At 36.8% G+C, this 70,655-nt stretch overlaps 1 protein-coding gene and 1 long non-coding RNA gene across 4 annotated transcripts; one reads left to right on the top strand and one right to left on the bottom strand.

Moving 5' to 3' along the window:
- Positions 1-23,836: 23,836 nt before the first annotated feature.
- Positions 23,837-25,427, top strand: LOC129432257 (uncharacterized). Its single transcript, XR_008640030.2, has 3 exons — positions 23,837-24,193; positions 24,341-24,452; positions 24,593-25,427. It is a non-coding gene; the product is annotated as an uncharacterized lncRNA (long non-coding RNA).
- A 2,294-nt stretch (positions 25,428-27,721) lies between these two features.
- Positions 27,722-38,201, bottom strand: aqp4 (aquaporin 4). Of its 3 annotated transcripts, none has more exons than XM_055186311.2 (5): positions 38,052-38,201; positions 34,701-35,124; positions 32,895-33,059; positions 32,196-32,276; positions 27,722-28,539 (listed from the first exon to the last, which is right to left on the bottom strand). In XM_055186311.2, exons 1-5 carry the CDS (start codon positions 38,081-38,083, stop codon positions 28,267-28,269), a joined length of 975 nt encoding a protein of 324 aa, XP_055042286.1. In that variant the 5' UTR covers positions 38,084-38,201; the 3' UTR covers positions 27,722-28,266. The 3 variants fall into 3 exon arrangements, with proteins under 3 accessions (XP_055042286.1, XP_055042287.1, XP_073712014.1); XM_055186312.2 differs by having other exon boundaries at positions 37,990-38,141; XM_073855913.1 differs by lacking the exon at positions 38,052-38,201 and adding an exon at positions 37,527-37,714.
- Between the last annotated feature and the right edge of the window lie 32,454 nt (positions 38,202-70,655).

Below are 70,655 nucleotides of genomic sequence, written 5' to 3'. Positions count from 1 at the left end.
AGTAGAAAAAAATTATGATCTGTTTTTGAAGGGGACGTCCCATACAGTATGCATACCTAATATTTAACCATTTCACTGTGCCATTTTGGACATATATACCATCACTCCACTTTAGAGGCCTTTAAACACTTCATTTCAAAAGATTAGAAAAAAATTATGATCTGTTTTTGAAGTTGACGTCCCATACAGTATGCATACCTCATATCTAACCATTTTGGAGATGTCACATTAGTCAACCTTACATGCCTTTATGTAGCACATTATTTTTCTAATAAATATAAGTCATACAATAAATCATATAAAAGCTTTTTAATCTTGAATTTTGGGGTTCTACAAAATGTGCACAATGATAAAATATGTAGTTCTGTCTACTTTACACATTCATTATTGCATTAACAAACTTTACTGTAAAAATGGAACACAAAGTACTTAGATGATTTTTTAAAATCTAAATTACAGTACAAAAGTAAAAAGAAAACTTGTCAATGAAAACAGAAGCAAACAGACCGAATTAAACAAAAATGGGCTAAAATAAAATAAGAAAAACACATGGAGGTAATCCAGTTGTCGTACAGGAAATATTAACATGACAAAACCATAAACAAATTAACTTTTTACATTGCATGTTTATCATAAAAGATTTTTTCAGTCCAAATATTTCTTGGTTGTTCAGTAGTTATTCTACTTTACAATTATGGCAGTGCCAGTCATCGTCACCAAAAATGGCAGTTGAGGGTATGTTTAAACAGGTGGGATGAAACCACCCATGGCACAATGAACACTGCACCATTATTTCTTTGTTGTGTGCCGTCCTGCACACACAATGGACACTGACAGTGTTTTGTTTCTGCAATTTTGCCTCCTGCAATTTTGCCTCCATTTTGAACTCGATCCTTCCTGTTCTGAAACTCTTAATGAGTTCTGCCCTCATTCGACCCTCACGGAACTGACAGTTCTCCGGTCGAATGTTGCGGCACAGTGCATATGCAAATCCAATAGCAAGCAAGCCACAGTTGCTGCTATTGGTTTGCTGCTGAACAGCAGGAAATTTTACCACAAATTGGTCTTCCTTTGGCCTTAACAGCCACGATAAGGCCTGTTCAGCGTTATTGTCCATCACTGTTGAGAGGCTGTCATAAAGGCAAACCTCGTTTTTGTCAGCAAAGAGGTTGCTTGCCGTCACCCAGTGATTTCCCCCTGCATGTAAAAACTGAACAAATTGCCTGGTTGGTGTACCCACAATCCCTCCTTTATCCAAAACACTAAATAAAAGGGTTGACTGAAATCCGTCAATGCCACTGTACTCTTTTGCAAGCAGGTAAGAAGCAAAATCCATTTCATCACTGCTGAGCCAATGTTGTGGGTGCAGAATTGAGGTTAGGGTGCTGCCTTTGGGGACTTGCTGTGTTCTATAAAGTCTCAATGAAGGAAGCATTTCGGAGGGGTTCTTCCCATGCCAGCATGGACCAAGGTTCCTAAGAACCTGAGGCAGATGAATGGTTTTGTAAATATCAATTTAGAAGGAATAAATCAATATAAGACACCTTGTTTTAAGTTCACAAATAGAATAGTAATCAAAGACATTTTCAAGATTCACAAGATTTTTGCTAATAGAATTACATAAGGCAGCGTAACACTGCACCATACTTGCTGTCATAGTTTATGTTTTACCTTCGATCAATTATTTAAAATTACCTAACATTAACACATTTTGTAATGTTTAAATTACATAATGAAGTATAATGTACTTATAACACGAATAAAGAAAACTTTGGGTTTTTTATTTGATATACCTAGAGACTAAACATTGTGACAGAAAATACAATAATTAAAAACATAATGACATCAAAAACACATGATTTAACAGATTTGAATTACTGCATTTGAAAAGTGTTAGTTTTCATTAATATAAAACAAATGAATACCTTTTTTCCTTTAGTGTCAGCACATTGGATCACATCTACTGTTGTTTCCATCTGTGATGTACATGCTTCCACTGCAGTCTAAACAAAGCATATGATACACACAAACATACAGATATTAAGGTCTTCACCTCGGAATACAGTTTTTAAAGTCTACTTTCATTTCATCTTTGTAAAATCTGATTACGATTACTATTACTATTACTATTACTATTACTCATCACTACCACACTACAACAGTGTTTCACAATTGCAGTCCTCTGCCCCCCTCCCAGAATGTTTTAGGCTATGTTTACACGTGGGCGGCTATTTTCATAAACGGACATTTCAACCTCTCCGGTTTTTAAAAAATAATATGGTGCACACATGTCAGTTTTCAGAAAAGTGTTTATTTGCACGTACCCGTGCATACATGCCGTCAAGAGAAGCTCAAGCCCACTTAAGCCAATCACCGGCAGCGCAGGTGGTGACGCGAACTGGTTCTTCATGTTGGAGGGAGGAGTTGTTGCAGTAGGTGATCCATGACGTCAAAGTACCACGAGAGCGAGTTGAGGAATCACACGTAGAGGTCTAATTTCGAATCGCTCTTGCGGTATTTTGACATCATCCGTCTTTGTACGTGTAAACAGGGCCTTAGATGTCTCCTTATATCACTTAGGCTCTGTTTACACGTACATGGTTATTTTTAAAAACTTAGAGATTTGCCTTCGTGTGTGCCCCCCGTTTACACGCAAACGAAGAACTTGCCTCTGAAACCGATTGTTTCTTAAAACTCCGGCCAGAGTGGAGATCTTGAAAATCTTCGGTTGCACAGTTGCATGTAAACTGAGACAAACGGATCTTTAAGCAGGCAACGTCACCGAGTATGCGCCAGAGCTGGCACCTACGTCAAAAGTGCGACCTATGTTTACATGTGACTGCTACTCTGAACGTTACCATGATCACATTTATGTTCGTTCAAACTCGTTTCGTGTGTTTGTATTTGCAAATACAGCTACTCCATTATGTCGAGGAGCAGAGACGAGTGCTCGGAGGTCAGAAATTTTACGTGTGTTTGACTTAATGCGGCGTTGCAAGAACCGACAGACGAATGATGTCAAAGTACCACGAGAGCGATTCGAAATTAGACCTCTACATGTGATTCCTTAACTCGCTCTCGCGGTACGTTGACGTCATCAATCACCTACTGCAACAACTCCTCCCTCCAACATGAAGAACCAGTTCGCGTCACCACCAGCGCTGCCGGTGATTGGCTTACGTGGGCTTGAGCTTCTCTTGGCGGCATGTATGCACGGGTACGTGTAAATAAACACTTTTCAGAAAACTGACATGTGTGCACGATATTATTTTTGAAACCGGAGAAGTTGAAATGTCCGTTTATGAAAATAGCCGCCCTTATATGAAACACCTGATTTAACTAATCAGTCTCCTTAATTAACACACTAACAAGCTGATGAACTGAATCAGGTGTTTTTTTATATGGAGACATCTAAAATGTTCTGGGAGGAGGAGGACTCGAATTGAGAACCACTGCACTATGATAAAAGGATACATTAGAGCAGTGGTTCTTAACTTTATTCCTGGAGGCCCACTGCTCTGCACATTTTGTATGTCTCCCTTATTAAACACACCTGATTCAAATCATCAGCTAATTAAAAGAGATCTCCATGAACTTAACTGAATCTGTCAGATAAAAGAGACATACAAAATGTGCAGACCTGTGGGCCTCCAGGAATAAAGTTTAGAACCATTGCATTAGAGTTCCTAAATCTTGTAATCTGAATTGTAATGCTTAAGGAAGTCTTGGTTTTACAAAGGAATACAACACTGACCAAATGTTCTCCTTTCAGACTTTTCTCTGGGGTTTTTGTCAGTAGTTCATCTTTCGGGGTCACCACCATGGCCTGTATTTAAATAATAGCACTAATGTGTTAAAATTTATTTGCGTTTGAATTTTATCTCACTCTACACATTTTGAACAATCTTGCTTATAGGCTGTGTAACGTAATTTAAGGTCGGAATAAGTAATTAATTGGTGTATGCAGTTATATATGCATGTCCAGTTCAATAATTTTAAGTAATGTAAAATAATGTAATTTATGAATTCATACCTTTTCACTTTTATTTTCATAAAAATAAAAACTGGGTGTCTGTATGTACATTTTCTTCCATCAAGGCTGTCACATCCTTCCACTGCAGTCTAAAGAAGTCATACAACATTTATTTTAATAATGTAATGATTTTATTTAAAGTGTGTCTGCCTTTGTCTCTTTGTGTATAGTTAATATAGAAAGTATACATGTACATGTTTCAATACAATAAATACATACAATAAGAACTTTTGTTTTTGAGTACAAATTAATGCAACTACTCATTCAGAACACATAAAAGGTGCTCATTTCTTTCCACTTAATGTAGTAAATTTGTACAACGAACAAATGGTAACTGGTAGTATTGGAATTAATCATTTGGATAAACAGATTTAAAGCATGAATCAAATTTCAAGGTAAAATGCTTGGATAGTGTACTGTACTTACAGCCTGTACGTTTTCCCTGCAAACATTGTCTTCTTGGTTTGCTGCATGTGGTTCATTTTTTTTGGTCGGCACCTTGGGCTACATTAACAATAACAAAAAGTACATTATTTATTTCATAGGAATTGTTGATGTGTGGTTTTGACTGTTTCTTACTAAGTTATATAATACATTATCATCATGCTACCTTTTTGTTTTTCTTGAAGGGGAAGACCTTTAGTAGTGGCGATACATAAATGCCTTTTTTGGACCGCCTTCGTTGTTTCCAGCGCTCAACATCTACTCTGTGTGTCTACATTTAAAAAAAATATATGTTTAGAAACATGGTTGAAAACAGGATTAGTTAATAGCCATAAATGAAATATTTTGAAAATAAATTATAAAACTAACTTTTTTCTTGCGAGTAGAGTCTGAAAACTCCTTCTGCAGGGCATTGTGGGATATTTGATAAATATGGACAAAATCATCCAGCCGTGTGAGGCGACGTCTGTGAAAGCGCACACGTTTCAGGTCCCACTGGCTCTTTTCCATAATGCCTTGTGTTTTGTTGTCATTGGTGTAATTCTGAAACAACAAAATGTACAAAACACAATTGCTGCTGTCAAAGAGGTATGAAAGAACAGATGCATTGTACAACAATAAAAACACACCTGTGTGTTCAGCTGACTACATCGCTCAAATTTCTTTGAGAGATTTTTGTAGGCAGGACCTCTTCCATGGCGGCCCAAATCCCCTGAAAAATATTACATTGATTTAAATACTAGCATTCAGCCCATAAAAGTATTCAATGAATTTTTTACACTTTATTCTTAGTTGTGTTTGTACTGCCATTATATTAGTGCGCAAACAAATCATATGAGACCTCTCAACGCAGTGATCACACGTTGTATTTATGTACAGATGCATTTCAGTACATTCATGTTGCTTTCACAAACATTCAGGATAATGTTTGGATTTGTCCTGTGTATGTTGCTGTGTACTTTAGTATAAAGAACGGATCTGTGCATTAAGACTTGCAGTGTAAATGTAGCCAAATAGTTTGATAGTTAGACATCATGCCCTACCCATTGGATCTGGAGTAAGCTACCTGTCATTCATATCTAAGTGTCACATATCTACGTATCGTGTGTGTTTCATGTTATTAAAATATTAATCATAGTACACTCACCCAGCATTAGTGCTGACCAGAGAGGGGCATGAGGCAAGAAGTACTTTACCAGACTGGGCATGAATGTGGCAGAATGATACTCATTTTGCTCTCCCTCATCATGTACAGGTGCCTCTGCAATGAGGAGTTCAAAGTGCCTCTGAAACGGTGTTGATCCCATGTCGAGCTGAAAATTGATAACAATAATCCCATTTTAAAAGTTGATATGCTCATTCAATCATAAATAAACTAAAATATAAAAAATTACCCACCTCTACATTCTCATCTGTAAAGTCTGTAATTTCTCCAGAAATGCCCATGTTTACCATCTTGTTCTGGAGGTTGCGGAAATGCTTTTCCACATTTTCACCACTCTGGGGGCTTGAAAAGACAACTGTCATGCTTGTTACGATGTCTTCCATCTCCACCATTGTAGCTGCAGATGTCAACAAGCCAAAAACATGCATGGACAGACGGTAGTTTTGGGGACAACTGCAAAAACAGAAATGTTAAGCAAATATAAGATGTTAAATATGTCCATAATTACAAAACGAAATCAAAACTTTGCAACCCTTGAGGAAAAATCCAGGATTATTAGTCAATAGAAAAGGGTGTGTTGCAATCTAGTCCTCAGCACCAATTCAACATTGCTTGGGAACTTACTGTTAAAACACTCTTAAATACAGTAATTGACCGAAATAGATTTTTTATGCTGGTTTATGCTGCATGTTCAGCAGGAATTGTATGACATAACATTAACAGTGATTGGCAAATGAATATTTATCATACTATTAAAAACAATACAAATAAAATAGATAGAAAATGAAAGAGCGGGTGGGGTTGATATGGACTGTATTCTTCATTGGATTGCGGAATTCAAGTTTTTTACTTGGTTACAGTTATTGAGTTTTGTTAATGTATAATGAGAAATTGTACATGAGGGAGAGGCAGAGTGATCTACTGCTTAAGAAAATAAATGAAATTAGCAGGTGTATTAATGCACACTTACTGCTTCTTACAGAAGGCTTTGGCATTCTTCATTACATGGCTCAAGCAACGATGCAGAATTGGAATCTTAAATTCCTCATCCCTCAATTTTCCAGTTACTAATTCATAGTAGATATGCAGCAACTGGCCGAGAGGTACTTTGCAGAAACTATAGGCAACAGCCTGAAGTAGAACGAGGGACCCATCGCACATGACCATTACTGGTCTCCTCTGTGATGTTTTTCCAAATAAACGAAAGTAATCACTTTGGAATGATTCCAAAAAGTAAGCCACAGAAGAGGTGGTATGGTCACAAGTTACATACGTTGCCACGGGAACTGGAGAAGCACCCTTAATTGGATGTCTTACTACAAGCTCATAGATGTAAAATGGAGCTGATTTTCTTTTGGCTTTTTGTATGATGCTTCCTGTGGCATCAATGTACACAACATCTGTTTTACATCGCTGGTGGAACAGTCGTATTGAGCTGTGTGACCACAGCATCACTCCTCGAGGATGCAGGAGCACCTTCTGGAGAATTTTTTCAGATTCGATTCTTTCCTCCACCATCTTCTGAAGACTCAGAATTTCATTAGGATGCCGCCGAGCTTTTTTCCTGCTGTTCCATGATATATTTTTGAGCACGGCAGGTGTAGGGGCTTTATCTCTGCACCCTGACTCGAACACCATGCTGTCAATTTTTTCAAGATTTTGCAAATGTAGAGCCCTTGGGAGTATGTACTCTAACTGCTTGGCAAAATTATGCCTTTCATCAGCCCGCACAGGTCTTCTTTTTAATTCTTCCAAGCTGTGGCACACTTCATCTCCCTGAAATGTGACGTTTGCTTTCAGGGTAATTTCATCTGTTACAGTGACCTCAACACAGACAGGACAGTCTGAAAATGTGCAGTACCCCAGACAGTGGAAAAGAGGTCCCCTTCGTTGTTTGGACCCCTTGATCTTGACGTGGTGTCTTTTGAAAGCAATGCTACAGTAGGGGTGCACTGACTGTATGCCTTTGGAAATAACATTTGTCCACTGAAGATCTCGGAATTGATACTGAGTTTGTCTTTTTCTAAGGTCACTCCAGGTTTGGCTATTAATAAAAAAAAAACATGGATGTCTTGGCAGTTTGTGTCTAAAAAAGAGGTCAGCATCTGCATTACTGTTCTCTGATGTAGTGTCACTGTGTTTGCCAGTGTCCTGTAAAAGGAAAAACACACACATATATATGCAAAGAAGTAAGCTGAATTCTATAGTGTAGCACAAATGCACTTCAAAATATCTACTTCATTAGTGAAATTAATTTGGTAGGCCTGGATCAAACTTTCCACAGGTCGTTTCTAGATAATACAATGTACAAATAACCAATAATGATGACAAGATAAATATTACATATGCAAATAATTAAATGTATTTGCATTACTAAAACCAAACCTTCTGTGATGGTGAAATGCAAACGAAATCTCTTTCTTCATTACTCAAATCACTGTCAGATATCTGGGCAAGAGTGTCTTGACATAACCTCTGTGTAATACAATATTCAAATAACAGACGATAAAGGAAAACAATAAAAGTATCACATATAAATCACAGTAATTGAAGCAACAAGTTAATTTATTTTCCAACAACATGGTAAAATAAAAAAAAAAAAACTATTGAAAGAATACCTTGGGAGATGGTGTATGAGTCACTGCGGTGTCTCTGTCAGCATCGCTGTCTTGTGGATGAGCAGGTGTAATCAGTGAAGGGTCCTGGAAAATTGTAATAGAGGGGCAAAAAATATGTAGATTGCCAAGTGTGGAAAGTGTTTATGGCAAAGAGCATTTAAAATGTATTTGCATTACTAAAACCAAACCTTCTGTGATGGTGAAATGCAAACGAAATCTCTTTCTTCATTACTCAAATCACTGTCAGATATCTGGGCAAGAGTGTCTTGACATAACCTCTGTGTAATACAATATTCAAATAACAGACGATAAAGGAAAACAATAAAAGTATCACATATAAATCACAGTAATTGAAGCAACAAGTTAATTTATTTTCCAACAACATGGTAAAATTAAAAAAAAAACTATTGAAAGAATACCTTGGGAGATGGTGTATGAGTCACTGCGGTGTCTCTGTCAGCATCGCTGTCTTGTGGATGAGCAGGTGTAATCAGTGAAGGGTCCTGGAAAATTGTAATAGAGGGGCAAAAAATATGTAGATTGCCAAGTGTGGAAAGTGTTTATGGCAAAGAGCATTTAAAATGTATTTGCATTACTAAAACCAAACCTTCTGTGATGGTGAAATGCAAACGAAATCTCTTTCTTCGTTACTCAATTCATTTTCCAATGCAGGTGCAGATATCTCTTCTGAAGTTTCCTTAAAAATTGAAAAAGTAAATGATCAAAAACAAGAAAATTAGTTGTAGACTATTATAATAAAATTGAAAATTATTAAATATTCTGTATTTTCTTAAACTTTTACTTTTAAAGTCTGCACAAATGTAATTATTTTTTATAATGCAATTTAAAGTTTTATCTTTTCTCAAGTAATAGTTATTTTGTGCTTTTGTGTTTCAATATGTGCTTAAAAATAAAATATAAAAAACTTTAAATGTAGTAGATTGAATGAATAATATTTTTTCAGTGTACATATAAGCTAGGGGTATTTAATCGTTCAAATTTAATGGACCTTAAGAAGTGATCATCTTTGTGTAAGGGACCCCATCTTAAACGTTTACAATAAAAGTCGACAGGAAATCAAAATTCACCTTATTTAATTCCTTATTACGTACTACTACTCATGTGGTTAACAATTAATCCATGTGAGTTAATACATGTAAAAAAATATCTTTGTCTGGGTAATCTTTAAACAAAATTTAAAAAATTATTGTGGTCTGGAAAGGTTTTATTAATATTAATTGTATACATAGAAACGTTAGTATTATAAATCTACAATTAATTTATATTAAGTTTCATTAGTAATTATCATTATTAATTTGAATTTTATTCTACAAACTACAGTAAGGTATTGTTAAACATATTACTTATTTATTGATTTTTAATGTGTAACGTCATTTCATTATTTATGTTAATCCAAAAAAAGCATATTACATTTTATTTTAATTTAAAATGTGCTTTATTTTTATTTAATTGTATTAATATTAATATTATTAATCTATAATTAATATATTATTTATTTTACATTGTCATTATCCAAACACTGGAACTGGTCATCCATATTAAAAGTGCATGTGATGTGCATGTGCATGGATTTTTTTTACCTGCAAGTGTGCAAGACTTTTTAAGTATGCATTTTTAAGTCGAATCCTGTTGGTCGGGGTATTTGGAATTTGCAAGTCTTTGCAAAGATTACCCCAAGTGCCACTGGAGGGATAAGCACTAACATCTGTTCCAGATCCATATGGTTGTAAAGCATTTTGTATATCTTTTAAAGTAAGCTCGATTTTACATCGCTGGATGTGGGGAGAAAAAGAAAACATGCTTTATTAATCCACAAAATTATGCAAATAATAAGGAATAAATCAATAGATTAACAGTCAGCAAACTATCAACATAGTTTTTTTTTAGATTCACTGTAGTAGAAATAATATATTGTATGCAGTGTCAACATATGAAGAGTTTCCTTGCAAAACGAGATAACGAGATAAATTAAAAATTTTCAATTTTTCAGAAATCTTGTTTTTTGGTTGTGCATTCCAATTAATATCAATTCGACTGCAGATGGTTTGTTTGATTTAAACCTTCATAACTTAAAAAATACAGCTAAGTAGCACCATAAAACAAAATAAAAACATGATAACATAATAATAAACATGTTTTGACAAAAACGTTAAAAACTGAGTTATCTCGTTTTGCAACGAAACTCGTCATATTTTTACTGTTAAGCCACTTATAAAGGAATAATAAGATTTGAATAAATAACTAATGTTTTGGTCCCACTTTAAGTGGCCTTAAGTACTATGTACATACATTTAAATTTATTATTTGATACAATGCACTGTGTACATACATGTTTTACATTGTACTTATATTTTAAAAACACATGCATGTAATTACATCTGTAATTAATTTCTGTAATTACATTAATTATTACACTGTTGACTCATTAATACTTATATTTTAAAAACACATGCATGTAATTACATCTGTAATTAATTTCTGTAATTACATTAATTATTACACTGTTGACTCTTAGACATTCCAATACTGCACAAGCAAACTTAAAGAGAAAAAAATGAACAAGTACATAGGATTTGCAATTATTAAACACTGCCCAGATTGTTCGAAATAAAGGATATTGTTGACAAAATACTATCATTCTTTATGGAACATTTTATTTTATAATATAGTAAACTGCACATGTGGCTGATTTTAAAATACAGTATTTATGAAGAAGCAAAAATGCAGTATTTATGTCAAAAATGAGTGAATAATGTCTCAGACAAATACACAAAATTGCAGCATTTGTTGGGAGAGTTCTTGGAAGAAGTTTGATATTAAGTACATTAATGCTGTGGAACTCATAATTTACATTTACAATGTGACTTAACAAAAAATGTTCAAAAAACTTAATACAGTTTGTGGACACTGGGTATGCTTACCTTTCCAAATGTCGAGAAGACAAATACTCTGTAAAGGTAGAAAACCAAGATTCAGAATAATCGTACTTAATTGCAAACTATTGTTGTTACCTCACAATACCAAGACTATGGTGGAAGTGTTAATTTGGTTAAATAGGCTTCTGTATGTTTATTGGCATTTTAAATGATTAATGTGTTGAGTATGAACATAATTAAGGCATGATAGATCTTTTTTTAAATAAGCCATCTGAAACAACAAAGTTGCACAGGTTACATGGCCTACCTATTGAAAGTAGCAGTTAAATTAATTAATGTATTTATACTTATGGAGTATTTTAATTAAATGACTTTTAAATAAATAATATGATACTTTTCAAGTAATGGACACGTATGATGTTTTTACAAATCTCAATCACTCGTTTAATTTCGTTGACTCCTTGCTGTTGCGAGGTATTGCGCAACCACTAACTTTGTTATTATTACATTATTGTACTCAATATTATATACAATTTATGATCTAAAATTGTAAACCAATGCAAATTTACATGTATTATTATTCTTATAGTTTAAGCTTTTTAGTCAAAGTATCCACCCAGGCCCTGTCCCTTCAACAGCTCGCATAAAAAATCCGGCGCTTCTGACTGAATAAGTAATTCACCTCAGAAGTTAAAAGAAGTAGAAATATCAACCTATTTAACGCATTTTTTAAATGTAATACGTTTCTTTGTACAATAACAGTATCCATTTCGGAATATTCAACTGAAATTAACCATATTAGCTTAATGGATTAAACCAGTTTATTGAGGAATAGAAAAAAATGCACTGTTCGGTCACATTATTTCTGACCTACAATCACTTTTATGGGCAACGAAGTAATGCACACATTAATCAGTCTTTGTTACTAAACGCATAAGTTTATACCCATGCCCAAATGTATTTATGCATCGATTAAAATTATTGTACATAATTACTACTTAGCCTACCCTTTTCTTGTAAAACTCATGGCGGTAATTAAAGAAAGAACGGACAATGAAATATAATATGACAAATGTAAATGAAATATATTTAGAATATATAAAATAATAATAAAAAACTGATTTCGTTTTAAATTCAAAACATAACTATATTTACCTGGGCTGGGTTTCCCGATAACAATTGAACCTAGCACTTAAAAGCGGTTTCTACAAGCTACTTAACGAACATTCGCTGTTCATTTATGTGCGTTTACCAAAGATGCATGTAGACGATCGCTCGCAGCTGGGTTTTAAGTGCTACTTACTAGTCGCTAAGTGCTGAAATGTCACCTATTGAATGACTCGTAATTGTAGCAGAAGCTTGTTTAGGCTAATGATCTTCAGCCGATGTGCACTAATATTTTTTTTTAAATATCATTAATTATTGTTCAATGACTTATTAAATGTATTAATAATTTGTGCATCATGAAATATTCTTTTTCGTATTTAGTTAGGACTCATCCCACTGCGCAAACCTTCTGCTTTTTTGTTTAGATTATTATTTTTATTTGGTTTTTTATTATCTTTGTTTATTTATGATTATGGATTTTTGCATTGTACCGTACATATTTATATTGAGCACAACCTTCTGAACAGTCAGAGAATAAATTAAGGTTTAGAGTTAAAAGTAGGCTAGAATTTCTCTAGAAAACAGATGTTTCTTCAAATTGCCTTCTGAATTGAATGGAATAGATGAAAGGCAGTGTGTGATATGTGAACATTATAAAAGCCTACAAAACTTAAATTTTATTGTTTTTTTCAGATGCCATTTCCCTTCAAAACTATTTTTTATTGTTGATAAAATATAGCAGCAATTGGTAGGAACCATTTATCAATTTAATACCAAATTTTACCAAAATTATACCAAATACATTTTCTTCCTTTATTAATGTATAGCATATGTTCAGCCATTTAAATTTTGTTTCTCATTTGAATTTGTATTACAGTAATTTAAACATATAAACCAAGAAGAACCCAATAAATAAATATACATTAAAAACATAACGTTATCGTCATTGCAGGAGTGCAATTTGTGGTTGTCCTGCAGGTGACCTTGTAACTTTGTTGTCTTACGACGCACTTATGAATTAACAATTACTCCAGAGCACTCGTAGATCTACGATGATTTTCAAGTGCTACTTAAGTTACAAAGCTTTTGGGAAACGGTCCATAAGTCTAAGATGATTCGTATGATCGTTTTTACGATCTACTTAGCCTTACGATGCTTTTGGGAAACCCGGCCTAGCACGTGCCTCGGCGCTGTCCCTTCAGCACCTCACAGAAATTCCCGCGCTTGTGACTGACTAAGTTAATCACCTCAAAAGTTTACAATATGTTGTTTCAACTTTTTGCAAATACAATGCGTTTATACATACAATAATAGTATACATTTTTGAATATGAAACTCGAAAACAGAATATAAGCTAAATGGATGAGTAATTTAAAGTTAGTATGTTCCCCTTCAACTGTTCTGTCACATTATTTCTTATCTACATTCACTTTTATGGGTAATACAGTAATGCACACATTAAGCAGTCTTTGTTAATCATAAATTAGTACCTCTGCCCAAAGGTATTTATATATGTCTTCACCTTATTGCAGCGAATTGCCACTTACCCTTTTCTGCGGGAACTCATGGCTGTAATGACCATCGATAATGAAATGTCGCATGTCAAATGTACGTCACAATAAAAAAATATATATCCGAGAGTGTATTTTTTTTTATTTAAAAACATAACTTTTAAGAAAAATGTATAAATATATTAAATTAATTACAAATTTAGCTAAAATAATATATATTTTTAATAATACATTTCTGACGTACATCCAATAGTGTCTGCTGAGCATTGGTCATACTGTAACAAGTTAATATGTAGGCTACTTAGTTAGTAGTGACAAATATATGTTTACAAAGTTAAGTCTGTAATTACTACACAACTTTGGCCCCAAATAGGAATTGTATCATATGGAATTGTCACAACATAATTGAAAGAGATAATGGAAAAAAAATGCAAATTAAGTCAAATAAAAAACAAATTCTTGGTGAATGTACTGATTTAGCTGATTTGCTGCAGCGCTGTCACTTCACATAATGTAGCATGGAGTGCCATGATCTCCACCAGAGTGTACTTCTCCCTTCTCCTTTGTTGTCTGAACATGAACTTCATTTTCCACAATCCATTGCATGTACTTATTAGGCTTAATTAATTCCAGGTATGTGTAATTAATCTTTATTTCACTGAGTTTTTGCAGTGTAAATATATATCCTAAATGCTGCCGGAAAATGGTTTGATATGAGGTATGCATCCAGCATGGGACATCCTCTATACATACTCGCCTTTATTTTTTTCTATTTATTAGATATGATGTCTTTATAGGCTTCTGAAGTCAAATAATGTCATATATATCCAAAATGCTGCAGTAAAATGTACTCAGATTATACATGTACTGTATGGGACATCTCCTATAGAAACCGCCCATAACTTTTTTTCTACTTATTATAAATTCTGTATTTACTTGTGCATAGATACAATTCATTGTAAAAATAAATATTAATTAATTTAGTTAATTTGGTTACAGTATGTCAGCACTGAAGAAAAAGTGATGTTGTCATCCAGTGTAGTTCAGTTTGCATACAGTAGTGTCAAAAACATTGCTTTATTATGATACTCGCAGTGCTACAGCTCATAAGTTCGATATGAACTGCAACAGTGAAAATATTTAATCCAGTTCCATTGATACGAAGATTGCTGCTGGCTGTCGTGTTGATGAGGCCTTCACAGGGGATGATCAAGTTGACTCAATCTCAGCTGACACTTCAGGGCTGCGTTGTCGTTGTGTCAAAGTGCAGGTCCTCGATCACACCTACAGCCCGGATTAGGCTGACTATGGTAAACCTCGGGATAAACAGAGATACTGATATTAGCATAGATGACATTCTTACACTGAAGTAATGAGTTCATTTAATAGATGTCAGGGATGCATACTGTATATGTCTCTGAAGTGGAATGATGTGATATATGTCCAAAATGGTCCAGTGAAATGGCTAGATATGAGGTATGCATACTGTATGGGACATCCCCTTCAAAAACAGATCATAATGTTTTTCTACTCTTTTGAAATGAAGTCTTTAGGGGCCTCTAAAGTGGAGTGATGGTATATATTTCCAAAATGGTGCAGTGAAATGGTTAAATATGAGGTATGCATACATTATGGGACATCCCCTTCAAAAACAGATCATCATTTTTTTCTACTCTTTTGAAATGAAGTCTTTATAGGCCTCTAAAGTGGAGTGATGCTATATATGTCCAAAATGGCGCAGTGAAATGGTTAAATATTAGGTATGCATACAGTATGGGACGTCCCCTATAAAAACAGATCATAATGTTTTTCTACTCTTTTGAAATGAAGTCTTTAGGGGCCTCTAAAGTGGAGTGATGGTATATATTTCCAAAATGGTGCAGTCAAATGGTTAAATATGAGGTATGCATACAGTATGGGACGTCCCCTATAAAAACAGATCATAATTTTTTTCTACTCTTTTGAAATGAAGTCTTTATAGGCCTCTAAAGTGGAGTGATGGTATATATTTCCACAATGGCGCAGTGAAATTGTTAAATATGAGGTATGCATACTGTATGGGATGTCCCCTATAAAAACAGATCATAATGTTTTTCTACTCTTTTGAAATGAAGTCTTTATAGGCCTCTAAAGTGGAGTGATGGTATATATTTCCACAATGGCGCAGTGAAATTGTTAAATATGAGGTATGCATACTGTATGGGATGTCCCCTATAAAAACAGATCATAATGTTTTTCTACTCTTTTGAAATGAAGTCTTTAGGGGCCTCTAAAGTGGAGTGATGGTATATATTTCCACAATGGCGCAGTGAAATTGTTAAATATGAGGTATGCATACTGTATGGGATGTCCCCTATAAAAACAGATCATAATGTTTTTCTACTCTTTTGAAATGAAGTCTTTAGGGGCCTCTAAAGTGGAGTGATGGTATATATTTCCAAAATGGTGCAGTCAAATGGTTAAATATGAGGTATGCATACAGTATGGGACGTCCGCTATAAAAACAGATCATAATTTTTTTCTACTCTTTTGAAATGAAGTCTTTATAGGCCTCTAAAGTGGAGTGATGGTATATATTTCCAAAATGGTGCAGTGAAATGGTTAAATATGAGGTATGCATACAGTATGGGACGTCCCCTATAAAAACAGATCATAATTTTTTTCTACTCTTTTGAAATGAAGTCTTTAGGGGCCTCTAAAGTGGAGTGATGGTATATATTTCCAAAATGGTGCAGTGAAATGGTTAAATATGAGGTATGCATACAGTATGGGACGTCCCCTATAAAAACAGATCATAATTTTTTTCTACTCTTTTGAAATGAAGTGTTTATAGGCCTCTAAAGTGGAGTGATGGTATATATTTCCAAAACGGCGCAGTGAAATGGTTAAATATGAGGTATGCATACATTATGGGACGTCCCCTTCAAAAACAGATCATAATTTTTTTCTACTCTTTTGAAATGAAGTCTTTATAGGCCTCTAAAGTGGAGTGATGGTATATATTTCCAAAATGGAGAAGTGAAATGGTTAAATATGAGGTATGCATACAGTATGGGACGTCCCCTATAAAAACAGATCATAATTTTTTTCTACTCTTTTGAAATGAAGTCTTTATAGGCCTCTAAAGTGGAGTGATGGTATATATTTCCAAAATGGAGAAGTGAAATGGTTAAATATGAGGTATGCATACAGTATGGGACGTCCCCTATAAAAACAGATCATAATTTTTTTCTACTCTTTTGAAATGAAGTCTTTATAGGCCTCTAAAGTGGAGTGATGGTATATATTTCCAAAATGGAGAAGTGAAATGGTTAAATATGAGGTATGCATACAGTATGGGACGTCCCCTATAAAAACAGATCATAATTTTTTTCTACCTGTTTTGAAATGAAGTCTTTATAGGCCTCTAAAGTGGAGTGATGGTATATATTTCCAAAATGGAGAAGTGAAATGGTTAAATATGAGGTATGCATACAGTATGGGACGTCCCCTATAAAAACAGATCATAATTTTTTTCTAATCTTTTGAAATGAAGTCTTTATAGGCCTCTAAAGTGGAGTGATGGTGTATATGTCCAAAATGGTGCAGTCAAATGGTTAAATATGAGGTATGCATACAGTATGGGACGTCCCCTATAAAAACAGATCATAATTTTTTTCTACTCTTTTGAAATGAAGTGTTTATAGGCCTCTAAAGTGGAGTGATGGTATATATTTCCAAAATGGCGCAGTGAAATGGTTAAATATGAGGTATGCATACAGTATGGGACGTCCCCTATAAAAACAGATCATAATGTTTTTCTACTCTTTTGAAATGAAGTCTTTAGGGGCCTCTAAAGTGGAGTGATGGTATATATTTCCAAAATGGTGCAGTGAAATGGTTAAATATGAGGTATGCATACAGTATGGGACGTCCCCTATAAAAACAGATCATAATGTTTTTCTACTCTTTTGAAATGAAGTCTTTATAGGCCTCTAAAGTGGAGTGATGGTATATATTTCCAAAATGGTGCAGTGAAATGGTTAAATATGAGGTATGCATACATTATGGGACGTCCCCTTCAAAAACAGATCATAATGTTTTTCTACTCTTTTGAAATGAAGTGTTTATAGGCCTCTAAAGTGGAGTGATGGTATATATTTCCAAAATGGAGAAGTGAAATGGTTAAATATGAGGTATGCATACATTATGGGACGTCCCCTTCAAAAACAGATCATAATGTTTTTCTACTCTTTTGAAATGAAGTGTTTATAGGCCTCTAAAGTGGAGTGATGGTATATATTTCCAAAATGGCGCAGTGAAATGGTTAAATATGAGGTATGCATACAGTATGGGACGTCCCCTATAAAAACCGATCATAATTTTTTTCTACTCTTTTGAAATGAAGTCTTTATAGGCCTTTAAAGTGGAGTTATGGTATATATTTCCAAAATGGTGCAGTGAAATGGTTAAATATGAGGTATGCATACAGTATGGGACGTCCCCTATAAAAACCGATCATAATTTTTTTCTACTCTTTTGAAATGAAGTCTTTATAGGCCTTTAAAGTGGAGTTATGGTATATATTTCCAAAATGGTGCAGTGAAATGGTTAAATATGAGGTATGCATACTGTATGGGACGTCCCCTATAAAAACAGATCATAATTTTTTTTACTCTTTTGAAATGAAGTGTTTATAGGTCTCTAAAGTGGAGTGATGGTATATATGTCCAAAATGGCGCAGTGAAATGGTTAAATATGAGGTATGCATACAGTATGGGACGTCCCCTATAAAAACAGATCATAATGTTTTTCTACTCTTTTGAAATGAAGTCTTTATAGGCCTCTAAAGTGGAGTGATGGTATATATTTCCAAAATGGCGCAGTGAAATGGTTAAATATGAGGTATGCATACATTATGGGACGTCCCCTATAAAAACAGATCATAATTTTTTCTACTCTTTTGAAATGAAGTCTTTATAGGCCTCTAAAGTGGAGTGATGGTATATATTTCCAAAATGGTGCAGTGAAATGGTTAAATATGAGGTATGCATACAGTATGGGACGTCCCCTATAAAAACAGATCATAATTTTTTTCTACTCTTTTGAAATGAAGTCTTTATAGGCCTCTAAAGTGGAGTGATGGTATATATTTCCAAAATGGCGCAGTGAAATGGTTAAATATGAGGTATTCATACAGTATGGGACGTCCCCTATAAAATCAGATCATAATTTTTTTCTACTCTTTTGAAATGAAATGTTTATAGGCCTCTAAAGTGGAGTGATGGTATATATGTCCAAAATGGCGCAGTCAAATGGTTAAATATGAGGTATGCATACAGTATGGGATGTCCCCTATAAAAACAGATCATAATTTTTTTCTACTCTTTTGAAATGAAGTCTTTATAGGCCTCTAAAGTGGAGTGATGGTATATATGTCCAAAATGGCGCAGTGAAATGGTTAAATATGAGGTATTCATACAGTATGGGACGTCCCCTATAAAATCAGATCATAATTTTTTTCTACTCTTTTGAAATGAAGTGTTTATAGGCCTCTAAAGTGGAGTGATGGTATATATGTCCAAAATGGCGCAGTGAAATGGTTAAATATGAGGTATGCATACAGTATGGGATGTCCCCTATAAAAACAGATCATAATGTTTTTCTACTCTTTTGAAATGAAGTCTTTATAGGCCTCTAAAGTGGAGTGATGGTATATATTTCCAAAATGGTGCAGTGAAATGGTTAAATATGAGGTATGCATACAGTATGGGACGTCCCCCACAAAAACAGATCACAACCCTTTTCTACTCTTTTGAAACGAAGTCTCCATAGGCCTCCAAAGTGGAGCGATGGCATACACCTCCAAAATGGCGCAGTGAAACGGTCAAACATGAGGTATGCATACAGCATGGGATGTCCCCTATAAAAACAGATCATAATGTTTTTCTACTCTTTTGAAATGAAGTCTTAATAGGCCTCTAAAGTGGAGTGATGGTATATATTTCCAAAATGGCGCAGTGAAATGGTTAAATATGAGGTATGCATACAGTATGGGACGTCCCCTATAAAAACAGATCATAATTTTTTTCTACTCTTTTGAAATGAAGTCTTTATAGGCCTCTAAAGTGGAGTGATGGTATATATTTCCAAAATGGCGCAGTGAAATGGTTAAATATGAGGTATGCATACATTATGGGACGTCCCCTTCAAAAACAGATCATAATGTTTTTCTACTCTTTTGAAATGAAGTCTTTAGGGGCCTCTAAAGTGGAGTGATGGTATATATTTCCAAAATGGCGCAGTGAAATGGTTAAATATGAGGTATGCATACATTATGGGACGTCCCCTTCAAAAACAGATCATAATGTTTTTCTACTCTTTTGAAATGAAGTCTTTAGGGGCCTCTAAAGTGGAGTGATGGTATATATTTCCAAAATGGTGCAGTCAAATGGTTAAATATGAGGTATGCATACAGTATGGGACGTCCCCTATAAAAACCGATCATAATTTTTTTCTACTCTTTTGAAATGAAGTCTTTATAGGCCTTTAAAGTGGAGTTATGGTATATATTTCCAAAATGGTGCAGTGAAATGGTTAAATATGAGGTATGCATACTGTATGGGACGTCCCCTTCAAAAACAGATCATAATTTTTTTCTACTCTTTTGAAATGAAGTCTTTATAGGCCTCTAAAGTGGAGTGATGGTATATATGTCCAAAATGGCGCAGTGAAATGGTTAAATATGAGGTATGCATACTGTATGGGACGTCCCCTATAAAAACAGATCATAATTTTTTTCTACTCTTTTGAAATGAAGTCTTTATAGGCCTTTAAAGTGGAGTTATGGTATATATTTCCAAAATGGTGCAGTGAAATGGTTAAATATGAGGTATGCATACAGTATGGGACGTCCCCTATAAAAACCGATCATAATTTTTTTCTACTCTTTTGAAATGAAGTCTTTATAGGCCTCTAAAGTGGAGTGATGGTATATATTTCCAAAATGGAGAAGTGAAATGGTTAAATATGAGGTATGCATACAGTATGGGACGTCCCCTATAAAAACAGATCATAATTTTTTTCTACTCTTTTGAAATGAAGTCTTTATAGGCCTCTAAAGTGGAGTGATGGTATATATATGTCCAAAATGGTGCAGTGAAATGGTTAAATATGATGTGTGCATACAGTATGGGATGTCCCCTATAAAAACAGATCATAATTTTCTATACTTTATTTAAATTAAGTGTTTATAAGACAGAAAGAGAGAAAGAAAGAAAGAAAGAAAGAAAGAAAGAAAGAAAGAGTGAGAGACAGAGAGAGAAAGAGAGAGAGAGAAAGAGAGAAGGAGAGAAAGAGACAGAGAGAGAAAGACAAAAAGAGAGAAAGAAAGAGAGAAAAAGAAAGAAAAAGAAAGAAAGAGAGAAAAAGAGAGAGAAAGAAAGAAAGAAAGAAAGAAAGAAAGAAAGAAAGAAAGAAAGAGAGAGAGAGAGACAGAGAGAAAGGAACAGATAGAGAAAGACAGAAAAAGAGAAAGAAAGAAAAAAGAAAGAGAAAGAATGAGAGAAAGGGAGAGAGAGAAAGAGAGAGAGAGAGGGAGGGGGGGGAGAGAAAGCGAGCGAGAGGAAACCAACCGCTCTGAAAGCGCGTTCTCTCTGCTGTTCTTGAAATTACCGTATGTTTAGTAATAGGCGCACACGCTTAATTTGAAGCGCGGCTGGCTTGACCGTGTATTTTCAAACAGCGGCTGGCTTGACCGCGGTGATCTACCGACATTGTAATGCCTGATTGTGAACTAAGCAAAACCGTAAGTACATATAAATAATAACATATTTTAAGAAATTACACTAGTACTAGTACACATTGCATATGTTCTTTATACTATTAGAATATCTGATTTTATTTTGTAGGTGCAGGTGCTTTATATATATATATATGAAGAGTTTGGTTCCAAAACGCAATAAACGCCATTTTTGAAAAAAATGAGTTACTGCCAAAATCAGTATTATATCAGGTCAGTAGTTAAAAGTAAATTCTTAATTTTACGCAAAATCCAATATCCGCCGTGTTATTCTGTCATCTTTTCTCCCTTTTTTCCCAAAATGCGACAAACGCCACTCCCACTTTTTTACAGAACGCAATAACTCCATTTCTGATATTACAGCCCACCGTTCACGCAATGTAAACAAGCAATGGCGGACGCGCGTAGTACACGGAGTCCTGGTTTTCCTCATCTACTTTCCCTTGTGAAAAATTAGCGTACTTAAGTGTATTGAAAGCATACTTTTTGTGTGCTTAAAATAATAAAAGTATAATTTTCGAAAAGTGCACTTGCTGATAATATAATATAATACAAATTAAGCGTACTTAAATGGAATACACTTTAATTACACTATTTATTAACACACTTAAGTGCACTTTTTACAACTGCACTTTGTAATAATATGTATTTAATTTTAACTTATAGTAAGTACACTTTCATCATAATATTTATAATCACACTTAAGTGCACTTTTAAAAATGCACTTTATAATAATATCTAATTAATTTGAACTTATAGTAAGTACACTTTCATCATAATATTTATAATCACACTTAAGTGCACTTTTAAAAATGCACTTTATAATAATATCTAATTAATTTGAACTTATAGTAAGTACACTTTCATTATAATATTTCACTAACACACTTAAGGACACTTTTTAAAAATGCACTTTGTAATAATATCTAATTAATTTGAACTTATAGTAAGTACACTTTCATTATAATATTTATAAACACAATTAAAGGAACACGCCCACATTTTGGGAATTTAGCTTATTCACCGTATCCCCCAGAGTTAGATAAGTCCATACATACCTCTCTCATCTCCGTGCGTGCTGTAACTCTGTCTGACGCAGCCCCCGCTAGCTTAGCTTAGCACAAAGACTGGAAGTGGGTGGCTTTAGCTAGCATACTGCTCCCAATAAGTGACAAAATAACGCGATCATTTTCCTATTTATGTGTTGTGATTTGTATAGTCAAACAGTGTACAAATAACAAGGTGATATGAGACACAGCGATCTTTTAACAGTATACATACTGAGAACTATATTCTCTGAAGACGAAGCACTGCCGCATGGGCGGAGTGATTTGCACAATTCTGACCGAACTCTCTGCTCCTCACCAGGGGCTTCTCGTGTGCTGCGAGCAGATCACTCCGCCCATGCGGCAGTGCTTCGTCTTCAGAGAATATAGTTCTCAGTATGTATACTGTTAAAAGATCGCTGTGTCTCATATCACCTTGTTATTTGTACACGGTTTGACTATACAAATCACAACACATAAATAGGAAAATGATCGCGTTATTTTGTCACTTATTGGGAGCAGTATGCTAGCTAAAGCCACCCACTTCCAGTCTTTGTGCTAAGCTAAGCTAGCGGGGGCTGCGTCAGACAGAGTTACAGCACGCACGGAGATGAGAGAGGTATGTATGGACTTATCTAACTCTGGGGGATACGGTGAATAAGCTAAATTCCCAAAATGTGGGCGTGTTCCTTTAAGTGCACTTTTAAAATGCACTTTGTAATAATATCTAATTAATTTGAACTTACAGTAAGTACACTTTCATCATAATATTTCACTAACACACTTAAGGACACTTTTTAAAAATGCACTTTGTAATAATATCTAATTAATTTGAACTTATAGTAAGTACACTTTCATCACAATATTTCACTAACACACTTAAGGACACTTTTTAAAAATGCACTTTGTAATAATATCTAAATAATTTTAAATTATAGTAAGTACACTTTCATCATAATATTTATAAACACACTTAAGTGCACTTTTAAAAATGCACTTTGTATTAATGTCTATTTAAGCTTAACTTAAAGAAAGTACACTTTCAACATAATATTTATAAACACACTTAAGTGCACTTTTAAAAATGCACTTTTTAATACTGTCTAATTAAGCTTAACTTATAGTAAGTACACTTTTATCACAATATTTCTTAACATACTTAAGTACACTTTTTAAAAATGCACTTTGTCTAATTTAGTTTTACTTAAATGTAACCCTGGTTAAATAATTAAATATTATTATTTTAAAAGTGTGCTTAAAAATAATAGAGACTATTCAAACATTTACATTTATTTTATAAATGAGGAAATACATGTGAATAATTCAATCTGAATTATAAATCTGAAATGAGTAAACCAATCGGAGTGTTTAATTGTAAGCTCCGCCCCTTTTTTGCTTTCGGATCGCGTCTCAGTTCAGAGGAGAGATGCAGAGCGACAGAGACACTCTATCTAACGCGAGAGTGTTTAATTTGATTAAATATGACTCCTAAGTTCATATAAACTGAAGAAATCAGAATTTAACTTGCATATATTCAATGATACAGCGTGATTGTGTGGATTGAGCACTTTTTGAGCTTTCATTTTGACCTGGTGAGTTATTTATAATTACCAATGTTATAATTAGCCATAAAAACGAATGTCAACACTTTAAATGTCATATCATTTTATTTGTTTAATCCATACGAGACAAAATGGTGTTATATTGTGATGTTATATGGGTTGGATTGTTCATTGCAGTGTGATTATGTAAAACCACATGGTGCGTTGTGTTCACTGCTGTTCGCTGACGCCATTTTGGTTGCACGTGCCTGTGAAAGACAAAAAGAGAGAGAAACACGTGAATGGACAGGTATTTGTCTAAATTGTCATTTATTATGATGATGGCACTTATATATGTATTTTATTTGTTTCCTGTATTGTGTATAATTGTTCATCATTATTGATACACAATATTGAATGTTTTTTCCTTTCATATGAACATTCCTTGAGCTGGATTTTCCTAATTGATGGCGAGCCTCCCATTTCGACCTGATTGGATCACGAATCTAGAGGAAAGGACAAATTTCTATTTTAAATATTTTTCTTCAGACAAGTAAGAGGATACATTTCAGAAACTGTTTCCTTATTTTGTTTGTTTACTTCATTGAACTGAAACAGTTAAGAAGCACAAGTCGGATAATTTAAGACTGATCAATACTCCAATTGATAAGAACTTTGAACTTGAATACGGATTTCAGTGTGTTACATATATACCATCTTTGTACATTGATTGTGACTGTGATTTCTGTAAATGAGAAGTAATTTAGAGGGTGCACCCATAGTATATATCCCCCTTCTTTGGGTCTTGCCCTGGGGGTCCGGAGCGCTGCAGAGTTTGGCTCCGGCCCTGATCAAACACACCTGAGCAAGCTAATCAAGGTCTTCATGATCACTAGGAAATCACAGGTGGGTGGGTTTGATTAGGGTTGGAGCTGGGCTCTGTGGTGCTCTGGACCTCCAGGGTAGGATTTGAGGAACCCTGGTATATATAGTTAATTGTATTTTCATTGTTGTTTACTATTTTTTTGTGATTAAGGAAAGAAAAAGAAAGGTTTCTCAATACTCAAAGTAAAATAGTTTATTAATCAACTTACCTTCTGTCTCTGCTTGCTGCTCACTATCACTGCTACCTCCTCCTTCGTACCGTGCACCCTTCTGATCTTATTATTATGCCTGGTCCATAAGTAAGTGAGTTAATACCCGCTACATAAAGAAAGTACACTTTCATGGCAATATTTCTAAACGCATTTAATAAATGATCATTAGACTGATGTGACCTACCAAAGACATGTTAATTTAAAGTTCATGCAGTTCTTTTTTAGTTGTCTGTTAAAATGTTAAAAAAATAATAACTTTGTGTTTATTTTTTTCTTAGGGATGTTATTATTCAATATTGATAGTTGTTTGAGTCCAATTTAACAATATTAAAATGAGTTTTTTTTTGTTTGGACATATACAACTCATAATTAATTTATTAAATGTACTTTTGCAAATCAAAAAATCTGACTACCAAACTGTTTTATTGTCAGTGTAAGCATTGTGGTTTTTGTTTGTTTGCAATGCATTAAACTGAAATGAATACATATTTAATTAACTTTTTGTTTTGATTTGTTTTTCAGTATTTTGAGAAGTACATAACCATATTTCACATACAATTGAAGTAGTTAAAGTACATACTGTAGAGAGATGCATTGAAATCACTGCACTGAAATCACAGTTCAACTGATTGAATTTAATTTTGTATATTTGAATTTATTTGGCAAACTTGTATTTGAAACATTACATTTAATGAGTAATTAAATGTACTGTTAATATACATTAACTTATTTTTTATTTCACATTAATTGCTTGACAGTAGATTGAACAGTGCACTTTAAGTATATTATAAAAACACTAGAAGTAATTATGAAAGTAGATATAAAGTTGTAATAAAGTACCAATTAAGTTGTTCCAAAAAATCACTCTTAATGGCAACTTATTACATTTTATTTCAACTTAATATATGATATATGTGAAATTAATTACACTTAATGTGCATTCAGTGCGCCGAAAAGATTGCATTTAATTCACACTTAAGAGTATTGTTAACAGACATTAAAGTGCATTTTAAATAACATTAATTGCATGTTATTATATTGTGTAGTGCACTTTAAGTATATTGTAATAACACTAGAAGCAATTATGAAAGTAGATATAAAGTTGTAATAAAGTACCAATTAAGTTGTTCCAAAAAATCACTCTTAATGGCAACTTATTACATTTTATTTCAACTTAATATATCATGTATTTGAAATTAATTGCATTTAATGTGCATTCAGTGCGCTGAAAAGATTGCATTTAATTCACACTTAAGAGTATTGTAAAGAGACATTAAAGTGCATTTTAAATCATATTAATTGCATGTTATTATATTGTGTAGTGCACTTTAAGTATATTTTAAAAACACTAGAAGCAATTATGAAAGTAGATATAAAGTTGTAATAAAGTACCAATTAAGTTGTTCCAAAAAATCACTCTTAATGGCAACTTATTACATTTTATTTCAACTTAATATATGATATATGTGAAATTAATTACACTTAATGTGCATTCAGTGCGCCGAAAAGATGGCATTTAATTCACACTTAAGTGTATATACTTAAAGTGTATTATTTATGTAATAAGTACACTTTATAAAAGTACACTTAAGCACACTTTTTTTTCACAAGGGTTGTACTACGTGATCAACAAACAAAACAAAATAATACTTTAATTGCATCGCTAAACCTGTGATGGTTTTCTGTGATGGGAAAGAAACGTAAGCCATCAGCATCTAACAATTTCCCTGAGAGGCACTCGGGAGACGGGTGCTTGTTCTCCCGACAGCATCAAGCTTCTCATGCTAACACATTGACCCCAGAGGATCTTATGAAAAACTTTCCATAATTTTACTCAAAGTCGACGAAAATCGAGCAGGACCAAAAACATTTTACAGTCGATCGCTGTGAAAGACGTTAAGCGAAGACGTCAAGTAACCGCAATGACAGGGTTCTTAATATGACAAAGTAAGTGTTTTGATTAATAACATTAATGTTTATATTTTTAATTAGTGTGTACAACTAGTCAACTAAATGAATATAACATGGCAAAGATGAATGCACATTTATATAGGCTATTGATTCAATAGATTTATAGCATTTTGAATAAAAACTTGTCATGGATTTATTGCATTTTGTGGAAAAAATAATCCGTTTTTATAATAAATCTTTGAAAATCAACTTATGGATTTGAATTTTTTATGTTTTTATAACCTAAAGATGCTGTGTGAAAGTTTGTAACAGAAAATAGTTGTTTTCATCTTGTCATTTTCTTGGTATAGAAAACACGTTTTTACCAAAATTTGTCAAAATGGATTTATTGCGTTTTGGAACCAAACTCTTCATATATATATATATATATATATATATATATATATATATATATATATATATATATATATATATATATATATATATATATATATATATATATATATATATATATATATATATATGCTATTTTAAGCATTTTAAGGCTCAAATTATTTTTTTTTATAAATCATTCACTGCAAAATACTACAGATTAGTAAAAGTACTATTCAAAACAATAACATCCATAGCATTAAAGAGCAAATTTAAAAACACTATACAACATGAGATATAAAGGAAGTGAAGGGGTTAATACATACATAGTGCACTGAGAAGAAAAATGATATGCATTACTTTAGTAAGGATCTAATCATGACCCCCGATTTGCAGGTGGTAATAACCTGTAGACCAAACAAAACTGTTACAATTACCTGTGTGAAAATCCCATTCGGTTTATTGCAGCCGACTCCCTGAGAACGGATTATGGGAAGCATCTGCTAAAGAAATGTGCAGTGATTGGTTTAGAAATTCAAAGTGGATTTCTATTGGCTATGGATACGTATGAAATACGACCATTATTTTATAGCTTATTCATAGTCATTAAAAGTCAAGTGTCTGGGTTTAACTTTGTAGCAGATTTGAAAAGCCTGTACACAAACACACACTGTGACTCTAAATCAAATCGGTCTCCTTCAGTCTGTCAATGCTGTAATTGTTCTGCAGGGTACTTCTTGCTAGTCATACAGATGACAACACCTCTCCAGTGGATTCTTTCTCCTTTTTCTCTGACCTGTCCATGTCCGGCACTACAATTGTGGCCTGCTTAACCATAAGATCAGCTTGATCATTGGGAAAAGTTTCCGTGTCCACCACCTGATACGGGTCGATCTGAAAGGGGCTCTTGGAGAGGACATCGGCATAGCGACGCTTGAGGTCAGGGTCGGGACAAAACAAATATTCATATGTGGTGGCAGCCAGAACGCCCCCTAGTAATGGACCCACCCAGTACACCTAAGAAAGAGAGAAGAAAGGAAAATGTTAGTTTTCTGTTGTTCTCGGTAAGATTTCAAATTAATATAACTCTGGCATTTTTGGTCTAGAACATAATCTTGGTACTTTAAAATGAAAATTATATTAAAATTATTAAAATTATAGGTAAAAATATTAAATAAAAAATGTTTTATACAGTCAAACTCTTTATTTTAAAAATAAAAACAATGCAATAAAGTATGTATTTTATATATAAAATCTAGTTTGCGCGAATGGAGCGTTGCCGCAATAAACACGCGAGTTGAAAAATTTGAACTTTGGCGGAAAAACACGTTAGTCACGTTAACCAATCAGGAGGTTGCTGTAGTAGTGACATGATTACAGAAAGAGAGCGGAGCCCCTCCCATGATGCGAATTTCCGCGTGAATGTTTCAATGATCAGAATTTCACGATCAGATTTCACGTGCGAATGAAGCGAGTGAACTCAAAATGTTCAAGCGGCAAACTAGATGCAAATTTAACGCCTCAAACGAGGCTTTGCCAAACTGAATTGTGGTTCCGTCAACATTGTGTCACTGCCGTTGCTCGTGTCAGAAGTTGAACATTTCTCAACTTTTCAAGCACCAACATGTGCGTCAGCCAATCAGATCGCCTTATGCAAATAACCAGCCAATTACATTTATGCATATGTTGCGGCCACTGTGCGCTGTTTGCCACGCTTCAGACAAGCCTTCCGTCAAGCTTTAACGCTTTCGCCCCGTGTGAATGTACCGATTGTCATTGGTTTGCTGCTTACTCTTGTCACAAATTAATACATTACTGTCACCTAGGATGCAAAATTCAAGGAATTTTCAAGGCTGAAAACTTTCAATTAAGGGGAATATATGGGAATTAACGGGAATATAGGCTATGCGAATTAATGGGAATAACTGTAAATATGATTAGCATATAACAGGGAACTTATATATAGTTCGCAATGACTTTGCGTGGGTATTTAAGCCACCAAATATTAACATTTGAGACATCAGTATTAGAGCCCTGCATTTCAGCCCGAGCCCGACGGGGCCCGACCTGTTTACACCCTTCGGGTCGGGTTTCGGGCCAATTTTAACGTCACAGCAGATACGCGGGCCGGACCTCTGGCTTATTTAGGCTTCTCCATCTTTTTATAGTTTTCAATTTAATTAAAAGAATTTTTTGACAGACATTTATGATTGCAAAACAAACATTGGAAGACGTTTAACCTATCGCATGAGTCCGCAACGCACAGCCACACATTTACAATGCAGCTGTTTTAACAGTGTATTTAAACAGCAGGACCTTCAGCGCACCAGGAAAAATTATAAATGGAGTACTAGATTAAAACCTTGGATACTGTACATAATCTATGCAGACAGCATCCAAGACACAATTTATTAAAGACTTCTCCCTGTATTAATTTCGTGTAAGAAGGCTGTGTCTTTATTTCTTGTTTGTGTATGGATCGACTTTTTTCTTAGTTTAACTGTTGGATGGATACATGAATAGCCATGTTCTGTGGTAAGTCCTTACATTTAAAAAAATGTATATGCAAAAGCGAAGTTGTAAGATAGCATGCATGTTTATTCTGTTTCATGTTTGTTTCGTTTCGTTTTGTATAGCCCTTTTTATTTTTTTATTTCTGCACTCGTTGCAACTGCAAGCAGCAGAGCAACCTGCCTTCGCTTTTTAAAAATAGAGTGTGTTTATAATAAATGTTTAAACTAACATTGTGATATGCTGAAAATATATATTTTATATAGTTGTTATTATAGGCAAGTGTAGTGTTGATTTGAGAGGATCAATTCATCAAACATGTCGTCAACTTACTGTCGGCTGCTAACCACTTGGTTATCATAAAAAACTTTAACAACAAAAACTGATCTAAAATGTAAATAAAAAAGAAATATAACTAGTTTGCCATTTAAAACAAAACTGAACTGCTTTAATTGCTGCAAGAGTACAGCTGTACAAGCTGTGTAAGGAGTTATTTTTCGCTATTTCTGCGGATTTCTTTTGCAAATTCTATGCGGAATTTTAATTAAATTTAATTCATTTTAAAATGGTCCGAGAGAATGTGCCCTGTGAATATTACAAAACAATAAAATATTTTATAACTATATTATACATTTTATTAAAGGATTACCCTGAATTAAACTGGACCAACATGAACAAACAGATAATGAATAATGTGCTGTCACGAACATATTTTTATATAAAATAAATATATTACTGTCTACATTGTAAGATTAAAAAGAAAAGGCTTCTCATAATAAATGTAGCATATATAGCAAGATAATTTCATCATTTTAACAACACAATGTATATATATATTTTTTTTTTATCTTGTAAACGGATTTAAAATAATAAATAATTGTCGCGTCATGTAGCAAGAGAGACGATAGAGATCTCATTAACTTCTCCGCAGAAAGTTTTATTTCAAAAGTTTTACATATTAAATAGGCTATTAAAAAGTTTGTGCTTCTCTCATAAAAACCTCACAGCAGACAGCACAGACATCTACTCACAAACACACGCGATGCAGTGACTATATCTGCGGACACAGATTCTTAATGGGGAGAATTAAAAAGTTCGGACTCGGGTCAGACTCGGGCTGAGAATTCTGATAAGCTGTCGGACAAGGGCCGGGCTAGGGCCTAAGCGTCTCGGGCCAGGGCCGGGTCAGGGCCTAGATTTTTGGCCCGTGCAGGGCTCTAATCAGTATGGTTAAAACATTTGGTTAAAAGTTCATTTTTTCAAAGTAAGGTTGACATTTGCATGGAATTGATAATTTAAGATTCTACATTGAAGAGTTTACAGTTCTGCTAATGCATGGCTTACCTAGACATAAACTCTAAGTACATTTTTAAAATTTGATGACCTGACAATGTTTTGCATATCCAGTGCAGCTGGTTTAGTTATTTATTCCACTATTTCCAAACCACTATATCCAGCAGCTATCACTTGGTAAACCAGCTGTTTACTGGCTTGTCAAGGTGTCACCACTGCCTTTATGCGTCTGATTTACACTTGTGAGTTTCTCAAACATTCCATCTCACCTTACATTGATATCTCCAAAATCTTCCAATAATGAAACCCACACCAACCCTTGGTAAAGGGCATCATGCGTAGCATGCTGTACGTGTATAAAACACACCATGAAGAAAATCTTGCGACCTTTCTAATGTTACAGCGACCGTGATGACAGCAGCAGTCATTCCATCAACCACAGTGACATATAACGTACATACATTATGCACATATATGGATCAAATCAACTGCGCTACTGTGAAGTGTAAAGTACTGGTGTTATCTTGATATGTTGCTGAATAAAACTACACTACAAAAACTTTGTGTATGTTCTGTACATCATCTGAAGACACAAAAGCCTATTATTTACTGCACTGTACACAATATGACACGCTCTATGCTAAATTAGTAAATTAAATAAATCAAACATCATACTAAAGCCAGGTCATAAATAAACCTAGTATAAGGTCTTGGTGTGCGCTAGATATAGTTTTGGCATTGAGTCAATACTCCTTCATTTCACACGTATCTATCGTAGTGTCAAAGCCCACGCTGACCTTATGTTAACTTTATATGAACCTGCACGCTTTGCATTGTTTGCAAAAGACACTGTGCACTGTCAGTCTTACCCAGTGGTCCTGATATTTTCCCATGATGATTGCAGGCCCAAAAGAGCGAGCTGGATTCATACTGGCTCCAGTGTATGGGATCTGTAATGCACAGACAAGACTTTTGAGTTAAGTAATAAATTAAAGTAATAAAAAAAGAGAAAAGCAGCAAAAAAGAAAGAGACAAGATCAGAAACTTTAGTCAACTGAGGCAAACTGAACATCAGATGAAATGCAAAGAAACAAAGAGAATAAAGATCAAACTGAAGAAAAGATTACAGGCATGTGTGAGCTGAGAGCTAAATGCCTGAGTTTGGGTTCTTTAATATTTTGTAATATGTTGGGCCTGAATCCATGAGGAGGGCATCTGCTCTCATGCCAACATTCCTAGCAACACAAACGACTTCATACAAACACCGCTTCTGCAAATTCTGCCGGGAGTATTTGCATGGAGATAATATTATCACTTGGGATTGTAGCTATGGTACAGATTCTCAGAAAAGTGCAGAGCGTATAACTAAGCAGATACGCCTCAAGGGATTAATCTGTACGGGATAGTGATCTTTAAGCACGGCTTAAAACTGTGCTGGATTAGCTGTCTTGAGTTTACTCAAAATAAAAATGTTTGGAAATAACCTAAAATACAAAGCAATCAAAAACTCATTTCCTGTTTACTAATTGCCCTTATCTGACTAACAGAGGAAATATTAAGATACTCACAGCGAACAGATGGCCAATGCACACTGATAGGCCGATCGCCAGTGCCGCCGAACCTTTGAGATCACTGCGTTTGGTGTCACAGGTGGCGAAGACGGTGAAGACGAGTTCAAAGGTGATTATGAGTTCTATCACAATTGCATGGCCAGTGGAGATTTCAGAACTGACCTATAGGGGCGAGAGAGAGTTTGGTCTATAGGGCAAAACACAAAGTACTATACCACTAGGGCTGGTATATCGAGTATGTATGCAATTTTGGCTACTGGTCCTTGAGTTCTTGCCTGGCTGCAAATCTTTCCGCACAGGTGTGATCCATGCTCCTTATCTCCCCTCGTCTTTAGCAAACCAAATTTTTTTCGACAAGGTATTTGTTCCAGAAAACAGTTTGGCCATTAGCGAGACCGAAATTACTACAGACTGGAAGTTCACTTTAGTTCAGGCGTGTGTGCGTCCGATGAAATGGTCTATGGAGGATTTTTTTCCAAGTGGGATAAGGGATGAAGCAATACCGTCTATATTGGTATGGTATGATATGACCTTCCTTTGCAAGAGAAGCTTTCCCAGAAATGCCCACCGAGGTCAGATTTAAATTTTCCAACCAGCTTGAATGTTGTGCAGCTGCATATATATATTATATGAATATACACTCACCTAAAGGATTATTAGGAACACTTGTTAAATTTCTCATTAATGCAATTATCTAATAAACCAATCACATGACAGTTGCTTCAGTGCATTTAGAGGAGAATGGGCCGACTGATTCAAGCTGATAGAAGAGCAACTTTGACTGAAATAACCACTCGTTACAACCGAGGTATGCAGCAAAGCATTTGTGAAGCCACAACACGCACAACCTTGAGGCGGATGGGCTACAACAGTAGAAGACCCCACCGGGTACCACTCATCTCCACTACAAATAGGAAATAAAGGGCTACAATTTGCACAAGCTCACCAAAATTGGACAGTTGAAGACTGAAAAAGTTGCCTGGTCTGATGAGTCTCGAATTCTGTTAAGACATTCAGATGGTAGAGTCAGAATTTGGTGTAAATAGAATGAGAACATGGATCCATCATGCCTTGTTACCACTGTGCAGGCTGGTGGTGTAATGATGTGGGAGATGTTTTCTGGGCACACTTTAAGCCCCTATGTGCCAATTCGGCATCATTTAAATGCCACGGCCTACCTGAGCATTGTTTCTGACCACCATGTACTCATCCTCTGATGGCTACTTCCAGCAGGATAATGCACCATGTCACAAATCTCGAATCATTTCAAATTGGTTTCTTGAACATGACAATAAGTTCACTGTACTAAAATGGCCCCCACAGTCACCAGATCTCAAACCAATAGAGCATCTTTGGTGCCCTGGATGTGTATCCCACGAATCTCCATCAACTGCAAAATGCTATCCTATCAATATGGGCCAACATTTCTAAAGAATGCTTTCAGCACCTTGTTGAATCAATGCCACGTAGAATTAAGGTAGTTCTGAAGGCACAGGGGGGTCAAACACAGTATTAGTATGATGTTCCTAATAATCCTTTAGGTGAGTGTATATTAACAAAATATTATAGTTTTAACTATGGGCACTGAGAATGTCATTTTCACCATTTTACCTAACATCTACTTTTGTGTTTCATGATAGAACAAAGTATTATATATTTGGGACAACATTCCGGTTAAATTACAATGTTGCAAAAATAATTAAAATTGATAACAAAATGCTGATTTTTTATGTGAACTGTCCCTTTAAGAAATAAAGGTTACGTACAACTAACACAACCACTACAACAGATGTGTTAACTGACATAATTTACTCCCAGTCCTCCTCTCACTGCTGCTGGGGTCACCCCGTACAAGATCGCTGCTCCCACCACCGCACCCAGGCACTGTGCCAACAGATAAAACACAGCCTTTGCCAGGCTCAGCTTCCGTGTGGCAAGCATTGCTACAGTAACAGCCGGGTTGATATGGGCACCGCTGATGTGACCGAAACACTGGACGAGGGTTGCGATTGACAAGCCAAAGCAGAGAGAGATGAGGACAAGATCAGGGGGCGAAGGCTTCTCCTCATTCGCCGTCCAGTTGATGGTGGATCCCAGACCAAGCAGCACAAATATTAACATGGCAAGAAACTCTCCTGCAACAGCTCGCCAGAATTCCTGAGTCCACACACCCTTGAAGGCGGCCATGATGACACTGGTATTGCAAGAGCAGGATGATGCACACCTCCTTGAAGGGACAAAAAGAGAAAAATGCTTGTCAGATGTGTTTGTAATTCTTCAAACCAGTGCCCATAAGCAGCAAATCCATATTGATGTAAGAAGTTATTGCATTTACTGATGAAAGAAAACAACAAAGAATAGAAGAGAGACAAATGCACATTCTGTGATTTACTGTCTTTAACGTAAAATCGTCCTACATAATGCAAAGAACATTCTTTGAAAATATAACCTTGATATCTTTAATATTGACTGAGTAAGGTCTTGTCAAAGATTGAAATCAATGATTGAGATCAAAGTTTGATGCTTCTAATCTCATCATAATATTTTGGATAGAAACAGTCACATTTTGTTCCTCAAAAAACTTTTCAAAGTTTCTTGAAAAAAATATTTCTGTCAGTTTTTCACTAGAAAGAAGCTTTTGTGTAACTACAAAAAAGGTTTTATGGATGTTTTATGTTCTTTGTGGAACATTACACTCTAACAAAAAAACTTTTAATTGTGTGTACAGTAAAGTATATCCGTGAGAATACATTTCTTTTGTTATGTTCATTATAAATGATCATTATATTGTTTTATAAAGGAGAATGCTTTACTCCATCTGTGAGTTTTTTAAAATGTCTATTCATGCAGTTAATATGTGCTTTCATGTGGAAATCCATCCAATTAGAGGCCAAAGAACCATGCTCTGTAAAAGCAGAGAAAGATTCATAAACAATGTCGCTTTATTAATAACCAAACCAGCAACCAGCAAATAACCAGTTGCACCAGCAAAACGCTCATCGGCTGAATAAATGGATAATTAGTGACACTGTAACCACAAGTATAAATTAAATAAATAAGCCATGGTTACATTATGTAATAAAATACACATGTAGCCATTCTACAGAATGTACCATTGCAACAGTTTCAGATAAAATATCCAATGTTACTGTAAAACTACATGTATGATAAATTTGTATCACTTTCAGAAAAAAAATATCAAAATATACCAGCCCAGTCTCCTGAAGATGCGTATAAATAGCACGAAGTGTAAAAATCGTGCAATATATACAGCAAATTCCACTTTGGCGTGCATGTGGTGTGCCAGTCCTTCCCATTCACTTAGGCGGTGCATCTTTTTTGTCGTTTTATTTATTGGTTTCTCGATTTTTTTGCTGTTTTTTACCATTTTCACTTGGGTTTAGGGTTAGAACAACTTTTTGTTATATAAAAATGACATCCTAACCCAAACCCCAATTCTAACCCCAATTCCAAGCGACCATGGCTTAACCTTTCAAAAAGTAATGCTTTGCATATAAAGATTTCATATTAGTATCCCATGTTGGTACCAAAGAAAGCTTATTTGTATCTCAAAGGTCAACCCAGTATCACAAAATTACATACCTATAGTCACGTAAATTTGTGATTCTTTGCCGTGACACTGTCACGTTTTTCCCCCGCGTTTTTACGTGATCACGTATTTCTGTTTACGTGTCATTGTCACGTATTGGTTTTTCAACTGTTTTGCCCTATTTTTTTTACCACGGTTGCTTTGGTTTAGGGTTAGATTTACATAAAATGACATCCTTACCCAAATCCAACTCTAACCCTAACACCAGGCGACAACGGTTTAAAAATCAGAAAATATAAAAAAATAAATCTGAAAAAATTGTATAAACCAATACTTAAAGTGACATCCTAACGCAAACACCAAATCTTACCCTAAACCCAAGCAACAATGGTTTGAAAATAGGAAAAAAACAGTTGAGTAACAAAATACGTGTTAATGACACGTAAACAGAAATACGGAAAAACGCGGAAAAACTTACAGGAATGGTACCAAATGTATTCATATCTGTACCTAAGGTTACACAGTATTGGACCTTTTTAAAAAGGGCAACTAAATATTTTGATCAGTTTTTAAAAAGTGTATTAGCCAGAGTCATCATTAATAAACAAAACAACAACATTATTTTTGAATAATTTACAGGGCCGGAGTCAATTATTCCTTATATCACAGTTGCATGAAAATTGCTAAGACATTGCTCTGGGGTTATTTTAAGACATTTGACAGGTGTGCACCCATGGAACAATTCTCAGCCAATCAGAATAAAGCATTCAACAGTCCCATAGTATAATACAGTAGAATGTACAGTACAGTCAAAATAACCATAAACTCTTATAAATAAATGTGCTAAAAGTCATAGAAGAACCTTTTGGTTCTCCAAAGAAATCTATAAATAAGGTAAAACAACTTTAGTCTAAAAAAACCTTTATCCACTACAACATACGACTATTTTAAATATCTAGCATCTTCCTTGACAGGTGTAAGTAACCAACGTAACATAGCCTATAGGACATGTTACCTCAAAATATTGAAATACATGAGTTCCCAACAAGCCAGAAAGAAACAAAACCCAGTAAACTTACCGAAGAAAACCACGCCTTTTGTACGGAACCGAGATTTGCGAAAACGCTTTTCTCATCCCTGCACGCGCATCCTGTCAGCGCGTATAGTCGAGCCCAAACTGAAGTACAACAGTCACGCGGTTATAATTTTACTGTAGTGTTGCGTGATAATGATCTACTGTAAGAGCGCATCCTCCTCTATAACAAATTAAACTGTGTGAAAGTCCTCAGCATCTCCTCCCTCAGATTCACAACTCATGCTCAAAGAAAACAACAAATCATTATCTTCACGCTGTGGTGCCATTGCGTGCTTCCGTAGAGAAAACAACCTGCGCGTCCATTACCGCGTTTAGTGTTAAAGAAATAGAAAGCAAAAATATGACAAACTCTTAATGTTATTACTAAAAGAAACAACAACGCAATAACATTATAGCTGTATTTTAAAGAGTGTCAGTAAAACAATCAAACTAAAAAATGTGCTTACACTTGTAGGATTGGTGGGTCTCAAGAGGGGAACAAGAGATCGACTACCACTATTAAACGCACCTGAATCGGTCGAGAGCTCCGCACTCAGGCATGCCTTCAACAGACTGTCCAGCAGCTCAGTGGGCACGTGTCCTGTTACCGGCTCTTCATGGTCAAATCACAGCGAACTAAAACAACAGCACGACCAACAGGGCTATAAAACCATCGATGCAACAGATATGACACAACTTACTCCTCATTATATCGCACATTATAAAAGAGCAATACATTTATCTGAGCCTACTATCCATCTGTCGTTTTAAATGGTCACCCATACAAAGTACCTCTTATAGAACCTGTCATTTTAAGAGTCCATCCATGCATCTATTATTTTTATTGAGTTATACCAGTATTCCTATTAGGCCTATTCAAAGTTTCAATTAAACTAGTGTCAAAGGTCTGTCAAATACATTAAACTCTAACCTGCCTCAGTGCTTTAATCGTACAATTATAATTCATGTTTTGCATGCAGAACATGTAACATTAACTGCCTATAATACACCCATATGATTTGTTTGAATTAAATAGTTATATTATACTCATTTTACAGTGAAATCACAGTCATGTTATGCTAAGGTATGTGGTAAGACACCCAATTTATTAGTAATTAATAACTAATAAATCCATAATGGCTCTGTATCAATAATTTGATGTGTCATATAAAGGTGGGTCATCACACCTCCTGGACTGTCTACACTGAAATGAGATCATTATGATCAATCACATTACAATAAAGTGAGGTAGAGATGCACTGATATACATTTTTCGATGTCAATACTGATAGTTTTGTGGTAATATAAACTTGCATTAATTAAATTCTGAAAATTACATGATTAAAATGTTAAATTATATAATGACCATTAATATTTAAGACTAAACTAGTGATGTTTCTTTACATTTTCTATACAGAGCTCAAAATCATTTTTATTTTTCTGTTTTCTTTTTATTGACAGGATATATCAGACATGACTATTGGCGATAGCTAATAGTGTTAAAAAATGCTTTTATCATCCGATACCGATTATTGGCCAATATATTGGTGCATTTCAAATCAATAGCATGTGTAAGCTGCTCCAAAAAATGAAATAGATATTGTAAAACATTTGATCAGTATTACTTATATAATGATGCTAATCATAAAAATGATCCAGGCCTTACTTAATTTTATTGCATGTTGATCTCAGTTTGGCTGTCTAGTTATTGTTATTTGCAAGACATGCAATGTCTCCCTGTCTATCAGTATCAAATAGGATTTCCTGTGTGGGTTTACTACATTTGTTTAAATAGATAATACAAATTCCTTGGAGAGAATACAAACAAGCAAAAGAGTGCAATTCAGAGGGATTTGTGGTGTTGGATGGATGCCAGAAGAATTGTCAGTGTGGAAAACAGCTGTCTATATTTTTATTTGTGATTGGCTAAATTAAATGAACATGCACCCGAACATTCATGAATGCCGATTTAGTAAATAATAAAATATTATTTCTGTATTTTACTAGCAGTGTACGAACATGTTAACTAATCACAGCACTTGATGCACTCATTAGTAGGAGACTCAAAACAATTCATCATTGTGTGTTAGTGCACAGAGTGTAAATAAAGTGTCAATACAGTTCTGCCAGTATACATATTAGTCCTGAAATAATGATGAACAAGCAACTAACTGTTTTCTCTCTCTCCCCCTTTCAAGTTCAAGCTTATGTTTTTTTAATAACAGATGGATTATTTCATCATTAAAAGTCATCTCTGATCATTTTCAAACTCCAGTCCAATGCAGATAAATACATACAGTAACCTCCACAGCTCCATTGCCAAAAGGGAAGCCAAAAACCAAGCAACAATAAAGACAGACTTGATTATGCCCTATTAAGCAATCATGACAAAAACATTCTCTTGTTGTGGGAAAAGAAAAGCAATTATAAAGGAATTTGCAATGAACTTTAGAGGGGTAAAGAAGGCAGAAGATATATGCACTGTCAAAAAACAGAAAAAAATAGGTTTAAGGATTAGTCAATTTTCTTAAAAAAAAAAAAAAATCCACATAATTTACTCACCACCATGTCATAAAAAATGTTGATGTCTTTCCTTGCCCAGTCGAGAAGAAATTATGTTTTTTGAGGAAAACATTCCAGGTTTTTCTCATTTTAATGGACTTTAATGGAACTCAACACTTAACAGTTTTTTTTCAACGGAGTTTCAAAGGACTCTAAACGATCCCAAACGAGACATAAGGGTCTTATCTAGCAAAACGATTGTCAGTTTTGACAAAAAAGCACTTTTAAACCACAACTTCTCTTCTATCTATGGTCCTGTGAAGCGCCAGCGCGACCTCACGTAATTGTGTAGTGACGTAGAAAGGTCACGTGTTACATATATGAAACGCACATTTGCCGACCATTTTAAACAATAAACTGACACAAAGACATTAATTAGTATCATTCCACATACAACAACATCGGAACGGTCCTCTTTCTCCACACTTTTAAAAACTGGGGCATAGTTTCGCATTTGTCCTCCGTGACCTCTTGACGTGATGACGTATTGCGTGAGGTCGCGCTGGCGCATCACAGTACCTGAGATAGACGAGAAGTTGTTTTGTAAAAGTGCATATTTTTTATTTTTCTTGTCAAAAATGACAATCGTTTTGCTAGATAAGACCCTTATGCCTCGTTTGGGATCATTTGGAGTCCTTGGAAACGCCGTTAAAAAAACTGTTAAGTGTTGGGTTCCATTAAAGTCAAAAAACATAATTTCTTCTTGACCGACCAAAGAAAGACATCAACATTTTGGACGACATGGTAGTGAGTAAATTATCTGGATATTTTTTAAGAAAATGGACTTATCCTTTAAATATGGTCTGAGACTGTCACTGGGGCAGTACCTTTTGTAAAAATTCCTAATTCCATTCAGGTACAGATATACTGTATATACATTTGGTACGAATATGTACTGTTGAAATAGTCATATGCACTTTTTGGTACCAATATGAGGCACTTAAATGTACTCTTCAGGTGCAAAGGCATATTTTTCGAAAGGCTAGCCCCACAGTGACTATATATAGGGACTTTCTTTTGACTGTTTTCTATGTGCACATGAATGCACAGTCAAAAAATGCAATTCAGGACACCATCCATAGGTGCAGCAGTCATTGAGAGCATTATATGTCTCCTTGTTATTAAGTACACTGTACTTACATATGAAAAAACATTTAATGCATTTAACTTATTGTGAACATACAGTACGTGTTGTCATGGGTAGGTTTAGGAGTGTGTTTAGGGTTAAATATATGGTTATCAAAGTGTAATTACATGCAAATACTTTAAATGTAGGTTAAATGTAACTCATGTACACAATATATATTCACTCTTTATGTAAGTGCATAATACAAAGACTCCTAATTGTGAGATTGAATTTAGTTTTTTATGGATTTGTTCAGAACATCAATGGCACATGGTATGTGTTTTAAAAGAATGCACTCAAAACATCAAACGTCAAATCTGCCGCAGACCTTAATAATGGAATGGACACTTGGCCGGTACTCTATGAAGCAATGTACTGTGATCTATTGTTGAGCTTTCACGCTTGAATCCCAGAGACACCAGCTCAGGTTGGCAGCAATTCCAGTTTGCCTTAAGGGAACTGGAGGAAGCTGTCTTTGATGCCATAGCAGTGGGCTGATAGTGAATTGCAGACTAATTAGAAGAAAATAATGTGGGCCTCCAAAACATGATATTTTCTGTTTTTGTTTGGGTATTTACATGGCTGTTTTTGTACATCATTTGTAATTTCACCACACTGCATTCATTATTTATACGCTGCAATGAATCAAGTGTATTTTCCCTCCTGTTCTCTTCAATTTTTTACCTTTTGTAAGTGCTTTGTAAATTCAAAATTGTAATTATTTATTTATAAACGGTTGAAAAGTGTGGTTCTCCTGTTACATTCACAGATTTGTTTTATCCACAGCGACTTACATTGCATACAAAGTATAATTCGATCAGCTCATGCATTCCCTGGCTGGAATCATGGCCTCCTGTTTTGTAAGCTGCAGGAACGCATGCTGAACTCTTTACCTCTGCCATGGATATATTTTTAACCTCAATGATGTCAATACCAGCTCCTCATCAGCGGGATCATTACTGTTAGGCATGTAGGTGGGTTGCCTCTCCACAGGGGATGTCAGCACCATTAAGGGACTTGGCCCAGCTAACTGCCACACACCGCTCATGATTGGATCCACTTAATAATCCTACTATGCTTGTGTTCCTCTTACATATATCAAAACAAAATGTTGTTTGGCTACGTCATATCATGATGCACTCGGATGATGCACTTAAACAAAACTGGCTGATTCAGTTTTTCTTTATATTTCAGCAACAGTTTTTCTGTTTATGAACAGAAGTGACCAGTTTCAATACAAATGAAAACAACGCAATTTTTTAACATCAATCTTAAACTGGTGGTCTTCTTCCTCCGCTTAGTTTTTCAGTTTACAAATTCTGCCATCTAAATAGGAAATCGGCATGGCGCCAGCGCATCTGGTTTTTAAAAGGGATGAGAGATGAGACTCTCATTGGTTTATTGCAGGTTACGCCCAAAACAAAAGTGCAATTCACCCAATTAGCAAAAGTGGATTCAGACACACCCGTTTAGACCATGCGCTTCAGACAATGTGCTTATATCGCTAAAATACGGCCCTCTGTTATCACCCAGTCTGAATAGACCCCTTCAAGGTTTGTAAACATTGAATGACTATCGGGTGCGTGCGCAGCATGGGGTCCAGGCTTTATAATTTAATATAACAGGGCTGAAAAATGATGACTTACCTGAAATGAAGTGAGCACTACAAACACAAGCCTGTTTGATATTTGCATTGTCCCAGTCTGCATGTTAATTGCTTACAGCCGCAGATGTTGTATTTTTGTTTTTGAGATTCTGCATGAATCGCGAAAACTTAACGGAAGACCTGGTGCGATTTTCAAAGCCCACGATGTAAGTAGGCATTTTTAACGATACCGAATAATACGCAACTCAATCTGCTGTAATGACATGCGCAGTGGGAACCGCCTGTGACGTGAACCGTGAAGGGGTCTATTCAGAGTTCAGTGTAGAGCTTTGATTTTTAAATCTTTAAGCATAGCCAAAATAGAGACAGAGTCAGAGAAAGAGAAAAGGTTTGTTGGATAGATATGTTGTTCCAAAAACACCTCCTACTTGGTACAATCCTGGTCACCTGTATGCAATATCCATATTTGTCAACAATCGATTTTTAGAGGATGCCCAATTCCCTTTTTAATTAAAATATCCTTCAGGCCAATGTAGATATAACCCTATGATTCATCTTTTTATATCCAGGTGCAACTGTGGGACAAGGCTGGTCAGGAGCGTTTTCGCAAATGCATGGTGCAGCACTACCATCGCAATGTACATGGAATCATCTTTGATTTCAGTAACCCTTCTAGTTTCTGTAATCTGCCATCAGGCTCCTCACTGAAGTCTAAAGATGTTTTTGTCCTTACTTTAGCCAAAGGTTACAGAGGTCAAAGAGACAGAGAAGACAGGGTGTGAATGGACGCGTTTTGGTGTCTGGCATCGCAGAGGCAGAGAACTTCAAAATTCCAGCGAGAAGCAAAACTAAGGAAGATGTACGGAAATTGGACTGCTCTTGCTAATAGAAAAATTTATTTAAGAGTGGTTTGCATATTTTAATGTGTTAATTCAGAGTGGCATGGTAAAAACAATCATGTCCCATGAGAATGACAAAAACTGCATTAGAACTCACGAATTTCCGTGGTATAGTCACAGAATATTTTCCTAATTTTTCCGTGGCATTGTCACGGATCTCCGAATTTTTCTGTGGCCGTACCACGGACTTTCTTTTCGTGTCATTGTCACGTATTGGTTACTCAACTGTTTTGTCCTATTTTCTTACATTGTTGCTTCGGTTTTGGGTTAGATTTACATAAAATGACCTCCTTACCCAAACCCAACTCTAATGCTGTGTTTACACCAGCCGCGGTAGAGGCACGAAGCGCGAGTGATTTTTTAAAGATAAGTCAATGTGAAGACGCGTTGACGCGCGTCTGGAGGTCTCGCAGCGCGGATGAGGCATTTGGCGCAGCGCGGAAGATGCGTTTCTCCTCATTTGCGTGTCTAGTTCGCACGAATTGTGCGCCTGGTGCGGTACGTGCGAATGGTGCCTTTTTGCATTTTGTGTTTGACGCGAATTGGCGGCTGACTCCCTAGTTGAAAAATTTGAACTTTGGCGGAATTTCGCGCAGCATTAACCAATCAGGAGCCTGCTAGCTGCTGTAGTGGCAGCCCAGCTCGGAGTCACTCATTCAACCTGAAGGAACGCTTGATATTGTCCGTGAGCTGTCACCCGGAGTTATACGACACAAGGACCTCGCTTGGAAGTGTGTCAGTGAGGACATCGGGCAACCTGGTAAGTTGTAATACACATTTCACTTTTGAGTCACGTGACGTTTATCGACCCACGCCATTTATTTTCCCCCTATAGTAAGGTAACCTAATACAATCCGGTAACTCTTTCGATAAATGCAGTCATCTTGCAAACTGACAACCGCATAGCACTTGCCCCTCCCACAAGAAGCGGATTTTGCCTCTGACGCGCGTCAAATGCTTGCTTTTTCCGCGCGTCTACTTCACTCTACATGCGCGAATGCATTCAAACTGTTCAAGCGGCAAACTAGACGCGGTAGACGCAATTTTGACGCCTGAAACGCGGTTGGTGTAAATGCAGCATAAACCTAACGCCAGGCGACAATGGTTTAAAATTTAGAAAATATAAAAGAATAAATCAGAATTTTTTTATAAACCAATACTTAAAGTGACATCTTAAAGCAAACATCAAATCTAACCCTAAACCTTTCTATTTTTCTAGTCGGAAATAAAAAGTTCCCAGAACTAGGACGTTACCTGAAGATGTGCTAAGGACATCTGGCTGCAGAGCATGAGGTGCACCATGAGAGATTGCAGGAGAGATTGGATAAAAACTTCAGCTTTCTTCTGGTTAATGTCCACACTGTAGTGCTCCAAGTAGTGCTAGCTTATCATGCCAATTGTCAGACCAGTCTTTAGTCAGCTGCTCCACCTGCAGGGCAAACATGAGTGACGGAGAAAAATTATGTGGATACCTGCGGGATTAGCAAAGTAAAAACATTTTTTATGACTAACTATCATGATGGTATTAGAGTTGATGCCCAGTCTGTCTTTAAGCGGCCAGGTAAAGATGGAGTCCCTATGGGTCTGCGCCCGGCCTAACAGATAGCCGGACTGGCCCCTATGGTTTTCCCTTCACCAGTGATCACACTGACTACTGCTAAATATCTGAGAGTTTTGAGCGGGCAATGGTATCAAAGATAAAAGAGTAAATTGAGATGGCAAGGAGAGGCGATAAGGTGAGGAAGGAAAGTAAAGAAGGCTATTGTCTACCAAGAGATGATGATGCCAAGAGTGACAGGAGAATTGTTGATGTTTGCTCCTTCTGTTATTCTGCCTATGCAGTACTGAGGGTCTGCTGTTTGCCTACTGACCCTTAAATTTACAAGCTCCAGACTTTGAAGTATCAACACTACCTACTAACTGAATGTTCTCTCTTATTTCCTCTGTTGGTTGTCTGGCCCCCTATTGAGGGCTATACAGTAGTTCACTAAAACAGTAAAACAAGAATAAAATCACTGCTGGGTTAGCAGAAATATTGGTAACATTTAAAAAAGGGCATTGCGTATAAAACACATTCGCTACTCGTACCTGTTATGGTAATCCAGCCCAGACAGAAAGACCTGCAAGAACAAATGTCCACTCTATAAAATCAACTATGATCTCGAACACCACTACAAAGGACTCCCTATAAATAGTGCATTAAGGCTAAAGGAGGCAATTTCAGACACAGCCATTGACTTTCTTCGACCATGTATTCTGTATACCAAAGTATTCTTGACTCAAATATGAGTCATCTGTCCAACAGCTAAAGTTTGGTCAAAACTGAATGATGTAACAGAATAATAAACCCAAGCACACCAGCAAATCTACAATAAAATGGCTGAAAAAAGGAAGCCATCAGAATGTTGCAATAGCCCAGTTACAGTCTAGACCTTCTCGGTGGTCTAACACTAGACCTACTTACTAAATGTATCCGTACCCTGCGTCTAGGCTACCATTCCATCAATACAGCTCGCACATTGGATGCTATGTTTATTTTTGCTTTTTCGGGTTTCTCAGATCCTCGGAACTCACCACGACCTCAAATTTTAACCCAAAGATTCATCCCACAATTTCAGATCTATCCCTAGTAGACGATGAAACTATCTCCTACTTTAGAGGAAGACAGACAAATTCAAAAAAGGCCATTTCATTTATATTTTCAACCTCCATTCACCTATCCAACCTTACCAAACTCTCAAATCCTACCTTCAATTCAGGAAATTAACAAGTAAAGACCCCTCAGACCCAATTTATAAACGACGCAAAACATCCAATCATACGCTTCTGGTTTCAAAACATTTAAAATTAGTCCTAATCCAATTGGGCATCCCAGCTGAACACCTTTCAGGTCACTCATTCCGTATAGGTGCTGGAACCACAGCCGCCCAAAAAGGACTCTCGCGGCAGCAGATCCAAGCTCTTGGCCGTTGGTCATCTGAAGCTTTCAAAAGCTATATCAGATCTAACCGCTTCCACATTAAAAAAGCGCACCAAACCCTTATCAGTTAAATTAACTCCAGGTAGCGAGGCTACCTGTCCGATCGCAGCGAGTATTGAACTCCCGTCGGGCACCACTAGAAAGCCTCCTAATATAAATTATCATTGCCCATTTCATCGCCAGCGAGGCTACCTGTCCGATCGCAGTGAGTACTGAACTCCCGTCGGGCACCACTAGAAAGCCTCCTAATATAAATTATCATTGCCCATTTCATCGCCAGCAAGGCTACTTGTCCGATCACAGCGAGTATTGAACTCCCATCGGGCATCACTAGAAAGCCTCCTAATATAAATTATCATTGCCCATCTCATCCCCAGCGAGGCTACCTGTCCGATCGCAGTGAGTATTGAACTCCCGTCGGGCACCACTAGAAAGCCTCCTAATGTAAATTATCATTGCCCATCTCATCGCCAGCGAGGCTACCTGTCCGATCGCAGTGAGTATTGAACTCCCGTCGGGTACCACTAGAAAGCCTCCTAATGTAAATTATCATTGCCCATCTCATCGCCAGCGAGGCTACCTGTCCGATCGCAGCGAGTATTGAACTCCGGTCGGGCACCACTAAGAAAGCCTCATAATATAAATAATCAAATCGCCTATCTAATTGCCAGCGAGGCTATCGGTCCGATCGCAGTGAGTATTGAACTCCCGTCGGGCACCACTAAGCCTCCTAAATGAGCAAATTCCCCATTACCAGTGGGGGGCTACACGTCCGATCGCAGCGAGTATTGAACTCCCGTCTGACGCCACAGAAGCCTCCCAAATTCAAAATGTGAAACAAACCATCAGCGAGGGCTTTCCGCCCGGTCGCAGCGAGTACTGAACTCCCGTCGGGCTCCATTAGAAAGCCTCCTAATATAAATATTTAAATTGCCCTCCATCAAAGGTGCTTACTCGTCCGATCGCAGTGAGTATTGAACTCCCGTCGGGCAATATTAGAAAGCATCCTAATATAAATTATTAATTGCCCACCATCAACGGTGCTTACCCGTCCGATCGCAGTGAATATTGAACTCCCGTCGGGCACTATTAGAAAGCATCCTAATATAAATTATTAATTGCCCACCATCAATGGTGCTTACCCGTCCGATCGCAGTGAGTATTGAACTCCCGTCGGGCACTATTGGAAAGCATCCTAATATAAATGATTACTTGCCCACCATCAATGGTGCTTACCCGTCTGATCGCAGTGAGTATTGAACTCCCATCGGGCACTATTAGAAAGCATCCTAATATAAATTAATTGCCCACCATCAATGGTGCTTACCCGTTCGATCGCAGTGAGTATTGAACTCCCGTCGGGCACTATTAGAAAGCATCCTAATATAAATTAATTGCCCACCATCAATGGTGCTTACCCGTTCGATCGCAGTGAGTATTGAACTCCCGTCGGACACCACAAAAGCCTCCTTACATAATTTAATCAAATTACCCATCCGACCGCCACCAGGGGTTACACGTCCGATCGCAGCGAGTATTGAACTCCCGTCGGACGCCGCAAAGCCCCTCCAAAATCGTCCAGCTCATCGGAGGTGGCAGGCTCACCCATCCTACAGCACAGCATATATTAATCTTCCATCGGAAACAGACTCAAAACTCCCGATTCCAGACGTCTGCTCAGCAAACATCAGCCTCATCATTTCTACGTTTGGGGGGCACAGCTCCCGGCTGCTGTCCGAATAATCTATTTTGCCTTTTGGCGGGATACTCTGTGTTTCAGGCTCATTCCCTGCTCAGAGCCCTCTTCCCGGACAGCACGCCAAATACGTTTACTAATTTAATTCTTTTAATTTATTTGTAAGTGTGAACTCGTGAAATTATGTTTTTTTAACAAAGTTCGGGAGGAACATGTCAAATAAAATACCTAAGTGACTTCAGCTGTTTTCAATCAGTAGTCAATGGCACCAGCCGCTTTCAATCGGTAATCAACAATACACCCAATCAGCTCGAAAGCAAGCCATATATAAATCACAGTTGAACTCACTGAAAATCCTTCGCATCTTTCAGAATCCCTCCTACACCCTGTCTCCTCTCACTTACAAAGTTATTTCCTTAAGAGGGGGGGGGGTACTCTGTGTTTCAGGCTCATTCCCTGCTCAGAGCCCTCTCCCCGGACAGCACACCAAATACGTTTACTAATTTAATTCTTTTAACTTATTTGTAAGTGTGAACTCGTGAACTTGACAAAGTCGTGTTGATGCTGACTTGACAAAGTCGTGTTGACATGTTGACCCTGACTTGACAAAGTCATGTTGACGCTGACTTGACAAAGTCGTGTTGACGCTGACTTGACAAAGTCTTGTTCACATGTTGACTCTGACTTGACAAAGTCGTGTTGACGCTGACTTGAAAAAGTCGTGTTGACGCTGACTTGACAAAGTCGTGTTAACATGTTGACGCTGACTTGACAAAGTCGTGTTAACATGTTGACACTGACTTGACAAAGTCTTGTTCACATGTTGACTCTGACTTGACAAAGTCGTGTTGACGCTGACTTGAAAAAGTCGTGTTGACGCTGACTTGACAAAGTCGTGTTAACATGTTGACGCTGACTTGACAAAGTCTTGTTCACATGTTGACTCTGACTTGACAAAGTCGTGTTAACGCTGACTTGACAAAGTCGTGTTGACGCTGACTTGACAAAGTCGTGTTAACATGTTGACGCTGACTTGACAAAGTCGTGTTGACATGTTGACTCTGACTTGACAAAGTCGTGTTGACGCTGACTTGACAAAGTGGTGATGACGCTGACTTGACAAAGTCTTGTTCACATGTTGACTCTGACTTGACAAAGTCGTGTTGACGCTGACTTGATAAAGTCGTGTTGACTTGTTGACCCTGACTTGACAAAGTCGTGTTGACGCTGACTTGACAAAGTCGTGTTGACGCTGACTTGACAAAGTGGTGTTGACGCTGACTTGACAAAGTCGTGTTAACATGTTGACGCTGACTTGACTAAGTCGTGTTGATGCTGACTTGACAAAGTTGTGTTGACATGTTGACGCTGACTTGACAAAGTCGTGTTGACGCTGACTTGACAAAGTCGTGTTGACGCTGACTTGACAAAGTCTTGTTCACATGTTGACTCTGACTTGACAAAGTCGTGTTGACGCTGACTTGACAAAGTCGTGTTGACATGTTGACCCTGACTTGACAAAGTCGTGTTGACGCTGACTTGACAAAGTCGTGTTAACATGTTGATGCTGACTTGACAAAGTCGTGTTAACATGTTGATGCTGACTTGACAAAGTCGTGTTAACATGTTGAAGCTGACTTGACAAAGTCGTGTTAACTTGTTGACGCTGACTTGACAAAGTCGTGTTAACATGTTGACGCTGACTTGACAAAGTCTTGTTCACATGTTGACTCTGACTTGACAAAGTCGTGTTAACATGTTGACGCTGACTTGACAAAGTCGTGTTAACGCTGACTTGACAAAGTCATGTTGACGCTGACTTGACAAAGTCGTGTTAACATGTTGACGCTGACTTGACAAAGTCGTGTTAACATGTTGACGCTGACTTGACAAAGTCGTGTTGATGCTGACTTGACAAAGTCGTGTTGACATGTTGACGCTGACTTGACAAAGTCGTGTTGACGCTGACTTGACAAAGTCGTGTTGACGCTGACTTGACAAAGTTGTGTTGACGCTGACTTGACAAAGTCGTGTTGACGCTGAATTAACAAAGTCTTGTTCACATGTTGACTCTGACTTGACAAAGTCGTGTTGACGCTGACTTGACAAAGTCGTGTTGACATGTTGACCCTGACTTGAAAAAGTCGCTTTGATGCTGACTAACAAAGTCGTGTTAACGCTGACTTGACAAAGTCGTGTTGACGCTGACTTGACAAAGTCGTGTTAACATGTTGACGCTGACTTGACAAAGTTGTGTTAACATGTTGACGCTGACTTGACAAAGTCGTGTTGATGCTGACTTGACAAAGTCGTGTTGACGCTGACTTGACAAAGTCGTGTTGACATGTTGACGGTGACTTGACAAAGTCGTGTTGACGCTGACTTGACAAAGTTGTGTTGAAGCTGACTTGACATAGTCATGTTAACATGTTGACGCTGACTTGACAAAGTCGTGTTGACCCTGACTTGACAAAGTCGTGTTGACGCTGACTTGACAAAGTCGTGTTGACATGTTGACGCTGTCTTGACATAGTCTTGTTAACATGTTGACGCTGACTTGACAAAATCTTGTTGACGCTGTCTTGACATAGTCATGTTAACATGTTGACGCTGACTTGACAAAGTCGTGTTGACGCTGACTTGACAAAGTCGCGTTGACCCTGACTTGACAAAGTCGTGTTAACTCTGACTTGACAAAGTCGTGTTGAAGATGACTTGACAAAGTCGCGTTGGCGCTGACTTGACAAAGTTGTGTTGACATGTTGACGCTGTCTTGACATAGTCTTGTTAACATGTTGACGCTGACTTGACAAATTCATGTTAACATGTTGACGCTGACTTGACAAAGTCGTGTTAACATGTTGACGCTGACTTGACAAAGTCGTGTTGATGCTGACTTGACAAAGTCGTGTTGATGCTGACTTGACAAAGTCGTGTTGACATGTTGACGCTGACTTGACAAAGTCGTGTTGACGCTGACTTGACAAAGTCGTGTTGACGCTGACTTGACAAAGTCGTGTTGACGCTGACTTGACAAAATCGTGTTGACATGTTGACGGTGACTTGACAAAGTCGTGTTGACATGTTGACCCTGACTTGAAAAAGTCGTGTTGATGCTGACTTGACAAAGTCGCGTTGACGCTGACTTGACAAAGTCGCTTTGACGCCGACTAACAAAGTCGTGTTGACACTGACTTGACAAAGTTGTGTTAACATGTTGACGCTGACTTGACAAAGTCATGTTAACATGTTGACGCTGACTTGACAAAGTCGTGTTAACATGTTGACGTTGACTTGACAAAGTCGTGTTAACATGTTGACGCTGACTTGACAAAGTCGTGTTAACATGTTGACGCTGACTTGACAAAGTCGTGTTGATGCTGACTTGACAAAGTCGTGTTGACATGTTGACGCTGACTTGACAAAGTCGTGTTGACGCTGACTTGACAAAGTCGTGTTGACGCTGACTTGACAAAGTCTTGTTCACATGTTGACTCTGACTTGACAAAGTCGTGTTGACGCTGACTTGACAAAGTCGTGTTGACATGTTGACCCTGACTTGACAAAGTCTTGTTGACGCTGACTTGACAAAGTCGTGTTAACATGTTGACGCTGACTTGACAAAGTCGTGTTAACATGTTGACGCTGACTTGACAAAGTCGTGTTGACGCTGACTTGACAAAGTCGTGTTAACATGTTGACGCTGACTTGACAAAGTCGTGTTAACATGTTGACGCTGACTTGACAAAGTCGTGTTGATGCTGACTTGACAAAGTCGTGTTGACATGTTGACGCTGACTTGACAAAGTCGTGTTGATGCTGACTTGACAAAGTCGTGTTGACGCTGACTTGACAAAGTCATGTTGACGCTGACTTGACAAAGTCTTGTTCACATGTTGACTCTGACTTGACAAAGTCGTGTTGACGCTGACTTGACAAAGTCGTGTTGACATGTTGACCCTGACTTGACAAAGTCGTGTTGATGCTGACTTGACAAAGTCGCGTTGACGCTGACTTGACAAAGTCGCTTTGACGCTAACTAACAAAGTCGTGTTAACCCTGACTTGACAAAGTCGTGTTGACGCTGACTTGACAAAGTCGTGTTAACATGTTGACGCTGACTTGACAAAGTCGTGTTAACATGTTGACGCTGACTTGACAAAGTCGTGTTGATGCTGACTTGACAAAGTCGTGTTGACATGTTGACGCTGACTTGACAAAGTCGTGTTGACGCTGACTTGACAAAGTCGTGTTGACGCTGACTTGACAAAGTTGTGTTGACGCTGGCTTGACAAAGTCGTGTTGACGCTGAATTGACAAAGTCGTGTTGACATGTTGACCCTGACTTGAAAAAGTCGCTTTGATGCTGACTAACAAAGTCGTGTTAACGCTGACTTGACAAAGTCGTGTTGACGCTGACTTGATAAAGTCGTGTTAACATGTTGACGCTGACTTGACAAAGTCGTGTTAACATGTTGACGCTGACTTGACAAAGTCGTGTTGATGCTGACTTGACAAAGTCGTGTTGACGCTGACTTGACAAAGTCGTGTTGACATGTTGACGGTGACTTGACAAAGTCGTGTTGACGCTGACTTGACAAAGTTGTGTTGAAGCTGACTTGACAAAGTCAGGTTGACATGTTTACGCTGACTTGACAAAGTCGTGTTGACGCTGGCTTGACAAAGTCGCGTTGACCCTGACTTGACAAAGTCGTGTTGACGCTGACTTGACAAAGTCGTGTTGACATGTTGACGCTGTCTTGACATAGTCTTGTTAACATGTTGACGCTGACTTGACAAAATCTTGTTGACGCTGTCTTGACATAGTCATGTTAACATGTTGACGCTGACTTGACAAAGTCGTGTTGACGCTGACTTGACAAAGTCGCGTTGACCCTGACTTGACAAAGTCGTGTTGACGCTGACTTGACAAAGTCGTGTTGACGGTGACTTGACAAAGTCGCGTTGGCGCTGACTTGACAAAGTCGTGTTGACGCTGTCTTGACATAGTCATGTTAACATGTTGACGCTGACTTGACAAAGTCGTGTTGACGCTGACTTGACAAAGTCGCGTTGACCCTGACTTGACAAAGTCGTGTTGACGCTGACTTGACATAGTCTTGTTAACATGTTGACGCTGACTTGACAAATTCATGTTAACATGTTGACGCTGACTTGACAAAGTCGTGTTAACATGTTGACGCTGACTTGACAACGTCGTGTTGATGCTGACTTGACAAAGTCGTGTTGATGCTGACTTGACAAAGTCGTGTTGACATGTTGACGCTGACTTGACAAAGTCGTGTTGACGCTGACTTGACAAAGTCGTGTTGACGCTGACTTGACAAAGTCGTGTTGACATGTTGACGGTGACTTGACAAAGTCGTGTTGATGCTAACTTGACAAAGACGTGTTGACATGTTGACGCTGACTTGACAAAATCGTGTTGACCTGTTGACGCTGACTTGACAAAGTCGTGTTGACATGTTGACCCTGACTTGAAAAAGTCGTGTTGATGCTGACTTGACAAAGTCGCGTTGACGCTGACTTGACAAAGTCGCTTTGACGCCGACTAACAAAGTCGTGTTGACACTGACTTGACAAAGTCATGTTAACATGTTGACGCTGACTTGACAAAGTCGTGTTAACATGTTGACGCTGACTTGACAAAGTCGTGTTAACATGTTGATGCTGACTTGACAAAGTCGTGTTAACATGTTGACGCTGACTTGACAAAGTCGTGTTAACATGTTGACGCTGACTTGACAAAGTCGTGTTAACATGTTGATGCTGACTTGACAAAGTCGTGTTAACATGTTGACGCTGACTTGACAAAGTCGTGTTAACATGTTGACGCTGACTTGACAAAGTCGTGTTAACATGTTGATGCTGACTTGACAAAGTCGTGTTGATGCTGACTTGACAAAGTCGTGTTGACATGTTGACGCTGACTTGACAAAGTCGTGTTGACGCTGACTTGACAAAGTCGTGTTGACGCTGACTTGACAAAGTCTTGTTCACATGTTGACTCTGACTTGACAAAGTCGTGTTGACGCTGACTTGACAAAGTCGTGTTGACATGTTGACCCTGACTTGACAAAGTCTTGTTGACGCTGACTTGACAAAGTCGTGTTAACATGTTGAAGCTGACTTGACAAAGTCGTGTTGACGCTGACTTGACAAAGTCGTGTTAACATGTTGACGCTGACTTGACAAAGTCGTGTTAACATGTTGACGCTGACTTGACAAAGTCGTGTTGATGCTGACTTGACAAAGTCGTGTTGACATGTTGACGCTGACTTGACAAAGTCGTGTTGATGCTGACTTGACAAAGTCGTGTTGACGCTGACTTGACAAAGTCGTGTTAACATGTTGACGCTGACTTGACAAAGTCGTGTTAACATGTTGACGCTGACTTGACAAAGTCGTGTTGACGCTGACTTGACAAAGTCTTGTTGACGCTGACTTGACAAAGTCGTGTTAACATGTTGAAGCTGACTTGACAAAGTCGTGTTGACGCTGACTTGACAAAGTCGTGTTAACATGTTGACGCTGACTTGACAAAGTCGTGTTAACATGTTGACGCTGACTTGACAAAGTCGTGTTGATGCTGACTTGACAAAGTCGTGTTGACATGTTGACGCTGACTTGACAAAGTCGTGTTGATGCTGACTTGACAAAGTCGTGTTGACGCTGACTTGACAAAGTCGTGTTAACATGTTGACGCTGACTTGACAAAGTCGTGTTAACATGTTGACGCTGACTTGACAAAGTCGTGTTGACGCTGACTTGACAAAGTCGTGTTGACGCTGACTTGACAAAGTCGTGTTGACGCTGACTTGACAAAGTCGTGTTGACGCTGACTTGACAAAGTCGTGTTGACGCTGACTTGACAAAGTCTTGTTCACATGTTGACTCTGACTTGACAAAGTCGTGTTGACGCTGACTTGACAAAGTCGTGTTGACATGTTGACCCTGACTTGAAAAAGTCGTGTTGATGCTGACTTGACAAAGTTGCGTTGACGCTGACTTGACAAAGTCGCTTTGACGCTGACTTGACAAAGTCGTGTTGACGCTGACTTGACAAAGTCGTGTTAACATGTTGACGCTGACTTGACAAAGTCGTGTTAACATGTTGACGCTCACTTGACAAAGTCGTGTTAACAAGTTGACGCTGACTTGACAAAGTCGTGTTGACGCTGACTTGACAAAGTCGTGTTGATGCTGACTTGACAAAGTCTTGTTGACATGTTGACGCTGACTTGACATAGTCGTGTTAACAAGTTGACCCTGACTCGACAAAGTCGCGTTTACGCTGACTTGACAAAGTCGCGTTGACGCTGACTTGACAAAGTTGTGTTGACATTTTGACGCTGACTTAACAATGTTGGGTTATGAATCAACCTATACTATGTGTTTCGTCCAATATTTACCCAGCAGAAATTACCAAACAGAATTTAAAGTGTTGGTTTGTGTGGTATTTGGTTTTTATAGTGTGCTTTTTTATGGTGATCATTTTGCATTTGTTGAAATCACAATTCTTCACTTCTGGTGACTAAAGCCAAAGGTATACTAGGGATGTCATTTTCATCATCAGGAGGGTCAACGTACCCCAGCACATGCGAGTGAAAATATTGATACAGGACAAACAATTATACAAAGGAAATAGACAGCATTTGCACACACACTTTTGTTTTTCTTCTTTAATTTCTATTTTTTCCAAGAACAGAAAGCTGTGGAGCATGTTCGTCACCATAATGTTGGATTTCTGTGTTCTTTGTTTTCTTGTTTTTTGTTCTAAACTTTCTTTGCAATGGTGGATAGGCTACTTTTCTTCACCTTTTCTAAATGTTTTAATGTATTGTAAATGTCGCTAAATCAGTGCTGCCCTGACGGCCTGGTAGAGTAATAATTTAAATAAGATATCATTTGTATTGCATACATGTCGAACACGGCCATCTGCGCGTAGCCGCGTGAGTATACTTTGAAAGCTGCACTGGTGCGTGCACGCGAGCCGGACGCGGAAAAAAGTACCGTGGCCTTAACTTGTTTAAGGCAGGACTAAATATAAAACAAATTTTATTTTTCAAAATTCCTCATATTCGCATCTTATTTTTTTACATTTCCAGATTTGGGAAGGTGTATGTACACTTTTGACCATCACTACAATGATATTATGTTATAGACTAAAACTATACTAAAACTAAATAAAAACTAAAAGTAAGGATTTTTGAAAAATAGAAACGAAATCAAAACTATTTTTTAACCACTAAAAGATATATATATATATATATATATATATATATATATTTTTTAAAACTATAACAACCCAGTGTAACACTAACATAATTTAATACTGTTCTTTCTACAGTATATGCTATATTTTTATATTGTTTGTTCATCTGTTTATAATAGATTTCCAGACAATCATCCATCCATGACCCTTCATCTAATCATCCTTCTATTATGCATCAATGCATATGGATAGATATTTTGAAAGGTCTACACAATTAAAACAAAAATAATAAATGTTAATTATATTCTCTGATACTGTATTTACAGTTATTATTTTCATTAATGACACTTACATTGTTTTAATTTCATTATCATTGTATACTTAAGGCTTAGTTGTAAAACACTGTGTTACAACAAACCCCGCTTTGTAGACATGTTAGTAGTCTCATCTGTCAGTTACTAGGAGTTTCTGACATGTTTCAAAATTATGTTTTAGTTAACAAGACGGTGATTAAAATATTATAAGATTAGATTTGGTGACACCCAACACAGAAATCGAAAAATAAAATGTGATAATTAAATTTCCTGTCATGTCCCCCAAACGCCCTTTCCCCAGTATCTTAGTGAAAACACGTCAAAACATTTTACAAATTTGCAGAACATCGTCTTTTGACAATAAGAGAAAAATTATTTGACAGCTTGACGCAATATGATCCACAAAATAAATTAATTAATAACAAAGCCAAGAAAATCTGCAAACTTGTATGAAGCTCTACACTGGCCTCTAGTGTGAACACTGTATAAAATGTTTTTAGTATAACGACTCAGGCTTCAGTCAAAATTGCTCAAAGCAACCTCCAGAGAGCAGCAGTACACTTTAAAACCGAGAGAGAAAGCTACAGACCCAGATACACATAGAGCTCTCATTGTAGAGCATTCCTCAAAGGATTCAGGGACCTTTCGAGATAAGGGCTAAAACATTTCAGAGTCAAGACCAAACTCTGAATAATAAACAAATGTCACAGTAAATTATAGAAGATGCGTTTGTATTCTGAAGAGTTACTGGGTGAAAGGTAGGCTACATAAATAAGATGTATGTCCTCTGGGTTGTAAGGAGATGTTTTATTTGTTTGTGTTAAATATAGACACAAAGCAGCCTCACTGTAAACGCCGCCTTCTCACCCAATCCATCTATCAAAGTAAAACAAAAACAGCTCAGTCAGAACCCAAATGCAAGATAACAGAAGATGTGGTTGTTTCACCAGTGTTGCATGACATTTAAACTCTGAATGGAGACTGCCATGGAAATTTTTATTCAGTTCCAGAGTTTAAAATGTCTGATGTGTTTTTTCTAAAGCTAAATGCCAAAATTAAAGTCTCTTTTGACAGCTGTGTTAATTGTTATGGCACAATTTAACTATTAGGTTGAGAGAAATATAAGTTTAGAATGAAAATGATTTAGTGAAAAGGATTTGTGCATAGTATTGATAAAACTATTTGTATTAAATTCCAATTACACTTCAAATAAATTATTCTCCTAGTCATTCCAATTTAATTTCCATTTTCTGGGGAAGCTCCAGCACTCCCTGCAATACCAATACAGACAGCAGTATAGAGAATAGATGGATGGCAAATTGAAAGCGAGAGTATTCTTAATTTCTAAACTTTGGCATCCAAACAGTGTACATGTTTGTGTGCTTCTCTCGTGTATGTGTCAGTACAGGCGTCATGCTGTTGTGATAGTCTAGCCTGATATTTTGCAGTCTGGCGCACAGAGGACAGAAAGAACGATAGCGAGCTGGAGAGATGAGGGAAAATAAAAAGAAACAGCCTCAATTAAATGATAACCATTTACTCAAGTTTTCCTAGACTGAGAGAGAGAGAGAGAGAGAGAGAGAGAGAGAGAGAGAGAGAGAGAGAGAGAGAGAGAGAGAGAGAGAGAGAGATAAAAATTCGGTCTTCATTTTCTCCCTCTTACTGTTTTTAACCTTTACACATTTTTCTTTGGTGTAATGAACACAAAGAAAGATATTTTGAGGAATGTTTGTAATCAAACCATTTGTGAGCCCCATTCACTTCCATAGTATAGGATAAAAGAATACTATGGAAGTGAATGGGGCTCACGAACGGTTTGATTACAAACATTCCTCAAAATATCTTCATTTGCGTTTATCAGAAATGTGTACAAGTTTGTAACAACATGAGAGTGAGTAAATGATGACAGAATTTTTATTTTGGGTGAACTATCCCTTTAAGGGTAAATCTCACTCAAGGAAATTATGTGCAAAGGTTTATTTTCATAGACAGAACACCGCATTTATTAATTTTGAAGTATTGTGATATTAATTCTTCAGATTTAACTTTTCAAATATTATCAAATTTTAAAAAGTGACTAAGCAGTTTTGGTAACACAGACAGTTGACGGCTAAGTTGCGATAATGTAATGCGATCATAAATGGTTGATAATCTCATTGGTTCCTCTCCTAATGTAATATAGGCCCAGCTTTACTTTTGCATTTACATTTTAATATATATTTCAACAGAAATGCCTGCATGTGATTTTGGACCAGTGGTTTGATCTATAAGGTTTTTATTAGTTTTGCCCTACACGCTGCCCTCTCTCTGCTCTTTTGACCCTCATGGTATAACACATTTATAAATGTTTAACTAGGACCAAAACATGCAGTCGAATCTGCATGCTGTCAGAGAGATACTTCGAAGGCAGATGTCCTATTTCAGAGTTTTATCATCAATGAATCTGTCTGTTGATTAAACAGCCTGTCCGTTGCTAGGTTACAGAGCGACACTAATAGAAAAAGAAGAGGACGACTGTAGGAGAGCTAGAGATAACGAGAGAGAGAAAGGGCGAGAGAGTGAGAGATTATGACTGAACTGTGAGTTTAAGCAAAAGAGACAGGCATCTATAGAGAACGGATAAGAAGAGTGGGTGGATGAAGATAAAAGGATGGAGAAACAGTAAGCCGGAGCTGATATGAGGGCATCCCGCTTGCATTCAACACATAAATGAAAGATATCTAACGTAAAGGGGGAAAATGAAATATAGGGAGACATTAAGAGACCTAATGAGAAAGTCACGGGTCTCACTGGTGCCTTTGCGAACAGCGAGCGGTCCCTGGTTAACGAGAGTCAGCTTTACCCAGCATGCTTCACGGGTGGCATAATACAAGACGATAATATAAGTACCAAGATGTGACCTCAAGTGATGAATGAGTTTGGATAGTGTTGTGTCGCGACTGTAACAAATACTTTGCTGCCTTAAAAATTTTTGTTAAATCAACTTTACAAGTCATGTCAACAGAGATGAGTTGTCACAACTTATAAAATATACTGTAGTTGAGAAAAGTCAACTTAATTTTATAAGTTATAACAACTCACCTGTAGTTATAACAACTCATCTCTAGTCAAGATAAATTATAGTAAGTTGAAATGACTTGTAAATCTGAGTTGATTCAACAAAATTTTTTTAAGGCAGCAAAGTATTTTTTACAGTGTATGATTAGTTATATTGAACAGCTGCGCTATGATTGATTGGTTGATTTAGTGTTATTGAGTTATTAAATAGGTGATCCCAATTAAAGTGGGTGGAGTTTATATAATGGCATGATTCAAATTTTTGTCATTAATTAAATTTTTAAATGAACTAAATTATTGTTTGTTGAGATTACTTAAACGACTTCCAGTGAGCCACTACAGCTAGTGGTAGTCGTATTACGAAGGACACAAGTGTGCTGTTTTGATTGGCTTTTTAATGTTTATTATGAAATCCAGGAAGACCGGCATAATTTGTGCAGTTGGGGTTGCCATAATAGCTAATACAAATGCAGTAAATCTGTACAAAACATTTGTTTTAACCATAATACATGCACATAAGCCGAATGTGTATGTGGCGCATGTGCATCCATTATCCACACATCCAGTAAAACCTTTAATAGAAACTGCCAGTGAAAAATAAACACAATAATTGTTCAAAGCAAACTAATATTAAACTGATAAAAATATGCTGATTTAACTGGTTTATTTATTCTGATACTATGTATTATTATTAAAAAATGTGATTGCAGTACAGAATATACATAAACTGCTTATTAGTTAATGTTTATAATAGTTCGTAACTTTTGTAATGTTGTAAATTAAAACATTTTTTAAAATAAGCAAATATTTTTATAAGCTCATGTCTTATCTACTGCATAATATTATTTTCATAAAACAAAAACATACTGAATACACGTAATAGTAGATTCACATTTTTATTATGGTTTGTTTGAATAACTTACAATGTGTTGAATGAGAAAGATGCTGCTGACTGTCGGACCGTGTGAAGCTCGATGTGTCGCCATAAAATCTTAAACAAGTCGATTAAAAATTGCAGATAAAAAAACTCACTTCAAAGGGATAGTTGTGACATTTTAAAGTATTGCCTGAAAAGTTTAGAAACAGGAAGTCTTGGTATATTCCATGTACAAACACTCGACTGACTTTCCCATTGTAAAGGGTATGCCTCTGTGCTTATATAGTTGCACATCAAAGACCCGTCACCCCAGAGCAACAACATAAAATGATTGAATTTATCTTCATATGATATATCATCAGGCCACTTTTTCATTTCATCCTCCCACTGGGTCATACATGGCAGGTAGTACATTTTTACCGTAACTGTTTAAATCATGTTTTATGCATGGTCCCACCACACTGTTTTCTACCAGCTGGCTATTGAAACTGACATCTCGCACAAAGAAGGGAAATACGTCACATCACTTCCGCTTTCGAAAATAAGGTGACTGATTCGTATGACCACATTCGTACGTTTTGCGCGATTTGCTTTCGCCCCCTGTGATAGGTTTGGGGCAGAATAAGGGGTGGGATTTCATTATTGTTTTTTATAATCGTATGTTTTTATATAATTCGCTTCATACAAATTCATACAAAATAACCAACTCGTGAAACACGTACAAATTCCTGTGAGAGCAGGCTGTCTCATTTTTCACTTTGTTTTCAGTAGGCCTATAAAGAACCTTTAGCATCTCATTGGTCACTTTACTCTGTGTTATTAAAATAGTTCAAAAGACTATAAATCAAATATGAATTATGTTTGTCCATTTTTAGTATCTTTGTCATCTGTTAATTTTTTTTTGTTCAAGTATTTCTTCTTCTTTCCTTTACATCCTCAAAGTCGTTCTCATTGTTTTGATCCTTTCCTCTTCAATCCACTCTTCTCTCTAAAATCAACACTCAGAGACTCTCATATACACACACATACATTCGCAAGGCTCCTGCCAACAGTGAAGCTCATGTCCAGAATGATTTCATATTTCAACTCAGCCTGTCAATGTAAAGTAAATTGTGTGTGCGCGTATATAAATCTCCCAGGAGCTTTGCGAGTGAGCTCAGTCCTTAAACAGAGACATAACAATACTCATCTTCTCAGATTTATGCCACTCTTCTTCCTTATAAAAACCTCAATGCTGCTTTTAAACATCATCATCATCTTCCTCATCATCTTGCATCATCTGTTCAGTTTTCTTTTATACTTTGTGACCCAGTATGTTAAAAACCCAGAGTTTTTTTTACCTTTTTGGCATGCTGTCTGAGGAGAGGGCTCCGAGCTCGGAATTTTTTCAGAAGTTTTCCAACCAAATAATCTAAACACTTTTAAAACCTAACAAATTTAAAGGACACTTCTTTCATTGCTAAAAACAACATTATTTTGTGTATTTGGTATGGTACAATGTGTTCGCGATGTATATGGTCCAAAAACAAATTATTTTCCACATAACGTACATTTTTGTAGCTCCAGATATACTGTCCTCCTGAAACGCACTGATTTTTTACAAAACTCATAGATCTGAAAAGCTCTGTGTCCCTGATTGGCCAGCTAATCTGTATGTTATGATTGGCCTGAATACCTCTGACGTCAGCCAGAAATGTGATGCTTCTTATCATGTTTGAAAGATTCGCGCACAGTGCAATGCTAACAGGAGTTAACTTACCGGTTATGAGTCCAAAGCGGGAGGAATTATGATAATGTCGGTCTGGTCTATGGCAACAAGCACATGAAGTAAGCTGTTGCCTACAATCCGTGTGTTCGTTGTAGTCCAAGAAAAGAGATTTATGTTGGAGACGATAACTAGCTTCACTGTTTACTTTGGGGTTTGTACCTTTTGCATATCTTTAACATGTACTAATACACACTTACACACCAAAGGAAATGTATAATCATGAATCGGACCATAGGAGCTCTTTAATATTTTCGTACACAAATTGCATGGAGTTTATGCCAAAAAAGAAATGCCACGAAAAATAAACTTACTAAAAAGATATATTCTCCCAAAAACAAATCTGCTTTTCACATTCTTTCAACTTTCATGATTCCCACATACTTTCATCTTAAGGATTTTTAGTAAACAAACCAAAATACTGATTACAGAAATGGGGAAAAGTTGTAAATGACAAGTGGGACCCCACAGCCACCTTTACAGTACATAAACTAGATCCCTAACCCGTCATTCACACACACGCACACATTTTTCTTGCATGCCTTGCCGAGTCTGGCAGCCAAGACAAGCTGTTGACAGGTAACAGGCACAGCCGTCACTAACTTCATTGCACCTTCACCTTATATTTTCTCGCTTTCTCACTTTTCCTTTATTCTTCCGCTGTCTTTTTATTCCACACCCTCGTTTCTCCCCTTTCACCTCTTCTCTTCTTCCTTCAATCTTTCCAGGTATAAAATGATAGGTAGACAGGTGCTTTATTGTTGTAAACACTGGGCAATCTGCCTACGTTCTATGAAGATTCTTCTCTGTGTGACAGGCAAAAACACAATTGGACAACAGCTGTCAATTTACACCCGCATATAACATATGGCTAAGATATAATCGTGATATATCACTAGCCATTTCGATTTAGGAGAAATGATTAAATGCCAAAACAAATAAATTACATTTGTTTATTTACAGTAGTTAGGATTTATATAACACATTCAGAATGTACTGTATTATATCAGATTACAGCACGCACAAAACATGATTTAAAACAGTTACTGTAAATATTTACCACACACACCGCATGTATAACCCAGTGGTAGGATGAAATGAAGAAGTGGCCTGATATATCATATGAAGATATATTCAATTTTTTTCTGTTTTTGCTGTTGTTAACAGGCCTTCGATGCGCAACTATAAAAGCACAGAGGCATACAGTACCTGTACAGTGGGAAAGTCAGTCGAGTGTGTGTACTTGAAAAGACCAAGAATTCCTGTTTTTACCTTTTTTCATGCATATGTTTAAAATGTCCCAGCTGGTCCTTTGAATTTTTTTTATTGACTGTTATAACGAGTTTCTATCGTGACACATCAAGCTTATCGCGACAGCAACAATATATTTCTCATTCAACACATTATGGGCCCTATTTTAACGATCTATGCGCATTGTCTAAACGGCCGTGTCCGATTCCACTTTTGCTAATTTTACAACCTGAAAAATGGTTTGTGTGCCATGAGCACGTCCTAAAAGGGCTGTTCCTGTTTCTTCTAATAAGTAATGGGTGTGTTTTGGGCGTAACGTGCAATAAACCAATGAGATAAACCAAGTTGCACCTGGCGCCATGCCTAATCCCTATTTAGAAAGTGGAATTTGTAAACTGAAAAACTAAGCGGAGGAAGAAGACCCTCAGTTTAAGAATAATGTTAAATTTTTTTTATTGTTTTTTATTTTTATTGAAATTGTTATTTTTTATTAAAACCTTTAAAAGCCATTTTCTTTCAGTCATAAAATATGCAAGAAAAGGTTTGTACTCTAAAAAATAGTTTATTTTTAACAAACAAGAGAATTTAGAAATGTGCAAAGAGCCGTTTCAGCACTCGGACAGGGTCATGTTTTTTTTAAAAAGCATTACTTAAAATGTTTCTCATCTCACCATATCCACATGTACAGAGTCATCATATACAATAAATCTGTGAGGTAGCATTTAAAAAAACATTTAAAAATAGATGCATGTTTAAAGCAAAGCATTTATTTACTTACCAGGCTACAGGTGAAGCAGCTCTTTGCGCCTTCTAATGTCTCATAATTGGTCCTCATTTATGTCCAAGAGACTCAATAATAATAGTTTACATTTCAATCCTTTAATTTTTCATATTTAAAAGCATTTTTGTGCTGCTGCGCATCCATGTGATAAGCAAACGCGTGTTGTTGTCCCATTTATACTGTAGGCGCATAATACTAACACGCTCATTAAATAACAAAAACAATATTGCGCCATAGACTTTAAACCAGGTTTTGTTGGTCAATGGCATAGTCTACTTTAGTTGCCTCAAAATAGCAACGCACCAACAATGCGCCTGAACACACCTCGTTTTCCGACCAGAACGCCCATGGGCACAAAATTGGGCGCAAATGCATTTGCTATTTAAACAACGTGGAGCTAAACGTGAAAATGATCATGCGCCAGTTTGAAACCACCAAAAGACACTTGCGTCGCGCATTGCACTGCATTGCGCCGGGTGTATGATAGAGCCCTAGGCTATAAGTTATTTGACAAGTACAAACCACAAAAAACATTTACAACTACCAGTAGCTTTAGTGGCTCAGTGGAAGTCTTAAACAAAAGAGCTCAAAGATGATCATCAAAAATAAGGTGGATACTATGATAATATTAATGCAGTTGTAAGTTTTCTATGTGTAGGTTTGGTTGTCGCATTGCATTAAATCTTTAAAAAAAATTAGAAACTAATTTTGTTTGTTATCATTTGCGTTGGTCCCCATAAAATCAATCACCGTTATAAGATAGGAGTCTATCTAGATAGGATCTAAATAGGATTGGAGACATCAAAGCCTGATCAATTTCACCCACTTTAATATAAGAAAACCACATCTTTGCCTGAAATTAACTTACTGGAGCGTTTCATGGCTCTAAAGCTAAATCTTTTAAAATTCACATTTATTGAAGAAATCTTTAGAAAATCAGACTTTGATTTGATGTTGCATGATTGTCAGAAGTATTTAAGACCTGTTATAGGATGGTTTGATTTCTCAATCGTGACATTCATCACTCAGCTATTACAGTAATACCCCATGAACAAGAATGCATTATGACAGTAATCACAACATGCTGATAAAGTGTGTGATATTACTTAAAAACAATACAACAACTATCTTAAAATATATTAATGCAATTGTTTTGTCTAAAGATACACACCAATAACATTTTTGTGTATGTTTGTATAAAACTACTTAAATGTCCTATAACCAAGGCCTAGTCCTGGTTTAATCTAAACCCTGTCCGGGAAATTTCCTATATACACTCACCTAAAGGATTATAAGGAACACCATTCTAATACTTTGTTTGACCCCCTTTCGCCTTCAGAACTGCCTTAATTCTACGTGGCATTGATTCAACAAGGTGCTGAAAGCATTCTTTAGAAATGTTGGCCCATATTGATAAAATAGCATCTTGCAGTTGATGGAGATTTGCGGGATGCACATGCAGGGCACGAAGCTCCCGTTCCACCACATCCCAAAAACGCTCTATTGGGTTGAGATCTGGTGACTGTGGGGGCCATTTTAGTACAGTGAACTCATTGTCGTGTTCAAGAAACCAATTTGAAATGATTGGAGCTTTGTGACATGGTGCATTATCCCGCTAGAAGTAGTCATCAGAGGATGGGTACATGGTGGTCATAAAGGGATGGACATGGTCAGAAACAATGCTCAGGTAGGTCGTGGCATTTAAACGATGCCCAATTGGCACTAAGGGGCCTAAAGTGTGCCAAGAAAACATCCCCCACACCATTACACCACCACCAACAACCTGCACAGTGGTAACAAGACATGATGGATCCATGTTCTCATTCTGTTTATGCCAAATTCTGACTCTACCATCTGAATGTCTCACCAGCAATCGAGACTCATCAGAACAGGCAACATTTTTCCAGTCTTCAACTGTCCAATTTTGGGGAGCTTGTGCAAATTGTAACCTCTTGATCCTTTTTGTAGTGGAGATGAGTGTTACCCGGTGAGATCTTCTGCTGTTGTAGCCCATTCGCCTCAAGGTTGTGCGTGTTGTGGCTTCACAAATGCTTTGCTGCATACCTCGGTTTCAACGAGTGGTTATTTCTGTCAAAGTTGCTCTTCTATTAGCTTGAACTATTCTTTGTAAACCCTAGAAATGGTTGTGCGTGAAAATCCCAGTAACTGAGCAGATTGTGAAATACTCAGACCAGCCCGTCTGGCACCAACAACCATGCCACGCTCAAAATTGCTTAAATCACCTTCCTTCCCATTCTGACATTCAGTTTGGTATTCAGGAGATTGTCTTGACCAGGACCACAATCCCTAGATGCATTGAAGCAACTGCCATGTGATTGGTTGATTAGATAATTCCATTAATGAGAAATTGAACAGGTGTTCCTAATAATCCTTTAGGTGAGTGTATTAAAGAGATACTGTAGTTCACACAAAAATGATGTATGAAAATTCTCATTTTGGGGTGAGCTTTCCCTTTAAATGCAGCTGATCAGCAGTGCAAAATAAACCCTTTGTATGGGCACCTGATCCCTTTCATTTTGCTATAATTACTACCTGACTACACACAATCCCTTACATATTTAAGATTCAAGACATGTTGTTTTGTGTCTATTCTGGCCTGTGTATCCTGAAACATTATTTGAGAATTGCAGAACTCAGAAAATAATTACTATTGATTCGACCCCAAGTTCACAATTATAATTTCTTGAGCCTTAGTTAAATTATTGAACCAGCTGCTGCTGGTAATCAGATTGAAAACTACTGAACTAAGCCACATCTCAAAGGCAAAACAGCAAACTTTGATCAATCAGTAAGCGACCAAATCAATGTTGTCAGACAACTTTTCCTCTGCTTAAAGTTTCACACATTTAAATCCGAACTTATATGATCAGAAGTACTAATCTGTCCTGCGTCAGAGGATTTCGGGTTGGTCTAGTTTTTGTTGGTTTTGCTGATGAGAATTTTAAAGCAAGCCCAATTTTCTGCCATCTTTACACAAGCCTGCTGGCCCAGAGTTATGGAATGTGCTGATGCAAATATAAATGAGATTAAAATGTTGAAAAAAAATCATAGATTCATATTGAATACAAATAACCTCCATGTGTATTTATCCAAAGCGTGAAGGTTTGTTGGACGTCTGCACATTATGTGATTACAGTTTGACTCTTTAAGGATCCACATAGCAAGTCGTTCATTACAATTTATTGCCTCATTTATTAATTGGCATATAGAAAATCCAGCATTATTGAACACATGCTATAAATGTTTTGCCAATATTAGCCTATTAAATGCAACATTGGCTTTTTCCATTACATTTTGAACAGAACCTAGGAATCAGATGATAGATATAAAGTAAATGAATGTGTTTTTTTGACAGGTATGATGTTAGCATAATCAGTTTGAGTTCTGCAAATGGGCACAGGAAGATCTCAGCAGTCATACATCATGTTGCCAACTATCTCGTTTTAGCCGGGACGTCCTGTATTTTGGGCCGAATTGATTTGTACCGTACCTGACCTCCCGCGTGCCATTTTTTAACTGCTGCGCTCAGTGTGCTGATCTAACCAGTGACTTATACAACAGGCTTGTTCGTTGTCCTACTTTATGTGGTGCCATGAGAGGCAGATGACATCAAAATCCCGCGAGAGCTAATCGAGAAATCATACAGAGGAGACTGCTATTGAAATGCTCTCGTGGTACTTTGATGTCATCGCCTGTCATCCAATCACAGACCCCCTCAAGCACATTCAGTATGTAAACAAATATTTTCTTTTTTGGGCCATTTTTGCCTTTATTGGAAAGAAAGTATATTTAAGGAAAGTATAGGGTGAAAAGAGGTGTATGGGATTGCCAAAGGACCTCGAGCCAGGAGTCGAAATCGGGTCGCCAGAAGTGCGTCTGAACCATGTGTCGGGGCACCGTCCACTACACCATCGGCTCTGACGATTTCATATTTTATTTGTTATTTAGTGATTTATTGCTATTTGTGCATGTATAAGAGTCTCAATTCTAAAAAGATCACTGATCCAGACCCGCCTAATAAAACACCTCAATCTAAAACGAAGGGAATAACTCTTAATGCATGAGTAACAAGTTTTTTAGTAAAGGTAATAAATGCAATGGTTCAATTATGGCTTAAAACAACACAATGTATATTTACACAAAACCATACCCATCAGGCCACACTGTAAAAAATACTTTGCTACCTTAACATTTTTTGTTAAATCAACTCAGATTTACAAGTCATGTCAACAGAGATGAGTTGTCACAACTTATAAAATATAGTTGAGAAAAGTCAACTTAATTCTATAAGTTATCTGTAGTCATCTGTAGTTCTAACAACTCATCTCTAGTCATGATAAATAATCAGTCCCTCCAAAAAAACGCGATTGTGCGATCACGCGATATATTGCATAATCAGCCAAAGTCCGCAAATTTATGCGGGGCTGCATTTTTTCCAAATACGACGCAATTTCGCCGCATTAATTACATATTTCCGCGCACAAAATATGTGGGGCTTGCATGATTTCATAATCTCCGCATTTTCGTAGCAAAAAGTCACATATATTAGCAGAAAGTTGAAAAATGTTGCATTTACTTCCCAAAAGCGCAGCCGTGTCCTCTATTGCCATGGGAACGTTATGAAGTGACGTGATTATGTGACGTGAACATCATTGCAGAATTCCATCGCATAAATTGCATAAATATCCCGCATATTCCATCGCATTTTTTAGGAAAACGTGCCGCAAAATCGAGGATTTTTGCACGCAACAATCACAAAAAAACTCAGCGTTTTTCTGGAAGGACTGAATAATAGTAAGTTGAAATGACTTGTAAATCCGAGTTGATTCAACAAAAAATTTTAAGGCAGCAAAGTATTTTTACAGTGCCCCTTTTGTCCCATATTTCAGTGTGACAAATCTGGCAACCCTATACAGTACATCATAGTCTGTTTGGAGATATTTAGAGCTCATTAATTCATTATGATGACTCCTTATTGACTCACTATTCATGAATTAAATCATTTACAATTTTTGGGCACAGATAATCTAATTAGAAAATATAAATCCAAATATTTGGGATTATGTGATTATTCCGATGAATGGCAGATTAACGAGAATAATTAAATTTTCATCACCTATGCAATTTCACATGAAAAACATTTTGTAAGTACACAGCGCAAAGCGTTTCAGCAATCCATCAACCTTATTTGTGATTTATATTGATTTTTAAACCAAACCAAACAAAAAATACTCTCCGTTGAATTTTGCTTCATCCAACTGACCGTCTGTTTGAATGTCATTGTGTCACTATTGAGAAAAAAGAGATTTATTCATTTATCAAAGCCAGATTCTCTTGAGTTATATTTTCCTTTTATCCACATCCCCAGACAGCCAAAAATGTGTGTTTTTCAGCTGGTGGAATTGCTTATCTCTGGTGTCCTGTGATATATCAGTGTGTGTGTGTTTGTGACAAAATAATAACCCGTAAATACACAGGACCGAATGACACGTCCTCACATGCCTTTATCAAGGGCTCATTATATACAAACACGTGACACACAGTCTGCCCACCCTACCGTTGGCTCAGCAACCTCAACTCTCATTGATCAGAGAGCATGTTGGTGTGTCTAATGTTTTATTCATCTTGGATTTACAGTGTGTTTGCAGAGTAGTGCAAAGGGAACTGATTTTATGCTGATAGCTTTTGATGAGACCGAGTCGCTGCATGAAAACATTGTCTTGGATATAGGGCTGACTTGGCTAAACTCGCCCGCTCCAGACCTCGTCTATTAATGCTGTGTGACTGTATGTTAGATTAGACCTGGCCAGTGCTGTATCAAAGTTCAATACTCCATTAGTTTTGTTTATAAGCAATGGCCTGCACCATTATTGAGGTCAGACTGTATTTTGCAAAAGTCACTCAAACCAATCAGTAAGCAGAGTGATTTATACTGAACTTCTCACCCGCGGGAAAGGAGGTA

This window comes from Misgurnus anguillicaudatus, chromosome 18, assembly GCF_027580225.2.
Source record: "Misgurnus anguillicaudatus chromosome 18, ASM2758022v2, whole genome shotgun sequence".
In the NCBI taxonomy this organism is placed as follows: domain Eukaryota; kingdom Metazoa; phylum Chordata; class Actinopteri; order Cypriniformes; family Cobitidae; genus Misgurnus; species Misgurnus anguillicaudatus.
The sequence above is the reverse complement of the archived record's forward strand: the minus strand, read 5'-3'. Positions and strand labels throughout refer to the sequence as shown.

Coding starts and splice junctions, on each gene's coding strand:
- aqp4 (XM_073855913.1), bottom strand. CDS start 37,582: ATGAGAAAAGCGTTTTCGCAAATCTCGGTTCCGTACAAAAGGCGTGGT. Junction 35,125..37,526: donor AAAAGGCGTGGTTTTCTTCG/GTAAGTTTACTG, acceptor TGTCCCTTCAAG/GAGGTGTGCATCATCCTGCT. Junction 32,277..32,894: donor GCATTGGCCATCTGTTCGCT/GTGAGTATCTTA, acceptor TGTGCATTACAG/ATCCCATACACTGGAGCCAG.